The sequence below is a fragment of the Gymnodraco acuticeps genome, unplaced genomic scaffold (assembly GCF_902827175.1).
Source record: "Gymnodraco acuticeps unplaced genomic scaffold, fGymAcu1.1, whole genome shotgun sequence".
In the NCBI taxonomy this organism is placed as follows: Eukaryota; Metazoa; Chordata; class Actinopteri; order Perciformes; family Bathydraconidae; genus Gymnodraco; species Gymnodraco acuticeps.
In genome coordinates this window covers 1,166,115-1,238,203 of record NW_022991575.1, presented here as the reverse complement: position 1 = coordinate 1,238,203, position 72,089 = coordinate 1,166,115, and the positions used below count along the sequence as shown (strand labels likewise).

The 72,089-nt window shown below is 40.0% G+C and overlaps 4 protein-coding genes and 1 long non-coding RNA gene across 5 annotated transcripts; 2 read left to right on the top strand and 3 right to left on the bottom strand.

The window, feature by feature from the left end:
- Positions 1–4,290: 4,290 nt before the first annotated feature.
- On the bottom strand, positions 4,291–6,155 carry LOC117533657 (G2/mitotic-specific cyclin-B2-like). Its single transcript, XM_034197545.1, has 6 exons — positions 5,889–6,155; positions 5,657–5,815; positions 5,348–5,584; positions 5,041–5,181; positions 4,852–4,962; positions 4,291–4,778 (listed from the first exon to the last, which is right to left on the bottom strand). Exons 1-6 carry the CDS (start codon positions 6,114–6,116, stop codon positions 4,668–4,670), a joined length of 987 nt encoding a protein of 328 aa, XP_034053436.1. The 5' UTR covers positions 6,117–6,155; the 3' UTR covers positions 4,291–4,667.
- A 10,914-nt stretch (positions 6,156–17,069) lies between these two features.
- LOC117533618 (potassium voltage-gated channel subfamily G member 4-like) lies at positions 17,070–25,288 on the top strand. Its single transcript, XM_034197469.1, has 3 exons — positions 17,070–17,463; positions 19,407–20,249; positions 22,243–25,288. The coding sequence occupies exons 2-3, from the start codon at positions 19,491–19,493 to the stop codon at positions 23,086–23,088; spliced, it is 1,605 nt and encodes a 534-aa protein (XP_034053360.1). The 5' UTR covers positions 17,070–17,463; positions 19,407–19,490; the 3' UTR covers positions 23,089–25,288.
- Positions 25,289–34,369: 9,081 nt separating this feature from the next.
- LOC117533665 lies at positions 34,370–36,494 on the top strand. Its single transcript, XR_004567091.1, has 5 exons — positions 34,370–34,679; positions 35,318–35,396; positions 35,478–35,592; positions 35,770–35,868; positions 36,383–36,494. It is a non-coding gene; the product is annotated as an uncharacterized LOC117533665 (long non-coding RNA).
- Positions 36,495–43,244: 6,750 nt separating this feature from the next.
- Positions 43,245–47,859, bottom strand: LOC117533673 (gamma-aminobutyric acid receptor-associated protein-like 2). Its single transcript, XM_034197569.1, has 4 exons — positions 47,623–47,859; positions 45,850–45,905; positions 45,584–45,756; positions 43,245–43,803 (listed from the first exon to the last, which is right to left on the bottom strand). The coding sequence occupies exons 1-4, from the start codon at positions 47,654–47,656 to the stop codon at positions 43,713–43,715; spliced, it is 354 nt and encodes a 117-aa protein (XP_034053460.1). The 5' UTR covers positions 47,657–47,859; the 3' UTR covers positions 43,245–43,712.
- A 4,614-nt stretch (positions 47,860–52,473) lies between these two features.
- nqo1 (NAD(P)H dehydrogenase, quinone 1) lies at positions 52,474–56,287 on the bottom strand. The gene is made up of 6 exons (XM_034197549.1): positions 56,134–56,287; positions 54,336–54,503; positions 54,006–54,136; positions 53,659–53,772; positions 53,173–53,274; positions 52,474–52,910 (listed from the first exon to the last, which is right to left on the bottom strand). Exons 1-6 carry the CDS (start codon positions 56,135–56,137, stop codon positions 52,569–52,571), a joined length of 861 nt encoding a protein of 286 aa, XP_034053440.1. The 5' UTR covers positions 56,138–56,287; the 3' UTR covers positions 52,474–52,568.
- Positions 56,288–72,089: the final 15,802 nt, after the last annotated feature.

Genomic DNA, 72,089 nt, shown 5'->3' with positions numbered 1-72,089 from the left:
ATTGGCCTAATTGCACAACAAATTAGTGGGAAAAATGTGGAGCACTAATCCATCATCATGTGAAATGTTGAGTTAATCTAAATAATTCCTTATGGGTTGATATCAAATTAACATTATAACTAAAGTCAGTCATAATTGGACTTTGCACGGATCCGAATCTAAGCAATACACCATTTTCCCAGCTCTGTAATGAAAAGGATAACAAGATTAGGTACTTTACAGGAGTGTTCCACACCCAAACATGCACACTTATCTTATTCTAGTAGAGATTAGAGGACAAGGTCTAATGTTGTGAACAAAATGACCAAATCAAAGTTATTTTGTTTATTATATGTTATGTACCACATTTAATTGAATAATTAATCTTGAATTACTAATAACTTTAAAGAAGGCAACAATTTACAATTTGGATGAAGTGATTACTCATCCAAAGTGTGTGTGTGTGCTTGTCTGCCCAAGGTTTAAAACATTTGGGACAGCACAGCAGTGAGAATGTTATGAGAACCAATCTGTTGTTTATATTAAACTCGAAGGAAGCTAGACTGGAACATTTTAAATAAATCAAAACACTTGCACATTAATTAAATACATTTCACATTTAGCTCGAGCTGGGTTCAATACTTTTCTTTATGGTATTTAAAATTGGGCTCGAGTAGAACCCCTGGATTTGGCTTGCAACACAAAGTGATACTGAGTCTCTGTAGGACTTGGAAGTGTCATGATTCAAAGTGCCTGTGAAAGAGAGGCCCTTGGAAAACAACATCTATTTTTTAACTGTGATTACTTATTTTAAAGAAATTGCAACATTATACTTTTAAAGAATTGCTCAATTAATTTAACACATTTATTATGCACACAATAAAAACTTCAACAAATATATTGATCCTGGCTGAACCAGCGACCTTTACTCTGTTGTTCATAAGCTCGGTTTCAGAAAACTTGTCAGTAGTTTAACAACTATTTTAATTGTAGTATTGTCTATAGAGACCAATTGGTTGATACTAGAAATAATTTGAAGCAGTTTAATCAAGAATGTTAAACAATTTTTAAAACTGTAATTGAACTTCAACTTATATTAATTCTCTGATTCCAGTGGCCAGTTGGAACAGAATAATTAACACAGTTTCCATTTTGCTGCAACAGCGCAAAAGGTTTCAACAACAATTAGTATTATGTCTGAGTCTAGTTCTGCTTATCTGCTTTGTTTCGGAATGTGTTCAATACATTACGTTTTTATTCATTATTACCATACAATACATAGATTAAGAATAAATGAAACAAATAATACAACATTGACCTAAAACCAGATTTTGCAACTCTGATCTCCTCAGGCAAGTCTCTGAGGGTCTCGGGGCGCAGGATGGGGCATAGGGTTTATACAAGGTCATAAAGATATCTTAACATACCAGCAATACCATTTAAGAATGGATTCTTAAAGCAATATAATCTTATTTTCTTCTTACACCTACAGCGCTCACCCTGAACAGTGTGCTTCTTGTTTACATTTTCCCCTGCACTCAGAGGCAGGACATAAAAACACTTTTTATTTTTCTCAGGTCATTTACTTTTGGTGAGATAATTAAAGTTTAGTTCATTTTACCCTGTCTATGGACTGATTAATTATTAGTTGTTACAAAACATACACAAGACGGCGGGACAAACCAATATAGACCCCCATACAAACAATCAGACAAACAAAACATGAACTCTTAATAAACACCAGCGCGACAGCAAAGCTCATTCAGCTCAATTTAGTCCGGATTTTAGAGATCTTAGAGGGGGTGGGAATTCTCTCCAGTGCGGCGTCTTCTCACGCCTCACCCTTGCATACAAGTGATTTATCGGTGCCTGAAAGCCGTCCAAGAACGATAACTAGCTTATCCTCTTGCGACAACCACTAGGCTATTTGTTTCTAGTGGCGCTGTGCCCCCCCGATCGGAGCCCACAGACTTGTTCCCTGCCCTTTCTCTCCAAACAACAGCTCAGTTGACTGTAGTCCGTACGACCAGCCTATATCCACTCGCCATCGAGTTCACCTCAAGGTGAAACACAGTTTGCCTATGCTTGCTTGCCACTACACACCTCTGATCAATTAGCCTATAATTGTATGTATGCACTCCTGACCGCCACCTGCTCCAGAGAGCCGTAGCGCATCGGGTGATGCACGCACTTCGCGCTGGCCCGTCTAACCATGAGAAAAGCGGTCCTAAACAACGAGTGCTTTTAGACCGTCCCGTTTGAAGGACGGCGGTGCCGTGAGTTAAAACCTATAGGCAATAAGCTGTGACTTTCTCCCTCTCAGCCTGCACTGCTCCAGCCCCACACACACACGTGGAGGTTTTACACACACACGCAAGGCTGCAGCTGGAGCCGTGTTTTTACAGAGAGGTGATAGAAGTAAATATCTCTGGCTGCTTATTTTCAACTGCTATGTTTAGCCACTAAGACCCTCAAAATCCGGCGATTTGTTCAATACAAATCTTTTACATTGCTTTCAATTCACACAGAAGCTCCACTTCACTGATGCCCTTTCTTTAAGGTATCTCTAAACATGAGCTGTGTATGCCTGTATGGCACTTCCGTCCCGAGCAGCACACACAGAGGAAATAAGCCAGGACTGAGTCCCCAGACACTGATCTCCTGGGTTTATCATCCCCAAATGTTCATTAACCAAAAGGAAACGCAGCCGATCAGTTTCACAGGTAATTTTAGGATACCGTCAATCACAGATTCTGATAAGGCAATGTCCAAATGTAGATTTGAAAATCACACTTACCATAATCTGAAGATCTGTTGGCATCCTGCCGACAACGCCAATTTGTAGAGGAAACTTCTGTGTAGCTATGTAGTGGAGTCACCGACTCAGGAAGGAGACACGGGAAGAGCAGTAGCTTTGATGTCAAACACATGATGGTTTATTTGGAGTTAACGGCCGGAGGATTCACATCACAAGTCCAAGAGTCAGAGGTTCTGACTCCACGGTAGAGTTGCCACGTCAATTCTGGAGAGCCTCTCTCTTGCCAGCCCATCTAACTGGTTTCGCAGAGAGTAAACAACATATTTGAGGAGATAGCCTAAACAGTGTGGGAACACAGAGCTACTTGCGTCGGACACTTATGACCTCGAAGATTTTACCTTGGAGTCCACAAATACAGAGAAGGAAGTGTCCCAGTGTACCCACAACACAGACCATCTGTATCCCAGTATTGACCGGTCACAGAATGGGAACAATAACATTATTGGCTAAGCCGCCTGTGTACTTAAAGAAGGTAAACAGACATCGAGGTTTGTCCTGTATGTTACTAATTGGCGTCTTATGATAATTATTTCCACAACAGTGGCCATAGTTTGGCATAAAGATAGTTCCTTACTCAAGTCAAGGTCGGAATCCTCTTGAGGAACTGGGTCAGGATTTCTGTGAATTTCCCCATTTTTTTGTTGTTGCATAAATCCAGTGCCCTCTAGTTCCAATATCCAAGATAAAGGTGTATACCTCCTAAACTCAACACATCTAGATCAATAGCAATTGTGGCAAGCGAAATATGAATTTTTTTATTTAGAGTGAATCGCCCCTTTAATGTTAACAGCTGCTCCTGTTTGAAGCTTTCAATTCGATTTTAAAGCTAGCTTGGGTCAATAACTAATGACAGAAAATCAGAAGCAGTAATTCTAGATGACATTACACGCAATGTTTTGAGTAGATGCATTAAAAATAAAATAAACGTGTTTTTTTAAATGACTAACCCTTCTGTTTGCAGTTGGGTGTGCTATCAGGAGCCCAACTACAGAGGGCCTCACTACATCCTGGAGAAGCGCGACTACAACAACTTCTCCGACTGGGGCAGCCAGAACAGCACCGTGGGCTCCATGCGCAGAGTCCGCTTCACCTGAACACCTGACCCGAGTCCTGCCCACGGGACTCCTTAAGTCAATATGAAACCTGTCAGCTTCTCACACACACTGCAGAACCTATTTGACTAATAAACTGGTTAAAAAAAATAAAAGTTTGCATTTTCCATTGTTTTAAAATAGATTTTATTTTTATTTAAAGGTTTAATAATTTTGAAATGGTTGCAAATAAATAAAAATGTTAGTGGGGATTCACTCAAACACGTTCATACAGAAATATTAGTTACAAAACGAAAACCTGATGGATTAACAAATCCATATGTCAGCCAGCTGTCATTATGAATCACGTACAACAATGAAAATACAACCTCAGCCATTTAAAACCTATTTAGTTTAAAAAAAAAGAAAAAGTAAATACTGTTGTATCCAACATAACACATAAAAAAAAAAGCATGATACAACAGTAATTATCTTAAAGTGTATTTTAAGAAAGCAAAAACACAATACTCATGAGGTAGACTTAAGAAATCAGATGGTCAACACAAACTAGAAAGAACAGTCTTGGTGCACACAACTTCTGATTGGAAGCGATGCATCATCTAAACGCTAGCTTGGAACTGCAGTTCAAGGTGCATTGGAGGAACATCCGATGTACCGTAAAGAGTTTCGTCAAAACATCATCCGTATAAAAAGTAAAAACAGTGGCTAAAATTCTGAACTTTGCTCAAATAAAAACATTTGAAGTGTAGTTTCCACAGATTGCGATCAATATTAAATAAAGTGCAAATGAAACGTCCACTGATGATGTAACAAAGTTCTCAAGGATTGCTGAGCAGAGCGGCCGCCATGGTCTTGACGATGGACGAGTTCAGCTGAGGGATGAGGCTGATCTTCATCAGCTTGCTGCTCGAGTACTTGTTCTTCACAGCCTGCAGAGGAAAAAGGGTTTTATTTTTGCTACAACTCAAAACTTTAATGCTTATACTTGGTTGTTCAACTCACCTGGAACTTTGTCTTCCCCTCGTTGACCATCACTATGTTTTTGGCGATGTGCTGCATGATGGGCTTCAGGTGGGCGGCGTCATAAGTGGAGTAGTGCTGCTGCTGAGGAGACTGAGACAAGACAGACAAATTAACACCAGGAAAATGAAACATTTTAAGTGTAGATGCCCCTCCAATGCCATCACTCACCCAGGGCAGGGCTACCAGCAGCAGCTGGGAGAGCGCCAGAGAAGCAGCAGCGATCTCAGAGGACTGATAGTGCACCATGTTGTAGTCAAGGAGCGTCAACTCCATCAGGTACTTGGCCAGCGTGTGTCTCTCTACATCAGACTGAGGCACAAAACATTAAGCACACTGAGAAGTCTTAAGACACATTGTACACATTCTTGCAGGTGGTTTTAGGAAGACATCCGTCTAGAATGCTGCAGACCTAGCAAATTTGAACAATGACTAAAGTAAAAAGTAGCGTCCCAAACAAATCCACGCAACGACTCACATTTGACACTTTGGAAGCCCGTCTCAGGAAGTGCAGAGGAAGAGGGCGTCCCAGCTCAAAGTTGAGGGCCCTCAGAATCAGCTGCTCCATCACCAGAATCTGAGCCTTTGTGAAGGCGTTGTCTGTGATGTAGGCGAAGTCTCCCACCTCTGGAGCGTACATCTCCTCGTATTTACAGGCCACCAGCATGGCCGTCACACCGACAAGCTGCAGCTTCCTGCGAGAGACCGGCTGGACCTGAAGCACAGCGGCAGACATTTACAAACAACTCACAAAACACAAAGAAAAGACAGTTTAGACCGCTCCTACCTGGAGGAATCGATCCATGACGGCAACTGTGAGGTACAGAGTCTCCTGCAGCAGCTGGAACCTGGAGTGCACCTGGACCAGCCAGTCCACCAGGAGAGCCCGCATGCGCTCAGTGATCTCATAATGCTGCATGTAGTCAGGTCGTACAGCCTGCTCCACCTGTGGAAGCAAACAGATGTAACACTCAACCTTGCAGGGTGGGGGAAGAGAGCATTACTGGAGGGGTGAATACCTCCAGGACGTGCAGGTAGCTGTAGATATCTTTGACATATTCTGAGCAGAGCTGCGGCAGGTCCCCGTCCTCCTCGTCCACATCCTGCACCATGAGCAGCGTATCAGAGAACGCCTGGCACAGCTCCTCCTCCTCCGCCGCCTCCTTCATGGACACATCAGCAGACTCCTCTGAGACTGTGGGGAGGGGGTCTGCAGGAGCCGGGGCCATGGGCAACACCACAGCCATAGCTCAAGGGGCAATGGAGGCTTTCACTGAGGGTTTGAATGAAGCTTTGGCAGGGCCCGTCTTCTAAGGAAACAAGTTTGGAAAGATGCATGTTTAAACATGAACTGCAACAATGATGTGCTGCTTGGTTTTAGCTTTATGAATAGTGTCCACATACTCGTAGCCAAGTAGCTCATGTGTTAGGGGGTTTCTAGTTATTTTTGGCTCACAGGGCTGATACACAACACTTCAAATAGCTACAAAGGAGGCATGAAACATGGAGAGCAGTAGCTGACCCAAACAGTTCTTCCATGATGATGATGCAACTTACCTTGGTGTTGACTGCTGCTGCTTTAAAGTTGGTGATCTCTCCGAGAGCAGCTCTCCTCAGACCCACGACGGCTTTAGCCATCTATATATATATAGACAGCTATGCCATACATTTTTGCATACATTCAGAGTAAATATTTATTCAGTATGATAGCTATCTAACAGAAGTTGTCAAATATGGCGGACCATCTCGCACATGCGCACTGCAGATCGGGCAGGGCTGCAGATCGGGGCTGAAGCATGGGCTGAAGTCAAATAGTCCATTTAGCTTAGGAACCTTCCTAACGGAGTGAAATGACCCGGAAGTCCCTCAGTGGCAGCAATGATAAGTGGTTAGGGTTAGGGTTAGGGCTACCCTAACCCTAGGCCACGCTTTATTAACTCGTGCGCACGCTTTATTAACTTGTGCGCACGAGTTAATAAAGCGTTTACACGAGATACCTTCTCGTGCGAACGCTTTATTAACTCGTGCGCACAAGTTAATAAAGAGAAAGTAAAACGTGGCCACGTTTTATTTATTTTTCTCTCTATGAACTCTCCAGGGCTCCGTACAATTCAAACGAGATCGAAATATACGTTTTCTCTCTCCATTGACTTCAATACATAATTTTTCCGAAATAAGGTCCCATGGACCGGAAGTAGATGGGCGTGACGGGAGGGCGAAGTCCCTCCCCTTCCGGTTGAGCTCCATGGGACTTTTTCCGAAATAAGGTCCCATGAGTCCCACCGGAAGGGGAGGGACTTCACCTCTCTATTGATAACTGGAGAGAAGAATGAGCAGATGAATGCATAGTGCAAATAATCATAATAGTTCAAAAATAAGCTCCACCTCGACCAACTACAGCATACTATATATATAATATATATTCTTCCACTATTTTTCTAAGTGCAGCTGTGTGAAATGTGTCCAGACTGCTGTCGGCTGTATCATCTCGCCTGTTGTGCAGTTGCATGTAAAACCAGTGTTTTTCCTGCAGGACGTTTTTGACTCAGCGCTGCTCTACAGGAATAGCATCAGATCACAAGAGGGAGTAAGTGGGTGAGAAGCAGAGATCATCACTGTTGTGCTGTTTAATATGCATCATGAAAATCTGTCAGAAGATAGTCAGATATTTACAGCTCATATCATGAAGGAAAGCTTATTTCTGTATTTAACAGAATCCCCTCAACATTTATGAATGTCACATGTGAATTATATTTATATTGAAATGGTGTTACTGTTTAAGACTCTTTAAAGCTTGAAACCTGTTTGATTTAAACATAATTGTTTATGTTTTAAATGGGTAGTCTGAATGATTGAATATTCCATTTATATTTCTCTTGAAAAATGAGCCTGTTGTTGCCACTTCAACGCGGTGGCTTTAGGATTTTGTATTTCTCAGTAGAGCTTAATATGAATAATTACAATGATGGAGGGAATGAGGCAGGAAAAATAAATAATAAATAATAATGATTAAATGTGTTGTAGATTAATATTTCTATTTCCAACAGTGTAATACAGTATACCAGTGGCAGCAGCAATGGACCTTGAACGTTATGATCATGAATAATCACTCTAATAATTATTATGTCATGTATTTGAATGTGTGAACGACCTGGTTTTCAAAATGATACCTCGTTTAGTTAATATTACACCATCATGAAATAAAAGCAATCCAGTTTCATTCCTGCAGCAAGTACCTTACATTTCCATTGTCTTGTTTGCGTGTGTGTGTGTGTGTGTGTGTGTGTGTGTGTGTGTGTGTGTGTGTGTGTGTGTGTGTGTGTGTGTGCATGTTATGTGTGTACAGGCAAGGAGTAAGTCCCAGTTGTTATTTCTTCATAAACAAACTGTAAGCCTGAAGCCTGAACCATTGAAGCAAATGTGAGCTCACACATGCACGCACGCATGCACACACGCATGCACACACACACACACACACACACACACACACACACACACACACACACACACACACACACACACACACACACATACACACAAGTCAGATAGGTCGTTCGTTAATCTCGAGGGAATGATTCAGCAGAGTGGCTCTCTTCTCTCCATCTCTTCCTCCTTCTTGACCTTTCCCTTCTATTTTCCAATCAGCACTTGTCTTCTTCTTCTTCTTCTTCTTCTTCTTCTTCTTCTTCTTCTTCTTCTTCTTCTTCTTCTTCTTCTTCTTCTTCTTCTTCTTCTTCTTCTTCTTCTTCTTCTTCTTCTTCTTCTTCTTCTTCTTCTTCTTCTTCTCCTTTGCTCTGATTCCTCTGCTGTATGTTTCCTCAATAGATCTTTTGGTCAGGGTATAATCGCTTGTTACTCAGCTTGTCTGTTTTAAATGGATTCAAAAGTGGAGGTACATTTTTATTTGGATTCCCGTTGGAAATATGTATTAATAAGTTAATGTGTAGTTCATCAATAACAGCTGGTTGAGAATCATGATTGGGTTTTAAAGAGGGAGGCTGAAGAGGCAACTTCAACTTCAATTTATTTTAGTGCACAATCCAGCAGCACCATTCCATTTATTAAAGTAACCGCAGTAATATCACATTGAAATTCACTGACAAATATTTAAGCATTGCATTAACAACACCTACAAATACAAAAGCATCAACATACACATACATGTTGAAAAGTAAAAGTGCTCATTCTACAGTAATAGAATGTCATGCATTTTTCAGCAGGTAAAGGAGGAATTCATTTAAATGTTTTATAGTCAGATCAAAGGTCAAAGGCGTGGTCGCAGCCCTCAGGACTGTCAGTCTGATTAGGATGATCTTTTCAGACCACATCTTCCTTCAAGGTTGTTTGGTTGCCCTGGGGGGTGGTTAACCCTAAAGTCCCATGATGTTGCTGCTTCCCCAAGGACCTTATCATGTGCTCTTGCTTGGGTCAGGGACATTTTGCCCCCTTTGTAAAAGAATTTTTTTTTTGAGAGATGTTTGAAATTAAGAAAAGAAGAGAATGAAACAAGGGATAAGCCCTTTAAGGGCAGCACAAATAAGTAAAGGGATTAGGAATGTAAAATGACTTTGGCTCCGATATATTACATAACTACAAGTTAGTGCAGAAAAATCTGAATCTGTATAGGATGACATCAACACTATTGTATTTGTTTATCCTGACAACATCAATTTGTAGCTTTGTTTTGTAAAGCGCTTTATTCAAAAAGTATATTTTTTCATTATGTAACATTTGTTGTTATTATTGAATCTTGAATCTTTGCTGTTATCCATTCCTGTACAGTGTGAGAGTGATATTGAGCTTTTCAATATTGTCTCATCTGATCTTTGCATCTATTAAAATGAGTAGATGTTTAATAATTGTAATTCTGTTTGGTATGGGGAAAATGTAAACAATCCCAAATGAGGGCTGAAATAATCTTCTAAACACTGTGTCCCTGTTCTAGTTCATCACTGATGACTTTGCTCCATTTTTCTCTGACAGCTTGTGGACATTTCAAACCGTGCCGTCCCAAAAGATCACCTTTATCCCATCATGCATCTCTTCCCTAAAGACAACAGAGTTGCCAAGCGTGGTGGTTCTTGCAGTAAAGTACAGATAATGCTTTGAATGTTCCTCTGGTTTCATGGAATCTATATTATGTGCAAAGTGGAGCGTGTATAATTTGCTGACCTCAGGATATTAGATAATTATATAGTTCTGATTGCAACTAGTGCCTCAAAACATACCCTGGTCGTCTGGCACTAAAGAGCTTTCCTCATTGAAGCATCATCCCATACAAATCACATACACACACACTCCTGATTTTTATTGTCGAATAAAGTCATTTTTAGAGAGCCATAATATTAAAAACTGTAATCGAATAAGCATTCAAATGCATGCATCTGTTGTTCAACTAGATGCAATGTTATGAGAACATTCAACCCAAATCCTTTACTAAAGTTAAAGTATCAATGTAAAACTAGATTAATTAGAAGTCAAAGTTCTTGAAAATCGTGTGGACTTTAAAATACATTTAACAAGCAGTCTGCAGTGCTTTGTTTACAGCAGAATGCACTTGGTTTAAAGACTGTCTGTCAGGCAGGTTGTAAGCTGAGTGGGGCTACTCAGAGGGCAGATAGTCAATAACTGTAAAAGGACACTTGGCCTATATAATCGAATTCCTTTCTAAAGGGTTTCCTCTCTGTCCACGCTTCACAGACTTCCTTCCTTTCTTCTTTCCGTTCTGAGAAACTGGAGACAGTGAGGAACGGCACAAACAAGGCCTGGATTCTGAGTGAAGCCCTCATCAACACGCCATAATGAAATACAGATCATTTAAAAGTCTGGTAGGGACCTGATTTGAGGCTGGGGCTTAATTAAAGACTGTTTGTGCTGAATGTGCGAGTTATCATTTGCCCTGCTGCACTGGTCCCCTGGTGATTCGGCACAAATTGAGAGAGCAGCGCAGAATTCCCAAGGAGCTTGCTTTAATTTCTTCTAGGAGTGATTTCAATGAACCATGTTAACCCCACCACAGCCCCGTCAGGACATTAAGTTGCAATAGAAAGGTTTAAGGTTTCCAAACAAAAGGAGATGAGGATGTGCTGTAGTCTCAGCAGCTGGTTGCTCAGAAACCTGGTGAAGACCAAAGAATATTTCAAAAATGTAAACATGAAACAGAAAAACAAGGACAATATATGTTCTTGTTAGATAGAGGCAGGTTGAGGCAGGAAATAGTATATCAAGGAAACATTACTGTTGAAAGTGATGGAGTCATGGTCAGGGTTACAAGCTTGTCTTCTATGTTGTACTAAGCACTGCTCAACTCAAGGAGGAAACACATATGTGCTGCCAAGCCTTGAAAAAAACACAGAACCTATATTTCATATAGGTGTCTATACTAAGTGTCTAATTATATGTTCTCCCTTTTGTGGTATCTACTGTAGCTATGACCCATAAAAGTATAGTTTATGTTAGTAGTTTATTTATTCAGTATGTCGTTATTAGAAATGGATCTTATGACTATTTGAATGTGCTCTACGTATAGCTTTATGTTTTAATGTCACGGCCCACAGGTTGTTTTTCTTCTATCTGCCTCCTCTCATTGGGTCATTTAAATAGAAAAAATCCAGAAAACCCCCTGGAGCATATGAAGCTAAAGAGACATTTCCCCCAGGAGTTGGTGGGGACCAAAAGACCTCAGGTGAACACAAACGTCGCTTTGCTGAATGTTGATATGAGCAATGGTAACCACTTACCTATTGCATTTTTGTTTAAATAAGCTGCGCAGAGGGGTCAAGAGAATTTCAGGGAAACCCTTAAAAAGGTAAGATAAAATGTACACTTTGTTTTTACAAAAAGTTTATGCTGCCTCCAAGCGCCCCTAAAACAGATATTGCAGGTTTAAAATGCTAAACAAAGACTGGGGGGAAATGGAAATGTAAACATATACTGTTGCATTTCAACCAGGCAAACCTCAGCTGAGCTTCAGAACAGCAACAGGACCTTGAGGGAAATGGTAAACATGCAGTTTCTCTCCTCTCTGCCTGTTGAACCTTGATGACATCAAGAAGACATCATCAGTGTTATGTTAATGAGACATGACATAAACCCTCCACAGCCACAGAAGACATTAAACTCAAGTAGTTCTCCCTGTGACTATAGTGACCTTTATGTGTGACATTGGAAGAAGCCCCTTTAATAATCCTTATTGATTGTGTCAAGCAAACAATCTCCAGTCCTGGTCCAGTTAGTGAGAATGGTTTCAGACTGGATTGATTTCCCAGCATGCTCCTGCAGCCTTGTGGCATCCCAGCATGCTCTCTGGTTTCCCTCTGCCTCCCTCTTGCTTGTGGATTAACATCTAATCTCTGATATTCATCTGCCTGGGAGGTCAGAGGTCCTCTTAGTACAGCGTCGCTCTCATCCTGGCGAAGATGAGCTGGATTGTACTGGTCTGTTGAGGAAAACACCATGATAATAATGATTTGAGGTACTTGTACTTTACTTGGGTATTTTAATGTTCTGCTACTTTGTACTTCTACTCCACTACAGTTCAGATGTAAATGGTATATTTTTAGGTCACTAGATGTATGTAATACCTTTAGTTACTCTGCACATTTTGATTAATGATGTGAAATATAATCAACACTTAAATCAGACTTTAGTTACACCTGGAGTACATTCACAATCTACCCTGCGGTATACAAAGTCATTTAGCGCTTTGAGCACCAGGAAAAGCACTATATAAATAACATGTTTTATTATTATTATTTCATTGTTGTAAAGCACTTTGAATTGCCTTGTGTTGAAAAGTGCTATATAAATAAACTTGCCTTGCCTTGCCTTATTATTATTATTATTATTATTACTGTTATTGTAAAAAATACCTGCAACTTTACCAGCTTTGACAAGACTTCAATGCATCAATAATTATAATCAAAACATACAATAAATATTATTCTAAAATAGGCCAATCTGCATAATGACTACTTTTTCTTTTGGTACTTTAATCAATCAATCAATCAATGTTTATTTATATAGCCCAATATCACAAATGTTACATTTGTCTGACTGGACTTCACAGTTTGTACAGAATATCAGTATGACAATACTTTAAGTATTTTTGTCATGCTAATACTTTTGTACTTTTACTTGAGTAACATTTCTGAAAGCAGGACTTTTACTTCCTACACTCTACTTTTACTGAAGTACAAGATCTGAGTACTTCTTCAACCTCTGATGTTATAACATTCATTAATATTTAATAACACTCACATGCGCCACTTTTCTACAGAATGACTACTTTTACTTCTGGTCCTTTAAGTAAATTGGCAGATAATAATTCTGCCCTCTTACTTAAGTATAGGATTTTGAATGCAAGACAAAATAATCTTTATTTTTTAGGCTCATGAGAGACTGAGGCAAATACGCATAACAAATGCACTTAAAGTTTAAAGGAAAACAAGCCCTACCGTACTCCAAATCATCTTCACCTCAAGAGCAATGTCTTGAGGACCAATTAGTAACCATGGAAACATAACCACAATTAGTCAAACAAGACAGAACAGCCACACAAACACACATTTACACACACAGTAAATGTTTGTGAAATCCACTCCCTATGCACAATATAAACAGGAAATCAAATCCTCAGAAGAAGAACCCCACTGAATATGTATTTAATAATGGTTACATTTATCAGAGCAACATGCCTCTGTCACACCGGCTGATATACCGATTATCAGATCTGCTTCAAAAGAAAAACATGCAAGCAGCAATGCGAATCATAAATGGCATCAAATATAGCCTCTCGGCTGCAGCCACACGAGGACAAAAACGGCCGTTTGCGTTACTGTTTAGTGTCATATAGACCATTCGGCCACACGAGGACGACCGCATACGGCACTAAACGACTGAGGAAACGATAACGGGTCCCAAGGTGGATATAACGGCATACGCAACGCTCTGGGGGGTCAAACAGCTCCGTGTGTGCGCCCTATACGATCATTTTCTGATAATGATTGCGCAATAGCCCCGCCTCTCCCCACCTCTGCTGCTCACCTCCGCGTACCCCGCGCCATTGCTGATGTGTTTCGCCACGAACAACAACAACAACAATGGCGGATCGCAGAGTTGCTATCTTGCTCCGGACGCTACTGACCATGCTACAGTTCTGTGTGCAACATCTACAGCAGACTTACACATTCGGGGGGGGATCTTACTCGCTGCTTTTGTGGATATGTACTGCAGCTTCAGCGATCATTTTCTGATAATGATTGCGCAATAGCCCCGCCTCTCTCCACCTCTGCTGCTCACCCCCGCGTCAAAGTAAACTGCACACTGAATTCAGATTATTTATCTTTCTCTCGATATGGACATAAACGCGAGTGAAGTCTAATCTGACAGGACGGAGACACCTCTCAAACTACCTAGTTATAAATATGTTTATTTTTACTGTCGGCCGGGTCATTCATTACTGGATCAGCTGCTGCATGAAACAGACACTGGCGCTGTCCGAAGAGAGGGAGGAAAAAGAGAGGCTCCGTGTATTTTATTATTATATTATATAGAGTCGTTATTCATTTGTTTTAAAGCTCAATAAATAACAAAGAAGACATTTGACCGGCACTTTTATAATTTTGTCGGAAGATTTAAACTTTAATACTAGGGCCGGGACTTTAACGCGTTAATTAAGATTAATTAATTACACAAAAATTAACGCGTTAAAAAAATTAACGCATTTTAATCGCACTTATTTTTGCACCACGGAACGTTTCTCACTGGATGAGTTTCAGGCGTACCGATTATACTGGAGCACCAACTAACGTTCATGACTTCAGACAACAACAAACCACAGTGAACAACAGTGGGAAATGTTGTTTTAAAAAACGGACGGATGGAAGCGTTGATAAGAGCACGGTTGTGTGCAAATTATGCAAAAAGGAATTCGCATATCACCGCAGCACATCAAGCCTCAAGTATCACCTCAATGCAAAAACATATAGCAGCTAGCGTGGACGTTAGCCTCTTTTATCGCGTTCACACCATACAGTCTATGGTTCACACCAAAAAGAGCCGGTACTAAAATTAGTTCATGAGAACCTTTTTACCCCCACGAAAGTCCCTGCTAGAGAGCAGAGAGCTGCTAGAGAGCAGGGACTTTCGTACGGCTCTCTTGTGAGAAAAGAGCTATATTTCTGATTGGCTGGGCGGATTGCAAACCACGCCCCGTAAAACTCCCAAAAAGTTTGGTGAAGCCGCCATTTTATTATCCTCGCATTAGCGTTATTAGCATTAGCCCAGCGCAGAAACGCAGAGAGACTAACTTATGGCAACACAAAATAAAACATGGGAGCGGTGGAGATGAGGAGGTCTCGGCGTTCTGGCGATTTACTCGGAGGGCTTCAGTAGAAGCTGCTGGGACTCCCAGCAGCTTCTACTGAAGCCAGTCCCCAACTCCGGGGACTTCCGGCCGGGGACTTTGGGCGGCAGTATACGCCGTGAAGTGGTTTGCGGCCTGCCAGTAAACCCAAAGCAGAAGAAGAAGAAGTGACGTCAGTGGCTTCATTTGTTCTCATGAACTAAGTTCTCATGAACCTTTGTGGGAAAAGTACTGCGGTGTGAATGCGCCTAATGGTATACTAAAATCCATGTGAAAAAAATTGCTTCTCACTGTTCTCAGGTCAAATATTTATATGTGATTAAAAATGCGATTAATTTCGATTAATTAATTACAAAGCCTCTAATTAATTAGATTAATTTTTTTAATCGAGTCCCGGCCCTATTTAATACACATTGACTGGCCAAAAACTCTGCACGGTTCCCTCGGCCCCCACCGCGGAGTATAAACAGAAGGGCAACCATGACAACCATGCTTCTTCGCTGCTTTTGTGGAGGAAGTTACAGCGCCACGTACATGCTCCTGCATATGTACTGCAGCTTCTCCAGCGGTTGGAGCTAAACGGAGCGGTCTCGTGTGGGCAGACACTATCCAGATAACTATTGCGTGTGGACGGAAGCTTGTTTGCGATTGCGTTTGCGTTAATCCTATGCGTTTAGCCGTTTTCGTCCTCGTGTGGCCGGGGTCACACACACACACACACACACACACACACACACACACACACACACACACACACACACACACACACACACACACACACACACACACACATACACAGAGGCTCTGTGTTTTATCTCCTGTTGTTCCTTTTTATTAATCCTCTCTGTGTTTGGACATCTGCCGGCACAACTTGTGTCAATCAGGCTTTAGCTGCATTTAAACAAAGGCTTTACAGCAAAGTCCAGTCTGTACTGAAGAGTCATGATCAAGCATGCATGGAGCCTTGCACTGTAAAATAGGCACACAAAAAACAAAACAAAAACATTGTTGAGCTTTGCTTTAAGGAATCAGATTTTTCAGATTTTATTAACTGAATCGACACTGAATTTTATTAATGTATTTAATTGTCAAAGTATTCATTGCTATCGGGATGTTAAGAGCATTCCATGGAATATAACAAAAAGTGTTTCTGAAATAAATGACATACCCCACCTTTAAGTTACTTTGTAGATTGTGATTCATGATAAACAATAGGATCAGCAACCCAAACCCTAACCCTTAGAAATACTTTAGATACACCTCGATTAAATTCACAATAAACTGAAATTAGTTCCAACTTTACCAGCTGGATAAACACATCAACACATTAATGTTTATAACCAAAACATATTATATATATTATTCTGAAATGGACCAATCTGCATAATGAGTACTTTTACTTTTGAAACTTTAAGAATATTTTGATGCTAATACTTTTGTACTTTCACTTGAGTAATGTCTTGAATAAAGGACTTGTACAGAGTATCCCTGCACTCTGAAATGTCTACTTTTACCTAAGTAGAACATTTGAGTATATCTTCCATCTCTGGTAATAGCCTAATCTAACTCCCATACTCTGAGTTGAATCACCTTAACATTGTTTTTTACAGTGTAGAAGAAGAGAGAGCTGGAGATAGCAGGGAGGTGGAGGGAGGGGAGGCGGGTGAAAGAGGGGGGGGAGGAGGAAGCGGAGGAGGAGGAGGAGGAGGAGGAGGAGGAGGAGGAGGAGGAGGAGGAGGAGGAGGAGGAGGAGGAGGAGGAGGAGGAGGAGGAGGAGGAGGAGGAGGAGGAGGAGGAGGAGGAGGAGGAGGAGGGTCCTGCTGTCAAACAGAGATGAGAATACAGCGGCTGGTTTAGGGAGGCCACCGCCGTTAGATAATCGCATTTACTCTCTCCTCGCGAACGGCGGTGACCAATGGAAGCGGAGCGATGATCTGTGGACAGGCAAATCATTTTAATGTAATTTAATCCAACTCCGGAGCTGAGGCGACGTGTACACACCGGGGAAGCTACACAGACACACGGCAAGCCTACAAACTTCAGAGCGGATCTATAAACTGTAATAATACTTCTTCTGCTGAGCGGAGGTCTGATTTGATCTACAGTTAGAGCAAATATACAACAAGTATGTCTTAATTAACGAGGAGCCTCTTTGGTACAGTGTAACAGATGAAAACATGCATGGAACAAATAACAGAGACTGAGGCAGAACACCTGCGCACTGTAAGGTGAGTGAATACTATCGTTTTATTTTGAATGCTATATTAGAAGCCAGAAAATAATACTGTTTTGTTTACAGTGTAACTTTAGCACGCGATTAGTTAAATAACAGGTGTCCCCCAAAATGACCTGCAGCTAACTTGTGTTTCTAATTAATTCAAACATCAGAGTAAAGACTTTACTCTGCTTTCCAGTGGTAGCCTACATGTTTTTCCATTGGATTTCATCCTGACCAAAAGTGGTGTTTATCATGATTCGTGAAGATTTTTCGCTTTGGCTTTTTACAATTGTGTATTAATGTTGAGGATAGGGTTGTTGATGTTGGTTGGACAAAACAAAGTCGTCACATTGGCTTTGTCTAACACTATTTCTCACTAAATGCAAACCTAACAATCAATCGATAAATGGGGAAAATAATTATTCCATAAAAAAAATACAATAAGTTATTATTCCAAAATACACACATTTATTTGGCAATGGAATTGGAGTTAAAGTGAAATACTCAACTTCAAAATTATACTCATGTACTTAGTGAACTTGGTTTGTCTCAACAACTTGACAGTCAGCGTTGCATTATAAAGCTTTCAGGGGCAACCTAACCAGGCATTACAGTTGATGATGTAGACTAAATATAGCTCCGTCAAATGTGCAAAATGTTTGATAGTGCACTTGTAATAGCATTTCGCTTAGGATTCTTTCTTATCAACACAAGTTGCAGCATACAAGCTTCAAAAACATTTCAGCAAAAAAAATCCAGCCATGTAGATTGCATATTTATTAGTCAAGGTTTCATACAACCATTCCTGAGATGACTGCCTCAATGCCAATACAAAGGTTACAATGGCATTTATTTTGTGGCTCTAAAAGCATTGGAAAATAACATTTGAAACAGCAACATCTCTCTCTGGGCTTTCAATTCCTAACGTCCATGCAGGAGAGCTGGAAACTACAATACTGTTATTGTGTATAGTATGTGCATTTCGTTTTGCTGACAGTATCTTTAAATTATATTTTAAATATAGAAACACTGGAACTCACAATCACAATCATCCATTTCTAGAATCAGAATAATTGTATTTAACTCCATAATTATCCACAGAAAATGCTTTAAACAGTAATCAATGGAATATCTCTTTGGTAGAAATTAGTTCCAATGAAAACTGTTAACAGTAAGGTCAAACCAAAACCAAAGCCACCTGCATAGCTAAATACCACTATAGGGTCAGTTAGACATAATGGTTTTGCATCCAAGCAGATGTGTATAACCATTAAAAATACTGTTAAAACTGTAGTCAAATGAGCTACATTTTTGTAGGCCTTGTCGTCGTCGACATAAGGAATGGTGGCCTCTCCGGCTTTTTTACACCACTTTTCACACCGAGCTTGAGAGATTTTGTAATGTCACTCAGCAGCCATGTAAGGGTTGCCATGAATCAAGGCATGCATTGGTGTGAAGACAACAGGAAAGGGTGTCAGGGCTAAAAGTGGAGTGCTGTGATGTTTTTTTTAACAGCATTTCTTTTCGCTTTTTCCTAACCCACATTACTGAAATATTAGAAGAGCACTTTTTTGTTCTTATTTAATGAGCTAATTAATACATTATTCAATCAACAGAATTCCCCTACCTGTGTAAAACTGATAAGATCAATCCGTTGTCCTGGTTTAGCGAGAGGAAACGTATGGGTCAAATGCCGTTTGCATGGTGGTCTGGGGGATCAACAGCTATATAAAGTTAATGTCATCTGCATATTGATGAAAGTCAATGAATGATGGCCCAGATTGGAAACATACTGAAAAGCAGGAGACCAAGGACATAACCTTGCGTTCCTCCATAAATAAAATGTTAGTTTGAGGCTTTGAAAAAAGTTTGTTATTTCATTAAAATAAATATCCATAAGGACTTGATATAAGAACAAATTACTTTGTATTTAACTTTTCTTCTTTTTTACAGCTTCTCAGTGGATCATCCTTCTAACCATCCGTGAACTGGAGATACAAATACTTGCTCCATCCCGTCACACATCCTGAAGCCAACATGCCTATAATCAGCAATGCCAACCACGACTTTAGCACTTTCTCCATTAGCAGCGATGATAGCAGCCTCGACCGCTTTTTTACTGAGATCCCAGAGACTGAAACTATCAAGGGTGTTTACTTCCAGCGAGCCCAGCTGCTTCGTGACCCCAAAGCTTCGTATGTGGTCGACCACACCCTGCAGGTTCTTATCAATGTGGGAGGAAATCGCTACACATTTCCCTGGAGCACCTTGGAGCAGTTCCCACAAAGTCGTCTTGGACGTCTGCGGTCATGTACCACCCCGGAGGACATTGCACGACTCTGCGACGACTATGACGAGACGTGCCAAGAGTACTTCTTTGACCGAAACCCATCAGCCTTCAGGGTCATCCTCAACTTCCTTGCGGCAGGGAAACTCCGTTTGCTTCGAGAACTGTGTGCAGTGTCCCTCCATGATGAGCTTGACTACTGGGGTGTGGACCCAGGCCATATGGAGCGTTGTTGCCGTCGCCGCATGATTACCCGTGTGGAGGAGGTGGTCGAGCGAGAGCGCAAGGAAGAGGAGTGGAGGCAGAAGAGGGTGATGCTGAAGAAAAGCGCTACAGAGGTACAAAAGGGCCATCACAAACTGACCTGGATACTGCGAGAAGTGGTGGAAAACCCTCAGTCGGGGTTGGCTGGGAAGATATTCGCCTGCCTCTCTGTCGTCATGGTGCTGGTCACTGTCATCAGTCTGTGCATCAGCACCATGCCAGACCTCAGAGATGAAGAGTCCAGGGTGCGTATTAAATCTATTAAAACCACAGAGTGAGAACTATTAGATGTTTTGTGTCAATGAAATGTACTACTCAGCCCTGGTTACTTATCAGCACATCACAACAAAAATAATCATCTAGTGTTACTAATGTTATCACTAATCACACTAATGGTGCAAACTATATAATTAAGTATTGCTAGCCTAATGCATGACTTACAAATAAATTCTTGTCGCTCACTTTGATCCAATGAACCAAAACACAGTCTGTGAGGATTATTGTCTTAAGAAATGTTTGATCCAACCTTAAAGCTGCACTCATGAATAATTATATCTCAATAATGGATCGGATTACTGAGTTATACTTGTAAGAATGAACTCTGCAGACCCTCAGCGTGTGTATTAATATATTTCAGTGGCTTTAAGCTCATTGTTTTTCTGTCCGGCTTTACTGTTTTCATTCACTCTAACCAGTTCATCAGCAGCATTTTTAATATTTTGTATTTTTAGCTTAATACAAAAACTGATAAGCACCTACAACAGACATTGATAGAATGTTTAGGAGGAACATTTAACACAATTGTCATAAGATCTTTATTAGGCTGTAATATGTTAATGTTATTTTTACTGGAGGCCAACAAAATTATAATTAATGCCCATTTGAAACATGTTGTTGCATTTTTGAATAGTCACCCAAGTAATAATAAAATACAATTTAATATTCTAAAATTTAATTTGTACTTAAAAATATATATAAATGTATGAAATAGTTTGATTAATGGGAGACAGTTTTAATAGAAAAAATACAGGCACGATTGATAATCAAAGTAAGGGATTTTTGTAAACCTTAAGCGTGGAGCGAAGAGTTGTTGAGAAATGTCTTTTGCCAATGTGACTGTTAAATCACAGATTTCTGATTTGTGTTTGAGTCAACAGAAGCACACAGGCTGTAGCATTGATTGTATAACTAACTCTCATTCTGAAGAGACTGAATTAGCTATTTGATTAAGCTGGAGACGGTAGATTGATTTCTCCCTGATGAGGCCTACAATCAATCACGCAAATCAAGACTCAGACAAATTAAATAATGTTTTGTTCAAGCTGAAACTTGCTTTTTATACATAGTGAATTGATGATAGTTGGAATAAACAATCATCTGGGGTTGTGTTTCTAAGCCAAGATTCCTTTTAATTTCTGGAAAGCAGTGTTGTTTTTACATTGGAGCCTGGCAGACACCTTCAATGTGAGCCATTTGTTTAAACTTGCTTTAGACAATTTGCTTGACAGGTGGTGATAAAAATGACGTAGAGCTGAATGTGTACTTGTCAAAGAAGAAAGATGTTGTGAAGGTTGTGGTCATTTATATAACAATGGCCCCTTGACGTCAATAAGAACTAGACAAGCAGCAACTGCAATATCAGATGTGCTTGAAAAGATACGAGCTTAGAGCTTCGAGGCCTGATATGCCTAATGACATTTGCTATTGCTAGGCTCTTATTTATCTTTTTCTTAATATAACTTTCTTCACAAATAATTAACGCTGTTTTTGAGTTGTATACCATTTGCGAAAGAACTCTTGATTAAAACTATTGAATGAAATGCTACCCTTCATGTTTCTCTTGTCAGGAAATAGAAAGAGGCTCATTATTTGCACTCAAAAAACTATAGATCAAGTCATTGATACAAGCATTCCTCATTAGAAAGTCTTGTTTTCTTGTTCCCTGCTATCTTTCAGTCTGCTTCCAAAGTCTCACTGAAATTATCAATAGATTTTTTTCTCCCACTCAAACGATGGCTAAAAAGTTGGATCAAAAGTAAAACTAAAAGTTACAATTTTAAAGACTATTTTCAAGGGACAAAAACCTGGGCAATTAAAGGTGTTTAACGCTCTTTTCATCAGCAGTCTATTTTACCGTAACGTAAAAAGTAAATAGATTTGACTTGATGTGTGACTTTGGTGGTGACCCTTTTATGTTTCCCAGTGTCTTCTTGTCAAAGTTCGTCTCTGTGTCTGCAGGGCGAGTGCTCCCAGAAGTGTCAGAGCATGTTTGTGGTGGAGTCCATCTGTGTGGCGTGGTTCACTTTGGAGTTTGTGATTCGATTCTCCAATGCTCAGAGCAAGCTAAACTTCATTCGTGGACCCCTAAACATCATCGATGCCATTGCCATCCTGCCCTACTATGTCTCCCTGGTTGTTGATCTCAGAGATGTGTCTGAGGAGGATGTCATCATGGGTGCAGGTAGCAGAGGTTACCTGGACAAACTGAGTCTGATCCTGCGCCTGCTGCGGGCGCTGAGGATCCTGTACGTGATGCGGCTGGCTCGCCACTCTTTGGGCCTGCAGACATTAGGACTAACCATGCAGCGCAGCATTAGGGAATTCAGCCTGCTGCTGCTGTTTGTCTGCGTGGCCGTGACCCTGTTCTCACCTCTGGTTCATCTAGCAGAGAGTGAGCTGGCGCCATTTGCTGCCACGTACCCTCAACATAGCTTCAGCAGCATACCGGCCTCCTACTGGTGGGCCATCATCTCTATGACCACGGTGGGGTACGGCGACATGGTGCCACGCAGCATCCCTGGACAGATAGTCGCACTCACAAGCATCCTGAGCGGCATCCTTATCATGGCGTTCCCTGCCACCTCCATCTTCCACACCTTCTCCCGCTCATATCAGGAGCTGAAGCAGGAGTACGAGCGGCTGTGGAAAGAGGAGAGAGGCGAGGAAATAGCTGCTGAGACAGAGGAGAGTTTGGCCAAAATGGAGTTGGCACCAGATGAGTTTACGTCTATGTTGAAGGAGGAAAATGACGGAGGGATGTTAAGTAGGAGTCACCAATCCACACTTCCAGCAACAGCTTTTTAGTTTGACCAGGAAGAGAGCAATCAGACTCTTTCATTCGGTAATTATGTGTTAGAAATGGTGACACTTGACAACCTACTCTATAAGCACATTTAGACTCTAAAGGACTGTTATATTGTGGGCAGTGTATTACACTTCTTGTCTGTTCCTATTCATGATTCATGCTTTAATACTTGGCGCTTCAAACAAACTATCTAGTACTTAAGTAGTAAGGTTATTATGCATTATTTTATAGCAGCAAATACCATACATAAACACTTTACCATAGCTTTCTGTGTATGCAAATATAGGCTTTTATCTTACGTCAACTATCGTGCACATTTAAAAAATATATATTTATATATATATATATATATATATGCACTCGTGCACTCATGCTGTTTAACCATACACTGACACAAGGCTTTTTCACTTAGCTTTAGCGGTCAGTCATTAGAAGATGTTATACTATCCCTTTAAAAAATAATTGGAGCTTTGTTACAATCGTATTCAGGACGCTTGTTAGCTTAACCTGCTAACCTTAGCACTAATTCCTACTTGATGTTAGTTTTCATTCACGTTATTTAAAAAAAGAAAATGAGAGGTTCTAGCTAGCAATACTCATCTGGTCCAATTGTGGTGGCGGAAAATTAACAGAATGATAAAACTAACAACAATAACTCCTTTAATTGTACCAGGGTGGCATATAAACGAATGGCTACTTCATTCAGATATTATTGCAGATTACTGCTGGTAACCTTAGTGTTAATACAATCGTGAAACAAACTGTGGTTAGCTGGCTAAAACCTTTATAGTTTCTGTCATCGCCTGTAATAAGGAAACAAGCACATTGAACTGTAAATGCTGATATGAAAGGGAATCTATTGCTTTGCTTAATTTGTTTATTAGGTAACAATTAAGCTGGCGAAGACAACATGTTAAATTGTCTTCTGCTGCACATTCCTTCATAATATAGCTTAAGGTTAATTAATTGTGCATATTTTCTGGGATTTTTTAATTCAACAGTCACTTTTTTCAAATCCAATAGAAGCAGAGATGAGAGACAGCTAAATACACTTCATCCAGCTAATAACCTCATAGCTTGCACGTTTTGTTTTTATTTTTTATTTTTATGATCACACTTTTTACCAACTCTAATTCAGGTGTTGGAAGGTCCTTAAAGGCACTATCAAGCTGTATTATTAAGGGACAATGATTTCAATACAAACAACTAATCGTGACCAAAATCTTCACTGTGATAGATAACACAGCACAAGTGTCATGTTTTTGTCAGTAGATATCAATTTGCTGCCTGAAAGTAGTATTACAATATTCTTAAATACTGTGGAATATGATGGGAAGCAATGTTTAAGACTTGTATATATTGGACGTTTAATGTAGAGATTCTTGTCTCTTGCCTCGCTGTTTGTCTAACTTCCAGACACTTTTAAAATCTCAATAAACTCTTATGCTTTTGTTTTAACTGCCTGAGAGTATGAATGGTGTGTTCACTCTTCATCAAAGTTATGTAAGCTGTATTTGACAAAGAAACCATACTGTAACTCCTTGTAGCACCAGTTAACTTTGGAAAAATAGCTATTACCTTTTGATAAGGACCGATCATCTTTAGATCAAAATACATGGTTGGAAAGAAAGTGTAACGTTAATCTTGAAGTTAGCCGGTAGTGAATGAAACAATTAGTCATCTAATTACTAACAAAGAATTATTAACAGAGCACTTATATACTAATAAAGGACTGGCTTATCTAAAGCCAGTTGAGTAGCACTTGAAATGTTTTGGCTCTATGAAACCTGATGTACTTATATGATTCTGTTTTCTTCAAGTTTGTATCTTCTTGGTCGAATGCACTTATTGTAAGTCGCTTTGGATAAAAGTGTCAGCTAAATGCAATGTAATCTGAAGGAGAATTCCACAAAATCTATCCATCCCTATATTCTCTGCTCATTATAGTGTGACTTGTAAATCAAAATGTATGTTTAAATTCAGTGTAAAGCTAATGTTTCTAAGAAGTTGGATATCTACTTTGTTTACATCCATGTTTATTAGCTTGCAGACTTCTTCTTTGTCGTTGTTGGTACATTGCTGCTTATCTTGGCATCTAACCAACACCTGATCAGTGGAATGGTGTGAAAGCGATTGGCAGGAATGTCTGTCATATCATGTACCCACTCTTAAAAATACAGCTCCAACTCAACAAAAAAACCACCCAGAAATGTATTGCATGCATGTTAGGATAATGTAGTTTGTTTTTCAGATATCAATTCTGCTTTACAATTTAAAGAGTTAAGGGGCTGTGCAGTGATGGAGGAGATATTTATATATATTTTATTTTTTTGTCCTGTGAGAACCACTCCAGGGTTTCCATAAAAATTACTTTGTGATAATGCATTTTCCAGCTGATCCAAAAGGCTTTTAAAATAGTTAAATAGTATGTCAATACTTTCTCTCTGACACCAGTTATTATTCTGTACTTGCATTCAACTGATTTGGCAATTAAATCCAACATTTAGCATTTTCGTTCCTCACAGAATTATTATTTAAATGAATGCTAAACAAAACATTTCTTCGGTTTGTGTGCACATTTTGTCCACTGATGCATTTGAAAAGGAGCAAACTCTCCTCTGCACGCTGACATCTGTTGTTAGTGTTTGGAGAGACAGATGGAGCGTTTTTGAAGAGCCTCTTTCAGTCTCTACAGAACTTCTTCAAACACTGCTGCTGGCACGATTACGTCCACTCAAACCACAAACAATGGGGACATTGAAAAGTCCCCAACAGTCACTTTTTCTTATCTGCCACCGTCCTCTTCCTTCTCCTCAAACCTGCACCACATTTATTTTATTGAACACATCAATAATTATAATGCTACGGAGCCCCTAAAGGGACATGTGAAAAAAAACAAAAAACAGAGAGAGAAAAAAAAAAGTCAGGATAACGAGTTAGTATCTCGTGCGCACGAGAACGTTTCTCGTGCGCACGAGATAACGAGTTAGTATCTCGTGCGCACGACAACGTTTCTCGTGCGCACGAGATACTAACTCGTTATCCTGACTTTTTTTTTTTTACTAACTCGTGCGCACTTTTTTTGTTGAGAAAGTTACCGGTGCGCCAAGGAGGAAGTGAAGCGCACAGGAGACAACCATTTCATTGCAGACTGTTATGTTTACGTGGGGAATGACAGTGCATACATTATTTGAGATATATATCGTACTTAGACGGCTAGTGACGGGCGGCCCACTTTGGTACCGGCCCAATGGGATTCGTCCCGAACGTCCCGATGGCCAGTCCGCCACTGGCTCTGTGGGTGTGTGTGTGTGTGTGTGTGTTCTGAGTGTTTGTTTCCCTATAAAACAGCTGCGGGCAGCAGGTACTCTGAGAGTCACGGACATTAATTCATAGATCAAAGCAGACTGGTTTACAGACTCGCCAGTGTTTTGCCAATCCGGTGCTTAAACCAATAGCTCTACACCCCTGGCCGAAATGTCCATAAAATTAAGTCTGACTTCAAAATATATCTCAAATAATGTATGGTGTCATTTCCCCACGTAAACATAACAGTCTGCAATTAAATGGGTTGTCTCGTGTTCCACTTCCTCCTTGGTGCATCGGTACGTTTCTTAAAAAAAAATAAAGTCAGGAAAACGGATTTGTGTCTCGTGCGCACGAGAAACAAATCCGTTTTCCTGACTTTATTTTTTTTCTCTCTCTCTTTTTTTTTTTTTTTCCATGTCCCTTTAGGGGCTCCACTTCTCCAACATATGTGTAAGACAGAAATTACATTATTGATTTGCATGTGACCTATATATGAAGTATTTCCATGCTATGCTACTTAAATATTTTCCTTCACTACGAAGGAATAACTTTACTTTGCAGATTCTGATTATTAATACAAATGTAATCAGCATATATGATGCATTATTATGAATAAGGATAAGCATTCACTTTATCATTATCAATGCATACTTAAACTGCCATCATCATTCAAGGTATTTGATATTTCCATAATATATTACTATGACCAAATATTTCATTCTCACCTTATCTGCACTTTGTTTTTGGTGCTAAACATCAAATGGTGGCACGCTAACATGCTAAACTAACTTGTGCTAAACCTCTGCATTGTCATTGTGAGCAACTGAGCATGTTAGCTTGCTAACGTTAGCATTTAGCTCAAACCTCCCCTCTGTAAAGCCCATCAAAGCTAATTAATACAGCTAAAAGACCAACAAATGTATTGCTGAAAGCTTTACAAAATCGATACTGGTGTGCACATTTATAATTTACATCAAATATTGTTAGACAATCAACTAGTTGATATTATCATTGTAAGATTGTTTTAAAGAAATCTTTTTTTAAATGACAGAAATCAGCTGTCTAAATACTGTTGTTTTTCTGCCTCAACAGGTTTTCTTCTGGAACTCAACACAGAACTTGACTTACATTCAACATTTACATAACATTTATTTGCATGGCAACCAAAACACAGAGCCTGATTCCCAGTAGTGGAAGAAGAAGTGATCAGACTTTTTACTGAAGTAAATATCACAGTGTAGAGATACACAAGTAAAGCTTTGCATGATTCAATACCTTATCTTATATTCTTGGATTAAAACAAGTGATGTGTTAATGTGTTCATCACTTTAATGAGCAGCGGGTAAAGGTGGAGCGCACTTGAGTTAACAAAAATACTCCTGGGAAGTTTAATCGATAATGCATAGTCATATATTTGTTGATTACTTTTTTATCAATAATCCAAATCTAGGTATTAAATGTATGTAGTAGTGTTACTTAGTTAACAGTGGTGTAAAGTAACTCCACTGCATATGTTAAATAACTTTCAACACAGAAGCTGCAGTGTTTGTTCCCTCCTTTGAAACAATATACAGTATATAGCTATGTTGCATGAATATAAAACAGCTTTAGTGAGCAGAGTGAAGGTTACTCTGTGTCTCGCTTTAAACCAATGGCCTCCAAAATAAAGACAGCATAACATCTAACATTAAATACAAAAATAATATTTTATTCTAAAAGGGACAGTTACTGTGTAGCAAAAACACATTTACAATGTTTTCCAAATATTAATTTAGGACATGTCATACACACAAATGAGAACTCATAAATCTTAATATTAATTCAGTAACATGCAGTAGTAGTTGATATTGTCTTATCTTAAAAGACACTTTGGCTCACAATGTGAGTTTTATTCTTCTATTCACATGGTTTGAGATTGAAACCATGTTTAGATGGTGACTCCTCGAAAAGTGCCAATTGTTTATTTGCGAATGGCAGGTTAGGATCAATACAGAACTTCTTCAGACATGTTGTGATTCTGTAAGAAAACAATTGCATATTTTTAGAAACACAAGAAAACAAAGTGTCATTAATACAAAGCAGCCTAAAACCTGCATCAGTATAATAGGGTATTGTTTGTTTTTAAAATAACTAAATCATCTCAAAAGGCTCATAATGTTGAATTGTGAATGTTAAACTACCTTTAATAACAATCACTAGAATTATTATTATTGTCGCATTACTTATGCATAAATGTGTAAGATCAATTTCACGTAATTGTTTCACGTTGTGTAATTTAATCTGTAAAATGTCAATCATATTTTGTTAACTACATATCACATACATGCACATGTACTGTATTTTAAATCTGAATCCAATCTCAACCAAAGTAAGTAACTAAGTAATCATAGCTTTAAAAAGCTAAATATTTCCCCAAATTGTAGTAAGGTTTCAAAATAAAGTAGCAGAAAAAGTATAAATCAGTAGAAATGGTACTATTTTTAAGTACCAGACATAGACAGTTTACATGCTGGTTAACTAAACAGCTCTCTCTGGTGGAGGTTTTTGGTTTTACTAAAGAACACTGGGTTTTGTCTGTGATCTTTTATTCAATGTTTTATTTTCAAACTATTTATTTGACTGTTTGTTGCTTTTGCTCCTTGATAAGCAGCTGGCACTGTATGTCCTGTCACCACTGTTGTGTTTTTAAATGTGTGAATAATGCAGAGCGTTGAACATGCATTTAGTAAGCCTTAAGACTAGAAACATAGATTCAAGATTATAGTATGAAAGTAATCATTCATTAATAAAATAATTATTTAAGGTGTGTAATTGCTACAATATGAGGTACTGTTACTTTGCTTTAATTATTAGTTTCCTTAATTATTACTTTCTATTTCACCAAAAAAAAAATGAATAATATAATATTTATACCTTGTATTATTGCTGCATTTACGTAAACTAAGAAACACATGGGGTGTATTAGATTAACATGCATACGTGTATAAACTTACACAATTGCTTGGGATTCACAGCCACTCGGGGTCTTCGCCACGTGTGTCACCCTTTTTCTGGGAATTTTTTTTGTATTGAAGCCATTACAACATCCATCCTGTGGTGCTGATGGTCCGACCGGAGCTGTGAACACAGACAAACACACACTTAATACCAAACACAGTTTACATTGACAGCTCACAGAGAAATCCAGCAAAGATACTGACCGGCAGTGCAGTGACGCAGGACGCAGATCAGAAGTACGAGAGTCACCAGAGTCTTCATAGTTCAGAGATGGCAGAGCTTCTGTTGGGATGAAAGCTTGTAATCTTCAAGGTTTGAAGTGTGATAGAAACCTGCTCTGTGCTCCCTGTATTTATACAACTCCTGCCTCCAACAGCTCCCCATCATTGCTGAGTCGTGTTCTCAGAAAGCAATTGGTTCTCAGAAGAAGAAAAAAATGTTGTTTTTTTTTCTGTTACAGCTCTCAACATCTGTTTTCTGCACTATAGAGGAAATGTGACGTCAATAATTACATGTAAAACAATTCTTCAAAAGTTTTACACAGAATATGGATGGGCTTTTGATTGTTGCTTTCCCTTTAGATTTCTCTGGATATAACTGCCATCATTATGGAAGGCCTTTTATCTGCAAGCTCACACTTCAATATAACTTTACATCTCTGTTAACTTGCTGCCACAAATATGTCTTGGTATCCCAGATTAAAAACCGTAACAGCATTTTTCTTAATTGTAATAACATCACAAATATAAACACTGCAATGAAATGCATGTTGAATGGCAGTGGGGGAATCTGAACATTGGACTCCATACTTCAGTACACCTTTCAGAAGTGAAATGCTGCAGACAATTCAATCAAATGATCGTTCCAAAGATTAGTCCTTTACTCTTTTTCTAAATCCCAGATCTTTTCTGATTCATTTAGGCATTGCATTGTGGGACATTAATGCACACATTCAAAAATCAAGCATGTTTAAGTAATATATGCTGTCCATCATAGCAGTACTAATTAGCTAAGCATAATGGTAGAATTTTTCAAATTAGGATGAACAGCAACATTCAAGTACTAGATGCAGGTTAATGCATCATAAAATAAAGTAAAGCACTGACAGTAGCCACGGCACTTGTACTTTAAGAACAATGTGTTGTTTGTTCTTTTACATTGATGAGGTTTGGAATGCAAGACTTGTAATGAAATAGTTTATACTTTGATATCGCTACTTTTACTGAAGTCGATTATTTTAATACTTTTTCCTCCACTGAGCTTTAGTAGCCATGGTATTAGAGCAGTACATTGTAGGTGATAATATTTCAGCAGCAATAGAAATACATGAATCTGTAGCACTTCAGTTCATATTGGAAGTTTATGCATTATTAGTAGTACATTAGTAGTGTATTGTGCGAGCTGAGATTGAGTTAATACATGATGGGACTTCCTTCCTCATCCGTTTACAACAGAAAACTTGACATCAGCATTTCTGAGAACAATGTGTAGCTGGATTTACACTGAAGAAGTCATTCACAAAAATGTGTTTTCACTTCATCATTCTGATTATATGATGACATAATTTCATGCACCTGTATATTGCTGAAATCTTCTGTGTAGGTACAATTGTATTGATACATACATTAACAGGCATTATTGTGTGAAATAAAAATAATATTTCTCCTTTGTTGGCAAACAGCTAGAGAACACTGATAAGAGTCATTATGTATTTATAAGAGAAAGAGTAGTGGGCCGACGAGTATGGTTACCTGAGGAACCCCCAAGACTAATTACATTGTAAATGAAAACGTGTTTCAGTTCATCAGGACTTCTCTTTGATTCTTTACTTTTCGCTCATCGTGAAGCTATGCAAGGAAACGAACATGTGTAAGGGTGTTAGTAGGAAGGCAGGACCACAACGCAGTACCAAACAAGTAGGTCACGTAGTTTAAAAAAAAGCGATCTTTAATGCCACAAACAATCCGATAACCAAGAAAACAAGGAAAAACTGAACATGCACAAACCGGGGAACAGATACAAAAACCAGTACACAAGGTACAAGTACTCAGATCAGTAACATAGGTTGAAGAGAAATACAGGGTAGGAAAATCCTGCATTTTAAAATATTTAAAAAAGTGGTTACCATAAAAACATGTAGTTCCAAATGCTAAAATGTCTCATTATGCAGAATTGTCAATTATAGAATAATATTACAATTACGTATGTCATATTTCATATTTGATAAAATCATGCATTTAATGTTGCATCTGATAAAAGTGGAGCCATCTACTTTTTATATATCTCTCTTGAACGGTGAATAAAGTGTTATCTTCACCTATAATATTACATCATAATTTAATTTGATGATTATATCATTAATATAATTCAGAAAAAAGGCAGCAGAAGTTATTGGATACATTTAGTAAAGTAAAAAGTACATATTTCTTCTCTAAGAGAAAATATGAAATAGCAGAATACCATTTTACATAGGCCTACAGTATTTCAAACCGGAGAGACGTGATGTAAGGATTACATATTTATTGTTTACACGTCATATGAATGAAATGTTTGCCATGATAATACAACAGGAGAATGTAATGGTGTTGGCGATTAGGCCCCCGGTTTGCAGGATAATCATTCAGGAGGGAAAGAACCGCTCCGATTAAATCCCCGGGTCTAGACATTGGTGGTGGTGATGAGTAGGTGAGACCGGTCTGAAGAAGGAAGGTTTAGCTTTGTCCTGGAGGAGACGGGAGGCGAGAGGGTGGAGGCAGGTTGCGTGTGATCATCTGCAATGACAACTGACAGGGAGGAAGAGCAGGCATTTAAGGAATTTAGCATTGTGCCGCAATTGGCTGCTGAGGGGTGACGCCCTCGTATTTAATGAGGGGGGAAGGGAGCCATAGAGTGACGTGTAAGTGACTCGTGTTAGGTCTTCCTTATTGAACTTGCGCTAAAGCTTTCATTTAATTAATTGTATTTCAACCACCAAGTGTCTCACAGTTAGTTTGTATCCAGGCTCTGGTGATCAACAGAAAAATAAACAGACCCTGACAACTTTTCTTTAAGGATCAAAGGTCAACACACAAGGTGAGTTTAGTATTATATGCATGGCCATTTTGTTGGTGAAGTATACCTTTAATACCAAATTCATGGCCAATCAGTAATTGTGTTCACTTTGAACAACTTCTATTTGACCATGAGAAGTTGATGATTCTGTCAAATTCATGAGAAAGTTAACGCATATTGCCTCAGTGATGGAGAGGAGAAATGGTTTCCAAGATATCTTTCTTTTGAGGATGAGGAAGTGTGGTTTAAAAGCACAAGCAAGCTTCCTTTCTACCACCCTCTGAGCTTTCAATGAGGGAAGTTCTGCCTGTTTACTACCAAGTATGCAGCATGGTTATAGAAAGACTGCTAAGAAAAGACAAGGAAGTGAAAGTAGTCAAAGAAAACGACTGAGTAAGACAATTTTAGAGTTGACAGATGGAACTTACTTCATTAAGTGCATACATTCCATGCAAGGTTGCAGTGTTGGTACTCAGATTCTTTAATTAAGAAGAAGTAAAATGGTCTTAAGTACTTCATTACATGTGAAAGTCCTGATTTCAATATTTGACTTAAAGGTCCCATGTCATGGCCATTTCTACTGATCATATTTCCATTGTTGAGGACAAACTAGAATAGATTTGAAATTGTGCAATTTTCCAAAATCACATTGGTTTCTCATACAGCATCTCTGTATATGTGTATTCACCGGTATTCACTCTCTGTCCTAAACCCCTGTGAGGCCCAGTGTGCTCTGATTGGTCGGGACGTGCGAGGCTCGTTGCTGCGAGGAGTGGGACAGGTTTCCGGGTCGGCGATACAGCGAGACACAGCGAAACTCATCCTCAGCACACACAAACACTCACAGCCGAAGCAAAAAACAATAATGACGCGTTTCCACTGCAGCGGGTAGCTCGCTTTAAGCGTGCCGAGCCGTGCGGCCCCGTTTTGGTTGCGTTTCCACTTGGCCTAGTACCGGCTAGCGGGGTCCTAATTCACAGTTTTTCTGGCCCCCATAAATCGTGGTTCTAGGGCCAGGAACAACCAGGCTGAGTATGCTAAACTAGAGAGAGAATCGCTGGCAAGGGGGCTACAACTACAAACAAGATGAACATATTTGACCGTGATTTAATTGTAATACACGTTTCAAAATGATGCCGAAGTAACAACATACTGTATACCGGTAGTAAAAACCATGAATTAATGCTTTGACAAGTCTGCAGACAGAACGGCAGGCGAAAACCCCCTTTTAAAATGCGTGTTTTCTAAATGGAGCTTGGCTAAGCTACGTTATATGCTCCGACCGCCCACACTCACAACAACGGCCTATACAGACATAAATAAACCAGCGACTGTATTCGCCATGGACACAGGCCAGTCTGTGGTTTGTAACTTGTTTAACTTTTGTCTAGTTTCTGAACAGATATGAAGAGCTGTGAGCTCTAGAGTGCTAAGAGCTAACGGCTGTGTTGTTTTTCTGGGGCTCTCACTGAAGATGACGTCACGGCACCGCCTACACTGCGTTACTATAGTAACTACCCCAGTTCCTAAACTGTAATGGAAGCGCAGCATAAGTGTGGCTTGATATTGAGTAAGAAAAAGGTTTAACGCTGTGAGAATGGATCTGCGGAGAGCATTTATCCGCGATCCCAACTCTATGGAATGCCATTTAAGCCTACATTAAATAAATAAATAAATAAATACATAAATAAATAATTAAATAAATACATATATATATATATAAATATGCCTATGAAATAAATTCTGAAATAAATAAATGAGGCAATAAATATGTATACATGTACATTTAAATACACATTTATTTATTTCATGGGACTTTTATTTCATAATGACATGTTTATTTATTTCAGATGACTTGTATTTCATAATGACGCATTTATTTATTTCAGATGACTTGTATTTCATAATGACGCATTTATTTATTTCAGGTGACTTGTATTTCATGATGAGACATTTCCATTCCTTATATGCAAATGAACGGGGCGTGGTTAGCTCACAGATCCAGACCAAAGCAACAGCACCACAACACTGACTCAATAGCTTTTGTTTCACACTCCAGTACTTAAGTGGTTTGCAAACTGCCAATAAACCAAACCGGTTCAAGAACCATTATTGTGCTTAACTGGTTCTTCTCTGGTCTTATCTGGTCCGCCCAATGCTGCTCTTCTGAGAGCAACCGCTCTGACAGCTCTCTCTAGTCTCTACTGGGAAACAGCTAAAAGTCCTTCTGGAGGTAAGCAACGCTACACAATTACACCCAGTCTGAGAGTAAAAGATTTCTCGAAGGTTCGTTTTGCTTTCTTACAACGTTAAGTTAATGTTAACGTAACCTTAAGTTTGTTAGGAGGCTATTGTTACGAGCTAGCTGTCTTAGCTAACAACAGTTAGCAGCTAACGTTTGTGTTGCCCCTGAAAAACGTGATGTAGTTATTTAAGGGTATGTTAAACTTAACGTTATTAACTTATTTTACAAGTTGAGAGTTACATTGTGTTTAAAATCGTCAATGTAATGCACGTTAGAGGTTTTTAGTTGGACATGAAGTTAGCTAACGTTAGCTAACTCTACCAGGTTAGCATGTTAAGCTGTACTTTCTGTGGCAGCTAGCTTAATACAAAGAGGGGGTTTTGTGCTTCATTGCAAACTTTTCTTTGTTAATCTCCCTGAAACTGTAGGGACAGTTTGGGTCCAACATATACCTTGAGTAATGTTACTTTGCTGCTAAAAATGAAACATCATTATCAGATGAGGACATCACCAAAGTGTGTGAGCCTGTCAGGGGATTTGATCTGTTATCTGCATGTCGTAAAAAACACTGCTCTGGTATTACTTAACTTGTAAAATGTAAGTCTCTCGCTCTTGTCATCGGTCAGGCTTTGCATTTGAACTCCTATGACTGGTTGCGGACTTGAAGGGAATGACTTCCTGGCCTTCCTGACATCTAGGAAAAAGGTGAGATTCTAATACATTTGAATGCCAAAAGCAACTTATTGGTTTTAACTTCTTTAATTTGATTGTTTTGGGGCATTTCAGTTTTATTGGACAGAGGCAGTAGATATCTACTGGAAACAGTGGAGAGGGAGGAGATGATATGCAGCAAAAGGCCCAGCCGGATGGTTGCTGCTCCGTGTGGAACGTGTTCTATCAGGTAAAGCACTTTGGTACCCAGTTATTTATGGTATTGACTTTGAATTTAGCCGTTGGAATGTAATTTCCAACAGTGCATTGTAAAGACTGAAAGATGTAAAGCTTAACATGATTTCGTCTTTTACTTAAGAAGATGTTTGTCCTCCTGTGTTGTCTTATTTCCTTATCTTTCTTTCAGGTGTAACATCTACCAATGGTTGTACATGACAGAGACCTCCTCCGCCTCTTTGCTGTCTTACTAGTCAATCCTTCTGATCAGGTCCTTTCCTAAATAGTGGTAAGTTTTACAGTTCAGTGTATGTTAATTTAGCAACTTAATGCTTTACCGCTGTTGAATAAATCCTATATTGCTAGTCATTTTATTAAAACTATGATTTGTAAACTTTTTTATTCCAATTACAATAATCTTTTTGTTATAATTGTAAAACATATCTTAACATCCATCAGCAATCAATACAACAAATCATCCAACACTAAATAGAAGAAATCTGGACATATTTCTTTTTATACAGTAGCATGTTTTGGGACTGCTCATTGATGTCATCAAGAGCCATTGAGTCTACCTTTTGTAGTCGGCCTCTTAGAATGTTTATCATTTATTTGTCTCTTAACATTCCTATAATCATTAGTTTTTTTATTGTTGATATTGTTTTGTTCTTTATTTTTGTTGTGAGAATCACTTTGCAATTATTGTGTAAGTGCTATATAAATAGTTATACTAATATTATTGTTGTTACCATCATTACTATTATTAATAATGTCTTCTTTGTTTTCTTTATTTATCGCTGCAGAAAGGATCATGTCAGCCCACATCAAACACCTGATCAAGAGCTTGTGAACCTCACTGCTGCGGACACCTGTGTGATATTCCACTCTGACTGGAACCCTCAAAAGACCTGCAGGTACGATATATATATCTGCTCTGTCTGTCCTAAAGATAGTTCAATAGGGCTACAACAACAACAACAACAACAACAACAACAACAACAACAACAGTCTTTCCGTTTATTCCCTCGGTTCTTTAAGTGTATATTATTTTCCCATTTAATGCTTAAAAACGTTGAACAGCAGCTGCACATGATGCTCTTTTGACCCCTCTTTTAATTTTTTATTTCAGGCTCAAGCTCGGTGTCATCGTTTTGGCCAGTCTAAGGCGGTGAAGGTGTACCGTCTGATCACTAGAAACTATGAGAGGGAAATGCTGGATAAAGCTAGTCTGAAGCTCGGGCTGGACCGTGCCGTCCTGCAGAGCATGAGTGGGAACAAAGAAGGCAACAACAACGGGGTGAGAAAAAGAAAATCTGTCATATTTCTAGATGCCAAGTCATTTTTGGGTCAGTCGCTGTTGCAGTACGCTTGGTTTATTTTCAAAAAGAGTTTTCTAAATCCATATGTGTAAATGTCTCTCTGCGTCGCCTTTAGCCGGTCCAGCAGTTCTCCAAGAAGGAGATCGAGGACCTGCTGAGGAAAGGAGCCTACGCCGCCATCATGGACGAGAACGACGAAGGCAATCGCTTCTGCTAGGAGGACATAGACCAGATCCTGCAGCGAAGAGCCACCATCATCACCATCACCAGGTATGTTCTTAGCAGCACTAGCCACTTGCGCTTTGTGTTGGTAACCAAGTACTTGGTTATTTGAAATGTAATATTGATGATGTAATAATTAAAACTAGGGATGGGTACCAAGCCCTGGTATTAAACGGGCCCCGGGGCTAAATTATTAAAGACCGTGGTACCGTTAACGTCCAACGTTATCGATCTTTTTATCGGTACTGGAGAAATTTAAAAAATAGATGTCATATGTATTATATCTACATAAACATTATATCGCAGTCTTACTGTCGCCAACTCCGTTTCTAATATGCAATAGACTACAAAGTGCGTCTATGATTTATTTTCGATCTTTCCAATCCAGACGAGAGATCTCTCTCCCTTGTCGGTGTGCGAGGGGGTGGGGCAGTTTACACACAGAACCTGCTACATGTATGCAACACACGCACGCGCACACAAACACATGGCGGAGAGAACTAAGCGCCCCGAGGGTAGTTATATGTAACCCGTCTTGAGCACGGATGTATAATAAGAACTGGATACAGCGTCGGAGGAGGGGCCTCGTTCTTTCCTATGAGAGCTGCTCATTGGCGCATGAAGTCAAAATGGCCCAACTTTTGAGAGAGCGAAACGTCACAGATTACCCGTCATGCCTGGCTGTCAGAGCAGAAGAACCCGTTTGTGCGCTCACAGAGCATGCGCCCCTTAAGCCCCGCCCCCCGAGCACACACTCTCGGCTCACTAGAAAGAATGGAGAGAGAGAATAAATCTAGATTCGGCTTTTAGTGCATTTTACAACTTTAAGGACTTAATGATTCTAGGGCTATACAATAGTTCATACTGGGTAGTTTATTTAGTTTCAAAAAAATTATCCACCGATTTACAGATGTCTCTTTCCCAATGTTAGTCAATGGGGAAAAAGCATTTCTGGGCCGGTCGACGTCACAGACTGATAAGGAAATTGTAGTACGGCACACTTCCTGGGGGCTTGGTCTTGAGGTGGAAAATGCTTGTTGCCAAAAGTGCAATAAGAGTTTAGCATGTAAGGGCGGTAACACGAGCTATTTGTCTAAACATTTAGCAAAAGTGCTCCACATCCAGACGGAGGAATGCACCGGGTTCGACTGTCTTTCTAGCAGCTCTGTAGCCCCATCCACGAGTAACGTTTCCACGTCAGGTCTTATTATGTATGCTAGCAGCAACACACAGTTAACTCAATGATACAAACATGGGTTAATGATTAGAGATAACTGAGTTATTTATTTTGTTAAAGTTTCAGCTATTCTGTTTACAGTTCTATCAGCACATAATTGAATATGATTTGTTAAAACATTGTTGTTTCTTATTTTCAGTTTGCTTCAAGCAGTGGCTGTACGAGAAAGACGTGGAGGACCAAGAAATGCTGGCCAGATTGGCAAAGACCGGAAGATACATAACGGAGAAGATAATGGATATTAACAAGAAAAAGAAAAAAAATGTTTATAATTTCTTTGTTGCTGTTTACATTTTGAATTATATTTGTTATTTTTAAATCAAATGCATCTATTTTAGATGATATATTTATTTAGATGTAGGTTTTTTTTGTAATATTATTGTATTAAGTATAATTTATTAAATAAAAATACTGTTATGAACACTATACAATGTCTTTATTTTGATAGTTACCAGAATACATTGTATATTTAATACTGACATAAGCTGGTGATAGATAAATGCTGGTCTGCTGGTATGCCAGCAGACCAGCATTTATAAAGAAAGAAACAGAAGGGAGGAAATGATGATAGCTAGACTCAGAATAAATCACACAGCATTGAATGGTACGCTGCATGTCATGGGGAAAAGTAACAGTGACAAGTGTAGGAACTGTGGAGTTAAAGAAAATGTGGAACATCTATAAAGCTGAAAGAGAAAAACTAAAGGATAACGTTTTAGAGGCAGATAGGGAATGGAGTGTGGTTGGTATTTTGGGAACAAAAGGAGAGGGAGAAAGAGCTACCAGAAAGGCACTGTTTACCTTTAGTGAAACTGGGGTAGGTAAAATTATCTAACATTAGGTCAGGAAAGATCATAGATTGTTGTTTTGTTTTATTTATTATGTTTTTTATTTATTTATTTTTGGATTAGATCATAGATACGTCCATGAGTTCAGAGATGGAATGATATGATGATTCACACTCATGTACAGTAGGTGGCGGTATGCACCTTAAAGTTGTTTGCAATCCGCCAAAAAACCGAGAGAAGAAGAAGTCAACTGGTTTGCCAACGGACAATTTACACCGAAGAAGAAGAAGCGAACATTTCTGGCGGGTGAAATTTAGAGTATCAGATTACATGCGATGTCTGACTCTGAGAATTTAGTAGTTTGCCTTATAGTCCTTCTCCTCCATTTTCTTCCTCTTCTCGAGTAGTCAGTGTGGTGCTGTTGCTTTGGTCTGGGTCTCTGGATCTGTGAGCTAACCACGCCCCGAAATGTCTCATCATGAAATACAAGTCACCTGAAATAAATAAATGCGTCATTATGAAATACAAGCCATCTGAAATAAATAAATATGTCATTATGAAATACGAGTCTCTTGAAATAAATAAATGTGTCATTATGAAATAAAAGTCTCTTGAAATAAATAAATGTGTCATTATGAAATGAAAGTCCCATGAAATAAATAAATGTGTATTTAAATGTACATGTATACATATTTATTGCCGCATTTATTTATTTCAGAATTTATTTCATAGGCATATTTATATATATATATATATATATATATATGTATTTATTTAATTATTTAATTATTTAATTTTGGCTTAAATGGCATTCCATACAACTCGTCTATTACCAGCGTTCAGGGAGCTCTATGCAAGTCAATGGGGACTCCCTGTTAGTTAGCCAAGGGATCCTGGTGTGTGTGGTGCACCGCGAATTGGTCAATTTGGGCCAATCCGGTCATTTATTTTTGATTTGAGTGTTCACACGTCACAGAACCCAGGAAGCAAAACAATGGGAAATGAGAAATCACCAACGAGGCGTTCTGGGGCAGCAGAGACAGGTATTTTCTGTGTTAGAGTTTTACTCCCTACAGGGTGTACTTTGAGGGTTTTTGACTCTGCAGACCGTTTACATGCATAAAAACCTTCATAACACACAAGGGGACAGGTAATAACCGGGAAAGCATGACATGGGCCCTTTAAGTGAAAGTACAAAAGTATTAACATCAAAACATACTAACTGTACACAACACGTTAACGTACTCAATCGGCATAATGTCCCATTTCACAATAATATAAACTGCAGCAGTTTTATCAGGTAAGAGTATCAAAAGTAAAATTACTTCTTTTCACAGTATTATATTATTGTGGTTATTAGGTTATTCTGTTTTGATACATGTAAGAGCATTTTAGCAGTGGCGAATCGTCAGGGCCTTCAATGTATTCAGAGAATACCCTGGAACACTCAGATAAAACAAACAACAAATCGATTTAATTATATAAATAAAATGTATATAAAATGAATAAATGAGAATCGTATATCTGTGTTGTTGATCTGTAATATTACAGTGTTACGTTGATTTGTTTGTCCTTCTCGGACCATGCACTACGCATTTCAGTGGTTTTGTGTTAGAAAAGAAAGCAACCAATCAGATCTTGTTCTGGGTCTCTGGGTAGAATATCCTTCAACCAAGGTATTCTACATCCTTGATCGAATGCCCTGGCCGTTGCACTGAATGAGAGCGTACGTTTGGACTGACAGTTTGATCAACCAATCATATATTGACAATAAAATATAAAAAATAATTGATTTATTAATTTAAATAACAATTCAAGTTAGTAGCTATTAAAGGCATACAAAGACAGAAATGTATAATGCTTCTTCTGCCCGTAAAGTGTCCAAACCGGGCTTTTCTGGATAAACGCATTTTTAAAACATAGTCATTGTCCATGCCGGTTTCAGTTGGATTATTTGTCACAGTTGCTCCGACCAGATCGGTCTCCTCCATTTTGTAGATTATTTACGATTTTTGAATCCACATAATCCGGTTTACTTTGAGCATGTGTTTTAAACAATTTAATCCCTTTGTGAATTGTTTACGGGGAGATGTGTGTGTGTCTACAAAAGGTCCAGTTGTGATAGACACGGTTCGCCACTGCATTTTAGTATTGTAGCTTGTCAATGTGGAGCAATTTAGATACGTGAAATACTGTTTGGATTAGTAGTACAGTAGCCTACTGCATTACACCATATCAGCATATATGTGTTTTTATGCTAGTAACTATAACTGTGAGCATTTCTTAAATGTAGTAGAATAAAAAGTACACTATTTGCCTCCTAAATGTATCAGATTAGAAGTATTGAGCTGCAATAAATGGTAATACTCAAGTAAAGTACAAATATGTAAGTAGCCTAAGTACAATAAATGAGTAAATATACTTAAGTGCTTTCCACCACTGCAAGGATGTATACACTGTTCATAGAGCGATGTAATAAAGGTGACGACAGATATCAATAATAAAATGTGCCATAATAATTAGATAAGATTTAATAGTGGTAAAAGAAGTCTTGAATACAGTATGAGCGAATACTGTATAAAAGAAAAAAAACAGCATACTGTATAGACATCTTCCGCCTCAGAGTAAAAGTGAATATAATGTGTGTATCCAGGGGTGTAACAAGTTCTCAGAAAAGTATTACCATCACAACATGTAGTTACAAATGTAAAAGGACTCATTATGCAGAATTGTCAATTATAGAATAATATTACATAATATATATACATGTATGTCATATTTTATTATTTGACTATAATCATTGATGCATTAATGGGTCCATCAATGTAATGTTGCAGCTGATAAAAGTGATACAACAAACTGTACTTTTGGGTATCTTATGAATTCCCTCTTGAACGGTGAATAAAGTGTCTTTAATATTACATCTTAATTTAATTTGATGATCATATCATTAATATATCTTAGAAAAAGCAACAGAAGTTATCAGATAAACGTAGTAAAGTACACTACAATATTCTTTCTCTAAGTAGAAGTAGAAAATATGAAATAGCAGAAAATGAAACTATACCTGATTTTACATTCAATATTTAAGTAATTGTACTTTCAACCACCAAGTGTCTCACAGTGAGTTTTTCATCCAGGCTCTGGCATTGGAGGGAACTTGGATGACAATATAACTATAATGGTGTGTTGAGTAGCCTATATTGTAAACTTTTTCATTTTTCAAACCTGTTAGATGAAATGGCTCAAAGCAGCTTGAGCCAAGCTTCAAATATGTCATGAAGGCTTCATAACTAAAAAATAAAGATCAGATGTATAAAACTACGCAAATATGTCAAGCTTCATCATGAAGCTTGACATATTTGCGTAGTTTTATACATCTGATCTTTATTTTGTAGTATCCCCTTATAAGGTCTCCACAGCAACATGCTTTGTATCATTCAGATGCATTGTTACAGCAGGAAGGATGTAAGAATGACATTTAATAACTAGTATTTCAGATTTTTGTGATTTCAGTAAGAACCCAAATGTATCTCTCGTCATTAGACACATGCTTGCGACTCATTAGCACCACCCAGAGCCCTAGAGAGATAGGGCTCTGGCACCACCTAGTGGAGATTTTTGGCCAAAAGTACATGGACCCCTGTTTATGTGATATTCAACATGTAAATATTAAACCACTGGAATTAATCTGATTTTGGCAATCTGGTACCTGGGAGGGAAGTGTTCAATGTCGTAGAAGCTATTCCTGTTATGTATACAAAATGAAATGTGGTAGACAAAATAATAGAAACACCTGGCAGTATTATAGCACTTCAACAGGAACACAAACTCCAATCCCAGCAACAAATCAGAGGTTAGAGAAAAGTCCCAAAACACCAAAACAGATTTCACCATAGCTTCTTTCGTGCTTTTCCATTAGTCATGTGACGCCCCCTCAGATTTCTTCTGGTGACCCCGACAAAAAGTATACAGACATAATAATGATATATTATTAGGCTTCAAGACAAATAAGCTGCTGTCTTATACACTCAATCTCAGCACTTATACATGTACATTATTAAAGTGCTCAAATAAAACAATAAAAACATCAACCAGGTTCCATTTGAATATTTTATTGTTTAGGTCATCCTAATTTAATTTCAAATATTTAAATTAAAAGATATTTTTAAATATTGCCTTTAAAGAGGAAGCATAACTAAAGCAAAATTCATTCACGCGTATTATTTAAAATGTGAGAGAAAAAAAAAATCAAAGTTCCTCCTACAAACACTCAAATCACAACAAGATAACACAAATAATTAAAATGTAACACACTATACACAACTGAATCTATGACTCTTTAAAGAACTGGTGCAACATGGGCCAGAACAAACACACCAGTGCGCTCATATATGTTTATCCCGTCAGGTAAAGCAGTCGTCCGTCTTTCTGATACGTTCATGTCTCTCAATCTCAATGGGGTTTCCCCGCCGTTCCTCCAGGGGCCGAGAGGGCTGTGATTAGATGTGGGGGTGGGGGGTGTCGAGCAGGTGAGGCCGGTCCAGATCGTGGTTTTCTTGCTTTTTTAAAAGCCAAAGGTGTTCTCCCCACTGTAAGCCACGTATAAAAAGCCGTCCTCGTCCTTCTCTTTCTCGTACAGCTGCCCCATCGTGATGCTAAACCAAGGAGAGGACCGTTTATAAATTATGTCTTCAGTAGGAACCAATTGTCTTACAGCTTACAAACCAAATTAACAGTAACTGAATCAGTTTATTTTTGCTAAATTACCATTAAGCTTTATTCAGGGCAAACAAAGTCTATCTTGAACGAGAACTTACTCAAATGAACCGCTCATTGCAACCAACGAAAATAAAATCTTGTTCCAAGAAACCCATACCATACATTTTTCAATAATACTAATAGATACCCTCTTTCCAAACTAACAGCGAGTGGGTTGTATATTTCGTACCATCTAAGATAAGATGGGATACTTTACTGTCATAGTACAAATATACAACGAAATTCAGGTGCATTCAAGGACTGGACTCATCTCATTCCAGCTCTTCCTAGAAGCTACTGGAATACATACATTTTAAGTGAGCAATGAAATATTCAAACCCAGGACTCCTTATAATATTTACAAAATCCTCATATTGACATATTTGGTCTTATTTGCATCTATCTGGAAAGACTGACACGCATAACAGATTTAGATAGTTTAGTGTAAAACTATAACTTGATTCAGGATTATTCCCACAGTTATTACTCTACCGGACCTTCAGGATGGCACCAGATGTGCACCTCTACAGCGAGAAACAAATGGGTTGATGGGTGTAACTAAAGCTCATTCTGGATGTTGTTAGGATTGTCTCGGTGTTAAATCAGCCTTAATGTCCGGTCCAAATCAAACATTCACTTGTGGTGTTGTGCAGAAAGTTAAGTTTTTCCCAAGTTGTTCTCCAGTTAATATTTTACAGGTGTGTATTCATAAAAAGGTACAACAAAAAATCCCTCAACCTGCCCTTCATATTCTTACTCCAGCGCCTCGACTAATTTATTTTCAACAAATGTTCTTTTCTTGAATATAAAAAGAAGCCCTGACACATTTTCACTCAACCATGAGAAGGAAATGATTGAGATACCAAGCCACAGGGGAAATTAAAAAAGGACAGAGTCAATTTATCCAGTCTGACAGGGATCCTTTTAATAAAAACTGTACACGTGATTTGACTCTAGTTTTATATCAAATCGTTTTTGATAAAAGGCATTTGTGTGATGCCAGAACATTACAGAACAAATGACCTCAGCCCAGCTTTGAAAGTGGCACCTTAAAGAGCTTTAGATAAGTCGATTCATATATTAAAAGAAAACAAATGCAACTTTCTTTGACAAATCGATTACTTACTTCAGTGTTTTTTGAGTCAAATATTCTGAATATTTTCTGGTTAAAGATCTCAAATGCATTGACAACTGATTGACCCTTTTCTCAGAAATTATAGCAAACTATAACATATTTTTGACAAATCAAGCACACAAAACTACATGTCAAAAACCTATACATATTCAGTTTTAACTTCCTTTGGGAGAAGTACATTTTTGCCAAATAAAGCGAATACAATTATTTATCAATTAACAAAAATGGATTTCAATTAATTTCATGTCTACCTCCCGCTGTCTGTTTGCAGGTTCACAAGTTTGTGTTTAGGAAGGATCTCTATCTATCTATACAAACATATGAACAGGTTAGAACTAATGGAGTGACACAGTCTAATTTAAGTCTGTTCATTCTTGTTGTGGACATTAGAGGGCACAAACTGACCGTCAAAACTGCAAAATTGCAATAGTTTTTTTAAATCTGAATCAGACTCTGCGGCATTTTCAGGCTACTTGGCCTAGGCACTGGGAATCTTTGAAATTGATTAAACCCCCTCCCCTCCCCGGTGTCTTGGCCCTCACCTGGACTGCGGCACTGTCTTGTCCACAAACAGGAAGATGGCCTTCTCTGAGGGCAGCTGGATGCGTTTCCTGATGATCCACATGAACTGAGCCACTGTGATGTCAGAGGGGACCAGGTACTTCCTCTTGTCGATGTCCACTATCTGTGATCCAGACACTTTCTCCACAATCACCTGACACAGCAAACAGAAGCATTGATTTTATAGACCATTAATGGATCACTAAGCAGGCTAAATCAGCTGCAACATCTCTGAAGTCTCACTCACCGGGACCCGGTCAGGGTACTTGTTTCGGATTTTGGCTGACTCTATGCATCGATGTTCTGGTGGACAAAAAGGAACATTTGAGTTAATGATGGGAATGTTTGACATGACAACAAACTCCTGTAGAGAGACAAGAGGCAAGACAGTGATGGACAAAGATCAATACTTAACCGCTAATGTGAAAGGTTCACAAGCAGCTGCTGTGGATTAGGAGACAACATCCGTAAATCCAGTCACTTAAAATGTGAATGTGCATCATCAATAAAACATCACCACTTAAGCTCTTTGCATCATTAAATACTACAAAAAAGGACAAAACTCATTTTTAGCTTTTTTTCATTGACTAAATAAGTAAATGAAGATATAATGGATGGTTTTATTTTTGGATTGTTGCTCGAATATGATTTCCTTTAATGGCATTTAAAGAAGCCTTCTTTGAGAAAAACTTTGATGCATTATTATAATATATATTAATAATAATAATAATAATACATGAGTCTTGTATAGCGCTTTTCTAGAAACACAAAGACGCTTTGACAGGGAAGAAAAAAGAAAGAAAAAAAAGAAAAATACAGATAAACAAAAACTACATTTTACTATTGTATTTACATGTCTTAATTTTTGTAGTTCTTGCTTTTTATGATTTATTTTCTTGTATTACGTTTAAAGATATATAGCCAGACTAATGCCACATTTGTGAAAAAGGATTTGCTTAATTCACTTTTTGTTGTTTCTTTACTGCTAATCAATAAATAGGAAAAAGATCAACTGATTATTCAAGAGTGAAAACTAATGCTTTATACAAATAGTGTATTTGAAACTGGATACAAACAACCTAATTTCCCCAGTAATCATAGGGGGTTATGGGTAATGAAGTCACTGACACCAACAATAACACTGTGGTTGCCAACTGCAGTATTCTCATTAGTTTTATACTTTGAACATTTGAAGCAGCCTTCTAATAACCACACATACAACGCATTCTAAATAACATGGACACTATTTGTAAAGCCTGATAAACACTAGTAGTTACAATCAGCTGGTCTGTCAACAGGAAGTCGATTAAGACTGTGAATGCAGAGTGCTTCAAATGCCCGTTAGGTTTTGGTGTCATATTCCTAAATGCAAAGGGTTGCTGCTCTCCCTGTTTTATACGTGTTGTTATAATTCGTGCTAGTTGACATTATTTTTAATATGGGCTAAACCAGCCCTCAGGCCTACCAAAACAACTTTTGTTCTGTCCTGCTGACGCCGGGCGGGCCTAAGGTAATACCAAGTGAAAAGTAGAGGAAATAAAATGATGAGCTGTATTACACCACACATCCCAGTTTGTATTATCCAGCTGCTTACTGAAACTCAATACATAACGGAGGCTTTAGCAAGTCTCCTTCGTGTCAACATTCATCGCCAGCCTGAAACCAGGTCGTCGTCAGAGTTGAAATAAGAACAAAGACAGGATGATTTGTTCATATACAGGGACCCAACATATCGTATTTAAAGTAAAGACGAGATAAATGCCGTTTACATCAGCTGTCAATCATATTAGCTGCTGTAATGTGTCGGTAAAGCTAGCTTGCAAACCAGAGCTTCCTGTATAAACAAAAGCCTAAAGGACAGGCCAGTCTGTGCTGCCCGAAGTATTTGAAAATATGTACTAATCAATAAAGCCTAATTACTTCCTCTACCACCCAAATATAGGATTCCTCTTCAGAAAGTGTAACTGAAATATAACAGATATTTGTTATCTTTAAAAACAGCAGCCTCCTCCTCCCTTACCCAAGGAGTGATCCTCTTTGAACATCCATTTCATGTTTCCGGGCTCTTTTTCGCTCGATGCAGATGAAAATGATAATAACCACGATACAATATCTTTCTAAATATCTTTCTTAAAAGCTGTCGACTGGATTGCAGGTTTTGAATTCAACGTAGAGACGGGCAGAGCTCAGCTCGCAACACTTCCGAGCAAAACAACAAACAACAAACTGAGCTCCTCTGGCTGCCCCGATGGTGACGTCACTCCCGGACTGATCTATTCCGCCGCAAACTGCAGGGGGGAACACATGGTGTGGACGTTTTAAAATAAAAGCTAGCAACAATTAACGCATAACGCAGTCTATGAAAGAACTCCATTTTTTTTAAAACATGGACAATTCATGGACTGTTATTCCAAACTGTTATTAATTACTTGCTAACTTATAATGTAAATAGTTTACATTGTTAACATGTTCTCAGTCGTGGGCTGGCCTATCAAAAGTACACTGGCTTCAATTATATTTGTTAATCTGTTTATTAAAGGTGGGGTAGGTAATGTTGTAGAAACCAGCTCGAGTGCGCTAGAATTTGAAAATACAAAGCCGGAAAAAATCTGCCACTTCCTTACAGAGCCCCTCCTCCAACACACACGAACGCGCACATGACCAATGAGGGCACGAGATAAGTTTGTGCACAGATGGAAGGCTGACAGGCAAGTAGGCCATCCAGTTATTTTAGCCGGGCTGGCTCAAATGATTGGTCGTGCTTTTTACAGCGCCACGGCTTCCACAGATGACATTTTTTATGGATTTTTTGTCAAAGCACTTCAGATATTCATTGCTATCGGATGTTAAGAGCATTCCATGGAATATAACAAAAAGTGTATCTCGAGCCGGTTTCTCAAACTTACCCCACCTTTAATATTGTATTGTATATTAATAATGTATTCATAAGAGATACTAACTCTATACATAGTTCACTGTTGATATGTATATTATGTATTGTTCCGTTTTGTTGATTTGTTACTGTTTATATACTATGTATACGTGTGCTGTTTATTTCTATATTGTAATTGATTTAACTTTTCATTCATATGCAATACTTGTCTTCATGCTGCTGTGACAAAATATTATAAGTACCAAACCTCTTAAACCCCACGGACGAAGCGGCCGAAATCACAACATCTTCAAGCAAAAGTGTCTGAGGGCTTCTTAAGATGTAATAAACTATGAATGTTTTATGTCCATGTAACGGGAAGAAACTCAGCTAACTGATCTTTTTTATTTATTTTTTTAAACCCACAATGCTAACTGAAAGCCTCTGAATTAGCAACGAGCGAAAAATGCTAACAGATTACTGCACATAAACTCACTCATAAAACCCTTATTATGTATCTTTTCTGCACATCCAACCCATCGATTCGCATCGTGAGATGACACAGAATCGTTTGGTACATACATTATCACTCTATGATAAGAACTCGATTTTTTTTGTGCTAAACCTCTCTAAAAAGGTCAAATGTCACTTGTGTTGCATCAATCTTGATACAGGGTACTTATTATATGTTGTACTTTGGATTCCTAAAGCTTTTAGTCTACTAACCCATCATCCAAGGGTAGTTTTCACTATAAGTAAAACATATTTTTTGGACGAACACTATAATTTACAGTTTTTTACTATGTTCAATCTGAATTTTCTTTAAAATAAAAAACATCTATATTGATTCTGACTTTTCTACATCCAACTCACAGGTTTATCATTACTTTGAGATAAAAGATTATTAATGTTCCCCTTTTAGATGTGTAGTTATGGTAATTTCTTCTAGAAATGTCATTTTCGAGCCTGAGACCTGAAAAACAGGTTAAACTACTCCTCACAAATGGCCATTTCAGAATAATGTATTTTATATGATAACATTATAATTATTGATGCATTAATGTGTTCAACTCTTTAACGTTGCAACTGGTAAAGATGGAGCTGATTTCTCTTACTTACATAATATAGGTAGAACCAACAGCTATTTTATAACAGGGTCCAGCACCAATTAAGACAGAGAAGCATAAATCCCTCACATTGGATAAGCTGAAACCAGCGGCTGTTGCTGTTGCTGATATTGACACATTTTTCTAATGACTAATCAGGTTGATTACATTTATTTAATCCAAAATCCCAAATCATGAATTTTCCTTTTGAGAGCTTTTTAATCGCTACAACTTGACAGTACTTATACCTCGGTTAAAATACAGGAAAACTGCCCAACAAAAATGAACAAATAGGGAAAAAAGAAGAGAGAGTTTTGCATGTCATATGCACAAAATAGACTATAATAACAGTAAAGTACTTGAAAGGAATAGGACTAAATTAGATTGAATAATGGAAGGGTCATTAAAAGATTGCTAGACTCCTTCAACACGTCTATCTTTATTAAAAATGTGTTAACTGGGAGTTAAAGATAACCAATAAAAACCGTTGATATGTTGTGATACCAGTACTTCTTTGATACAGATCAAGGTTTGATTGATTGATTGAAAAGTTTATTAACAGCTTGTATATTGGGTACAGTACAGTACAGCTCAAAACATACAATTGTTAAGGGGATGCAGACCAGAGAAAGACTTTCGTCTTGTTTACATCAGGGTCCCCCATTTCCAATTCATCATGTCATTTAAGACATATAAGACATATTTGACATACAGATGGCTTATTTACAATTTACATACAGGTGGTTTTTTACATACAGATTGCTTATTTACAATTTTCATTTTAGATGTCGTTCTAATACATCCTAACCGGACATTTAAGACATACCAAGTCTACAGATATACAGTTAGTAACAGAGTCTAAAATGCGAGTATATACATAGATGGGGGGGGGGAAGCTGTCCATTGAACGACAGGTTGAGATTTGTACCATTACCGGGGCCAGTTTTGCAATGCTCTCCCCCGAAGGTGCTCTTTAAGAGAGGTTTTGAAGGTAAGTATAGTTTTACTTTCCTTTACAGTTGTGGGAAGAGCGTTCCACCTTGATGTGGCATAATTGCGAAACGTGTATTCCCCCTTTTTTGTGCCAAATCTGGGTTTCACATGATTTGTGGAGCTCCCTCTGGTGTTATGATCATGGTATTCCTTGACCTTTGGGAAGAATTTTGACATGTACATGGGTACCATAGAGGTGTAGTGGATCTTGTAGACCAGGCCCATTGCAAGTAGCTGTACTCTGTCGTCTACTCTAAGCCATCCTAGGTTGTCAAAGTGGGCAGAGGTGAGGTGGGTTCTAGATGAAAGGTCAAGCAGTAGTCTGACCAGTTTATTTTGCGATGTTTGAAGTTTTATTTGTAGCGCCTTGGAGGTGCTATGGTACCATGACGTGCAAGCATAGTCATAGTACCCTTGAATGAGTGCTCCTGCCAGAGTTTTCAGGGTGTTTTTGTTTACCAGAGAGGAGATCCGGTATAGGAATCTAGTTCTTTGATTGACTTTTTTTTATTACATTGGATGCCATTTTGTCACAGGAGAGGTTTGCCTCAAGAATAGATCCTAGGTATGTAATTTCCTTCTTACTTGTGACAATAATGTCGCCCACTGCAACTGAGAAGTCGTCGGATTTGCTGAGATTATGTTTCGAACCGAAGAGAATGGACTCTGTTTTACCCAGGTGTAATGATCATTTATTATCGGCGAGCCAGGTGCAGATTCTGCCGAGCTCGGAGCTGAGGGTTTTTTCAACCTGCAACCTGTTCCTGTCAGAGACCAGCAGGGCTGAGTCGTCCGCGAACAGGAACAAGTTGCAGTCACATGCTGATGACATGTCATTTACATAAATTAGGAACAGTAACGGACCTAATATGCTTCCTTGTGGAACACCACAGCTCACTGGGAGGGGGGGGGACAGAGTACCGTTTACCTCCACCATCTGTTCTCTCCCCTCCAGGTAGGATTGCATCCAGCTCACCGATAGTTTATCAAAACCAATTGCTTTTAGCTTGTCAATCAGAATGGGGTGATTGACAGTGTCGAAAGCCTTTTGTAGGTCCAGCATCACCATGCCGCAGTACTTGCCCTCGTCCACCTCTTGTTTGATGTGGTCGCTCAAATAAAGAAGGCATGTGTCAGTGGAGTGGGATGTTCTAAAGCCAGATTGAAATTCATAGATTAGTTTATTTTCCGCGAGGTACTTTTCGACCTGTTCATATACTATTTTTTCCATGACTTTCGAGATGGAGGTAAGTATAGAAACAGGGCGGTAGTTGCCTGGGTCCAATTTGCTGCCCTTTTTGTGCAGGGGGGTTACTCTTGCAATTTTGAAGTCTTTGGGTACTTTTCCCTGTTTTATGGAGAGGTTAATTATGTGAGCTATGACTGGTGAGATGGCGGTTGCTGTGTCTCTGAGGAATTTGGAGGGGATATTGTCGTGGCCAGTGGCCTTGTTAGGTTGGAGGGCGCTCAGTTTAATGAGTACCTCTGCTGTTGTTACCCTTGCTAGACTGAAATCATCTTTGCGTACCCCTAGGTTTTTGTAGTAGGTCATGATGTGATCTACTCCAAAAAGCCCTGAGTGGGAGGGTAATTTATTTACAAGAGTTGTGGCTATGTTTGTGAAAAAAATGTTCAAGTACTTGGCCACATCCAGTTTGTCTGTGATGAGCCTGTTATCTGTCTTTATGTTTAAGGTGTACCATGCTACATTAACGGAACTTGAGGGAAGACATACAAGTAGCTAAAAAACTGTACTTTGAGTGTAAAAGTAGGCCTTAATGCACGCAGCTACACACCTGGCACTATATATGCCAGTTGAGTCTTCAGCCTTAGTTGTTGTGTATGCAAATTACAACTATATTAGTTTTTCCACCTAAATATAAATAGTTTTCAATCATTGTTATTTTTGAATTGTTTTATTTCAGCTTTTATAAATATAAAGCACTTATAAACCAAAACATTGTTATTATGATCTTGTATAGAAGCAGAGAAGTTCTACTTCATGCAGGCTGGTTTGGCACTACTTTCGTCCGCGGGCTGGGCAGTGATCTGGTTGTCAGGCGGCAGTGGTTTCCCCAGATGGTGTCCTGTGGTGAGGCCATACGGCTGCGACTCTCGCTCCTCCCTCACTTTGGGCCACATCATAAACCCCCCCTGAAAGCTGAGGTCAAAGAGCTCACAGGGGGCGAAGTTCAAAGGCTTTTCTGTCAACAGTCCTTTAAGCCGGGCTCGCCACCCATCTAGCAGGGCTGTTCGCACGGCGGCGGGACAGTGAGCCGGACTCCAGAATATCTGAGGAGCAAGAACCTGAAATCCACAGAAGTGCAGACAGCCGTTCTGAAAGACACAAGAGACAAATACACAAGAGATAAACAGGTTAACAGCTCACCAAACGAGTGCAGCTGTTTTTATGCGGTTAATGTTCTGTCCCATTGTTTCTTCTTAAATATGCAAAGCATTTTGTATCTTTTTTGAAAAGTTCGCCATGAATAAATGATTAGGTATAGCTTTGTGTTTGCCGTGTTTTTTTTAATAATGTATAAGAACAACAGGCAGTAATGACCTCTTCATAATGTATTTTTGGGTCTGAGTGGCTCACCTGTAGAGGCCACAGCGTGATGTTGATGTCTCCGTTGATACCGTCAGGCCGAAACATGGTCTGTGTTGCTCCAGTGGTGAAAGACAGCATCGCTTTTTTATCCTTCAAATACAAAGCATGAGGACAGGAAACACAGATGCCGTTTATAACCCTTTATAATGCAGATGTGTTATCAAATTGAAATTCTTTGATTAAGTGGCAACCTCTGAGAAGTCAATTATGCCTCAAAAATGATACCTATCAGGTGGCCTGTCTGCCCCTTCTTGTGTCCCTATTGGTTAAAAAAAACAAAATGGCACCTGCCAAAATGCCAAACTCAATACATACATTTGTACATGTTGATCATTCATATGATCATCACTATATCTTTTGTTGTGAATATGTTTAAATCAGGATAAATAGGGCAAATATTTGCATCATGTTACTTTATTTAATGATGTTGCTGAGTTTGAAGGGATATATGATCCAGGTGAGAGGGGGACTGACCTTGAATATACCGTTATTGTACATCTTTTGCAGGGAGAAAGCAAAGCCTTGTGTCAGCACTCGGTCTATCCAGCCCTTCATGACGGCCGGCACACTGAACCAGTACAAAGGAAACTGCAAAAAGAAACACAACATGTCACACTGATCTTAAATCGAATGGTCGAATCGGTGTTCTTTTTGCAAATATTGATAAAGGTGCTTTAAGTATACTATAGCTATCATTTTAAACCAATGAATACATTCAGAGGAAGAGTTTTTCTAAATAGCAGAGCCAGAGTTAGTGTATACATGCTGTATAGAAATTGGGATTATGGAATAATAAAGTAGCAATGTGAGTGACCTCTGACCTGGAAGATGACGAGCTCGGCCTCCTCCACTTTGCGCTGCTCCGCCATGATGTCGTCACTTAGACGGCCTTCCATCCAGGCATGCGTGGTCTCATCTCCATACTGGAAAAGCTCTGGATTCTTATGGTCACCTGAACACAACACACTGTCAGAACTTTATTGCATTATTATTTATAACTTTCAAGATGTACTCCTCCATTAGGAAAATAGAGCCACAGACAGGAGGTCAGAAAGAAGTACAAACACATCTTTTGTCTTTCAATTGGATTTGTCGACAATAAAAACTATACTATAAGAGTAAAATAAACTATATAAACTATAGGAGGTCACCGATGATGTCGTCCTGAGTGGCGTTAGCCCTGAAGTTCATGGCGTAGAGGTCAGACACGAGCACCTTGTAGCCCTGGGCCTCCAGCTCTTGCATCGCCACGTCACGCACCGCCGCGTTGAACGAGCCCGGACTCTGGTGGGCGTACACGATCAGGGCCGTTTTCTGAGCTGTCACACACACACACACACACACACACACACACACACACACACACACACACACACACACACACACACACACACACACACACACACACACACACACACACACACGTTTGTCGTAAAAAAATGTATGTTAATTGTTAATGGAGGGTCTCTAGTCATGATTGCAGGTGCACTTTAACTTGAATATTAAAGGACCTTAATTTTCCAGTTGCTCAGCCTTTGTGAGGGTTTAGGCTTCAGGTTAATTTTTGGGGTAAATAATTGGATTGCAAAACATTTAGGCAAGTTTAGTTTATTTATTTAAGGGTGCATATTACACATTTAACCCGTATTATTAAGATTCTCCTAAACTTTTAAAGTTAAGAAAGTAAAGTATTTTTTAGTGTATTAAACCTCTATAAAAGAAAGTGAAATAACACAATAATGCACTCGAAATATTTAAAAGATTCAAATAAAATGTTAATGTTAAAATGAGTTGAGCTGCAGATAAGATGGACGCCAGCTGTTTAATGTCCTCAAATTTAAATGTGTTCACATTTTATGTATCATTTGTGTCCATTGGACTGTCTTTAATGTCATTTTATTTATTGGTTTATTCTGATACACACATCTAAGTCATGTCTGTCATTCCAGAGGGATTCCTCCTCGGCTGCTTTTCCTCAGGTTTCTTCTTTCATTTCCCCCTCTAAAAGGGGAGTTTTTCCCTTCTCAGAATGGAGGGTCTAGGATCGGGGCTGCTGTATGCCTTACGGACTGTTAAGACCATTGAGGCATTTGTGATTTGTGAACTGGGCTATATAAATGCAGTTGATTTGACATGACTGGCCATGGAGTTGTTATCATAAAAGGTTAAGGGTTGAAATGAAAGAATAAGTAAATAATTTACAAACCAACTTAAAGCCATTTTATTCAACCTGTAAAGGGGAGCCTTTGAAGCAGTTGTATTGAGAGACAATGCCAGAAATTAACTTCTGTACTGTAAAATAATTTCCTACAAGAATAAACTGCAACTAACAGAAACTTAAAATGAGAATACAAGCACTGGTGTCTCTAATAACCTTTGAGGTTATTGAGGTGACATTGTTTTCACATTAATCTGAATGATAATGCTAATTAAAGTTGATTATTTATGCTTTACTAAAACTATTCTCTGTTATATTGATATATTGCTATAGAAAAACTGTGACATATTCATTGATGATAAAAACAAATGAAATGCATAATGAGTATTTTTATTTTTGATATTTTCAGTACATTTCGGTGATAATAATTCTGTCGCACATAAAGGTGTTTGGTTTCTGATGCGTGCTATTTTTCTACTAACAATGGAAAAAAGGCTCCAAAATCAATGCCAAAATGTGCCCGAAGTTTGATTTGTTCAGTGAGAATTTCTTTAGATATCATTACTAATTACTAATTAAAATTAAAATTAAAATTAAATTAAAAATAATTAAAAATTAAAATTAAATTACTAATTAATCATTACTATTATAGTTATTTCACATAATTAAACATTACAAATGTTGCAAAATGTGCACAGAGTTTGGTTTGTAGTGCTGATAAGTATCATAGCAGCACTACAACTGCCGCGGATTAACAGGAAGGGAACAAAGTAAAGAGAATATAGGCTCACCCATGCTGTATGTCTGCTGGATCGGTCTGAACTGAAGAGCTGGTCGCTGGGGGCTCTTATAGGCCCTGTGGTGTTCTTTGCGTGAGAAACATGGTCAGAAATCAGATGGATACATGTGCCTCAAGTCACAACACACTGAAGAGGAAGAGGGAAAAAAACGTCTGCTGTCAAACTAAAACCGGTTTAGTGGAAGGTTTTGAAAGGGAGGAGTGTGTGTGAGTGTGTGTGTGTGTGCGTGCGTGTGTGTGTGTGTGTGTGTGTGTGTGTTTGTGTATGTGTGTGTGTACGTACGTGTGTGTGTGTGTGTGTGTGTGTGTGTGTGTGTGTGTGTGTGTGTGTGTGTGTGTGTGTGTGTGTGTGTGTGTGTGTGTGTGTGTGTGTGTGTGTGTGTGTGTGTGTGTGTGTGTGTGTGTTGTGTGTGTGTGTGTGTGTGTGTGTGTGTGTGTGTGTGTGTGTGTGTGTGTGTGTGTGTGTGTGTGTGTGTGTGTGTGTGTGTGTGTGTGTCAGGCTGTGGACTCGTTGGTGATAAGATTGGTTTCATTTGGCCTGGAAAAGAATGTTTGGGTCACTTTTAAGGGATTATCTGTCGGGGTCATGGGGCTTAATAAACTCTTTAATCCGATTTACTTTCACCTCGTTAGGAGAAAAGTGTATGAAGGCGTCAGTTTAGTAAACCCTGAGCTGTTCGGTCAAGTCCCCATGTTTAATGTCACCTGTCACCAGTCTCTCTACAATCAGGCAGTTATTACTGACTGGGGGATACAAGCTGGCAGAGTTTGTGAGAAAACTTTTGACACACTTCTGATACAATATGTTGTTGCTATGAGGCTTCCTTCTACACAAATTTAAATATCAAAGAGAAAGTCAAATGAGTTAAGTACTGTACCTTTTTGGACATTACTTACACAATAAGACCATTTAGCGCTTCCATTTAGTTTATTGTATCACATGATCATCACAAGATTAAGTGAACAGCTACTCATATATATAATAATAATATATATTGTGGTGGGATTAATGGTAACAATTGGGGAAAACTGCCAACCAGTGTTGCTAAGGTGACAATCGATGACACCTGCTGATCAATGTGCCCGTGGTGACTATATGCTTCACCTATTTAAAAAACGGTAACAAAAGGTATAACCTAGACCAGTGTTTCCATAGTTACAATCTGAGACACCTGCTGACCACTGTTTCCAAAGTGAAAATTGGTGACACCTGCTTACCACTAGGACAAACACATAGCATATGCTGACCAGTGTTTCCATGGTTACAATCAGTTCATTGCAGTAAACAGAGCGGAGCGGTTTGACGTATTTTTTGTTGTTGTTGAAAAATGTCTTCTACTATGCATAGCAAATTATTGAGATATTGTAAAACAAGATAGCTGTCTGCCCCAGATGAATTGTGATGTCTATCGAAAGCCTCATTTAAAGTTTATTCTGCAGTGAAGTCTTTATCAGTCAAGTCTCTATTTGTGAACCATTTCAATCGGGAGGTTATTCTTTTCACTTTATCCTAAAGTTATAGCATCTTTACCTCTTCATCGTGTTTTCTGTTTCAGGATTCCTTACACGTGATGTAGGGAATCTGAAGTGCATTCTTGTTTCTGAGTGTTTTATTGATAAAAACTAGTCCTATATTTATCTTTCCAATCACCCAGTGTCCTAACCACAGCTGAACTTGCTCTCAGTGAGTTATCCTGCGGTGGATCAGACACGCCTGCAGCACGGTGCGTTTCAGGCAAAACAGGCTGGAATGTGAGCGGAAAGTTACCTGAACACTTCTCTGTCAGGCATGAGGGAAATGTCTCTGATGAGATGTCTGCAGGTAAGAGGATATTATGTTACTGATTGTACCAACAGATACAGTAAGAAGTTGGCCAAGTAAATAATGCAACTTAATTTTTTACACCAACAAAATACCTTACTTTGGTAAAAAAATAAGTTTAGAAGTTCAATGCTGCATCAAACGTAATCAAGTAAAGTACAAAAACCTTTCATGTTTGTACTTCAGATCCCAACATTGAATAAATGTCCAAAACTCTCCAAATCCTCCATAAATATCCTTTCAAAGAAAAAGTACCCAAGTATAAGCAACACATACCGAAAGGATACTCATTCTGCTGTTAAATGTCTCCTGTGCTTATATTTGATCACATATGACGTATTAGATAACACTGCTGCATTCATGTGTGAGCAGCATATTACTTTTGTAAGTCTGAGGCCATCTGGTGGATCAACATGATCTCAGCTCTACCATCATATTTGCCATTTGAGCCTTTTGCGTAGTATCTTGTTGCAGAAGGCTTTAACATTGCAACACTAAGTCAAATAAAAACAACTGAGGCAGCTGTTATGACAGTGGTGGTAATATCACAGTTATTACTTTAAAAATAATATTAAACGTAAAAGGTGGAGCTAATTTTGATGACGTAATATACTGTATGGTAACTTGTTAATGTACCCATAGTGAACAATAACGTTTTATCAAAGTAAAGAGTAACATATAAGAGAAATACTCAAGTACAAGTATCTCAAAATTAGTTCGCTTCAGGTGTATTCATGTTCCACTTAGAACTAATTGTATTAACGTTGATCCATTAACTTTTCATCGAGCACCATCATCTGGCCAACACTGAGATGTTTCCAATGCTTTGGCTCACGGCCAAATACTTTTAGATCTAATGACATGTTGTGTTAAGGTTGATTAATAAACAATAATAAAATGAAACGAAAAACATCATTCCTGCTAAACACCATGTTCATTATAGAAAAAACATTTAGGTATTATATATTGATATATGCTTACTTTATTTTAATATATTTAATATATTATGCTTTATTGCTCTAGTTGATGAAGATCCTTGCGGCTATACTAGAACCAGTACCCGGAGCTGCCCCTCTAGTTATTATACTAAATTACTATTACAGATCTGCTAGCATGTTTTTTAAGCAGAGGTTGGAAGTAACTAAGTACATTTCCTCGAGTACTGTACCTAAGTACAATTTTTAGGTACTTTACTTGAGTATTTCAATTTTATGCTACTCCACTACAATTTAGAAGTAAACACGTTACTTTACAGATTTGGATTAATGATGTGAAATATAATCAACACTTAAATAAGAGTTTAGTTACCTGGAGTAAATTCACAAACTTTACCAGCACACCTTTACCAGCTTTGATAAACAATTGAATACATCAATATTTATAATAAAACATGTATAATATATATTATTCTGAAATAGAACAATCTGCATAATGAGTATTTTTACTTTTTGTGCTTTAAGTATATTCTGATGCTAATATTGTTGTACTTTTATTGCATAACATTTTGAATGCAGGTATTTTCCTTGTAACACAGTATTCCTACACTCTGGTACTGCTACTTTTATTCAAGTATAAGATCTGAGTATATCTTCCACCTCTGTTTTTAAGCCACAGTCTTTGCTTTAAACTCTACGGCCTGCTTGTTTCCTGCCTAACCTGCACAAGGTTAACCACAGTTTAATTTAGGACTTATTATGTGAAGATAAAACTGTTTTCCTGGGTTTCCAGAGACTGCGGCTGAATGTGTACGTCCTTCCTGCCTGTTTCTAGTTCATGCACCTCGGCAGTGACAGTTTTGTTTTTCAGTGTGCCCTGCAGGCCTCTCTAATCCAGACACGCTGAGAGCACACAGCAGAAAGTCTGATCCTGTCGTGTAACTGGATCTCATTATTTCCCTCCAACATCATTAGGTTTGAATGCTGTGCCGGTGTTACAGGCTTTGTTTTTCAGAAACTTTAACAAGCCATAAATATCGGCTGCATGTGGTTCCAAGGGTCAGGAAAAGGAAAGGGGAGTCAAAGAACACTCCTCTTAAAAAATGTAAGTTTTATGTTGTGCTCATCTCCCTGTGCTCTCTGTTGTCACAAACGTTTTCTATCTATTGGCGTAATGTAGAGTGGATGATACAAAAAAAAGTAAATAATTGCAAAATAATTAAACAGACGGAAAAGGTTAAGACAAACCCAGTCTCAAAGGAAAGAGGTTTAAAATGATATACTCCAGACTAGGTATTGGAAAAACAAACACAACGTTGTTCAGGAAACTATAGCTAAAGTAAACATATTGGAATTATTCTCCTGATAATCCAAAAATACTTTGTTGAGCACACACCAGTCCATACAAAACATGTTGTTCTTGGCCTAAAGGCATACATACAGTAGGTAAGTGATTACTATATATTGATTTAGGGTGAACTATTTATTCAAGCTCAGGATTATGGGGGTTTCTGCTCAGTTTTATTAACCACGTCACATGATGAAAACAAACATGTACCATATCACAAGAAGACATCATTCATTTGTCATCTACATACAATTTGTAATTTGCCATGTAGGTAATTTTCCCCACTTCTGTTTGTTTGAAGAAAATCTATCAGATTGTTTTGGCCATAAACGAAAGTCTGCTGTCCAGCAGCCATGCATTTAAATTTGACATTTCTTGTCCAGTCATATCTTTAATATCAATACAGAGTATGAATTCACAAAGACAGTCATTAATCATTAAAGTAAGTGATATTTGGTCACACACCCTGAACCCTCTTATTTATGACATAACAGGAATTCAATTACAACATAAAGACATTTAACGGTGTTTATTAAAACCAAACCTCTATATACTGTAATAATTGATATAGCCTTATGCTATCAGTCATATTTCTGAGCTGAAAAGGGAACTACTGTTTGTGTGGAGTAAAAGGGGAAATGCCTTTTAATTCTTTAGATTTTTGTTTGTCTTATCTGTTGTTAAAAATGTATAAATAAATAAAATAAATTAGTCACTGACTGTCAAGCGACATTGTTAACCACTTTGAAAAAAAGGTTGATGATATTCGCTCTTCTTTTTCTGACTCACCTTTACTCACCGCTGGGTCACCAGACCCTCCTTTCACCAACACACTGACCTCCTTTTCCCCTCTCTCTCCAAGTGAGGTTCTTACCCTCATTACCTCTGCCCGCCCTACCACCTGTCCTCTGGACCCTATCCCTTCAAACCTCCTTCAGACTATCGCTCCTGATATTCTACCGTTTCTCACCCATTTCATCAACACTTCTCTAACTTCTGGTCACTTTCCAAACAGTCTCAAGGAGGCAAGAGTAAACCCTCTCCTAAAGAAACCCACTCTCAACCCGTCTGATGTTATAAACTACAGGCCTGTCTCTCTACTCCCGTTCCTGTCTAAAACACTTGAACGCGCTGTCTTTAGACAACTGTCCTGTTATCTCCATCAGAACAACCTTCTGGATCCGCACCAGTCTGGTTTCAAGGCAGGTCACTCCACAGAAACTGCCCTCCTTGCTGTCACTGAGGAACTGCACACTGCTAAAGCAGCCTCCCTCTCCTCTGTCATCATCCTGTTGGACCTGTCTGCTGCATTCAACACGGTGAATCATCAGACCCTCCTTCGCACTCTCCAAGCACTTGGAGTTTCAGGCTCTGCACTTTCCCTCCTCACCTCATACCTCAAAGACCGCACCTACAGGGTTACTTGGAGAGGGTCCGAGTCCGACCCTTGTCAATTAACTACAGGGGTCCCTCAGGGCTCTGTTATTGGTCCCCTCCTCTTCTCCTTGTACACAAACTCGCTCGGATCAGTCATTAGCCCGCATGGTTTTTCATACCACTGCTACGCTGACGACACCCAATTAATTCTGTCCTTCCCCCGCTCAGAGACCCAGGTCGTCGCACGCATCTCTGCTTGTCTAGCTGACATCTCTCAGTGGATGTCTGATCATCACCTCAAGCTCAACCTTGACAAGACTGAACTGCTTTTCCTTCCGGGAAAAGATTGTCCCACTCTTGACCTAACAATCAACATTGGCACCTCTGTTGTTTCCCCGACTCAGACTGCAAGGAATCTGGGTGTGATCCTAGATAACAACCTGTCCTTCACTGCAAACATAGCTGCTACAACCCGCTGCTGCAGATACACGCTTTACAACATCAGGAGGATGCGTCCCCAGCTGACCCAGAAAGCGACGCAGGTTCTGGTCCAGGCTCTCGTCATCTCACGCCTAGACTACTGCAACTCCCTCCTGGCTGGTCTACCTGCATGTGCCATCCGACCTCTGCAGCTCATCCAGAATGCAGCGGCTCGTCTGGTCTTCAACCTTCCTAAATTCTCCCACACCACTCCGCTCCTCCGCTCCGTCCACTGGCTTCCGATAACTGCTAGAATCCACTTCAAGACAATGGTACTTGCGTACCATGCTGCGAATGGATCTGGCCCTTCCTACATCCAGGACATGGTTAAACCGTACACCCCAGCACGTGCACTCCGCTCTGCATCAACTAAACGGCTCGCTGCACCCTCGCTGCGAAGAGGACCCAAGTTCCCATCAGCAAAAACACATGGGTTTGCTATCCTGGCTCCAAGATGGTGGAATGAGCTCCCCATTGACATCAGGACAGCAGATCGCTTACACACCTTCCGGCGCAGACTGAAAACTCATCTCTTTCGACTCCACTTCGAGCGATAGAACTATTGACAAAGCACTTATATACTAATAAAGGGCTGGCTTATCTAAAGCCAGTTGAGTAGCACTTGAAATGTTTTTGCTCTATGAAACCTGATGTACTTATATGATTCTGTTTTCTTCAAGTTTGTATTTTGTTGGTCGAACGCACTTATTGTAAGTCGCTTTGGATAAAAGCGTCAGCTAAATGTAATGTAATGTAATAATGTAATGTAATGATTCACTTTGCCGTTTCACAGCAAAAGAAGGTTTCTGGCCATTTTAACAGTTGCGCTCAGGGAGCCACGGTGTTGAGTAATAGTCAGGTTGCAATGAACATGCACCAGCCGATGTTGTCACTCCCATTTTGAGCTTCCCATATGATTCATTGTTGACACATGGGATGACTTCTTGACCTATAACTTTAACACAAAAGAAAGATAAAACACACTGATGACATCACAGGGAAACTTCATGTTCTTATCAGAGGGGTGAGGTACTAAGGTTTAAAAATTGACCTAGAGTCTCTTCAATAAAGCTGATGATGATGATAAGGTGACTAACTAGCCTCTATCATAATGTGTTACTCAGACATCATGAACATATCAGATTTGTTTTCCTTTGTGCAACATAAAAAGGACTATGAAACATAACTGAGATCATTTAGTCAAGTACTGAAGGAAGTATTTGTACTGTGCTTGCGCCAAAATCCTGGCTTTTAGTTGAATTGTAATCTGTTTTATTTTACTCACCATGTTTTCTTGCCTATTTTGATGTCTCATTAGGTTTACCTTTTCCCCAGTATCCCCGCAGCCACCTGACTTCCTGTACACCTGCAGTCCACCTCTCTATCTGATTATTATATTGCATTGAAGTCCTAGTTTTATGTTCAGTCCCTGGATGCTTGTGTGTTTAGTTTAGTTTTGCTTTGCCTGCATGTACTGTCCTCTTAAATTAAAGTTGTTTGATGATAAAGTTCCTGTTGCCTGCCGTCATCTTGGTCCACCTTCACCCCTCTTCACAATCTTTGCACTCTTTGCGCTTGTCGCACATCTTTCCAGAGATGCCACAGCTTAGTTATGCACAACCTAAAAAAGGGACATTGTTGAGTTAAAGCAGTATTACTAACAAAATATACTATATTCTTATAACTTATTTATGCAAATGAAATCAAAATAGCTGAAGAAATATCAGGCAAGTATTAAAAGATGGTACCAGAGAGCATTTCAACTGAAACATCAAAGACGAGACCACAATATATTTTAAAACCTGAACATGAGAATTTCAGTATGAATTGACTAGTGCATCAATACCTGTGTTCATTTCTCACAAGATAATAACCGTACCCACTTTGAAAACTCTTTGAGCACCTCAGTCTTCCTAAAGACCTCTACCAATACCCCCATACTCTGTGTTCTTTTTCTTAGATTTGTTTGTGACTAACTAACTGACTAACTGAAGTGGACAGAAGATTACCACGCTAATTTATAATGCTAATTTGGATAAAATCCAATATACTTATACGTCTTTGGCACAACATCAACATGGTAACCTCTTCACAATTTATTGACAATTCTACTTTATTTTTAGTGTTTTGCATTAAAAGTCCAGTCATATCTTGCCCATTGCACAATTTAGGCCAGCTTGCACTTTTCCTTAAAAATGTATGACAGCAGAAGTAAGTCATATGACTCTCTATTTCTGCATTAATGTAGTAAAGTTCATCAAATTCCCAATTCTTTGTTTCTCAGAAAAACAGCCCTGTTTTAGATTTGTGGTGTTGCATTTTTCAGCTGACCCAAGAGAAGGTTCATATACTTTACTTCATTTACCCTTAGAAAGAGCTTTTCATCTCTTCAATTTGAAGAGTAACCCCCAGACAAAGTTCAAGTTGAACATAATTGTACCTCCATTAGTAGAGTAGCTGTATAAAGAGAATGGAATAGTAGTACTAACGTAAAGAACCTCAAGGTTGTACTAAACTTAAGTCAATATACTCGGTTACCAGTGAAAAGGTATTTAGATACTTTACTTCAGTATCTAATGCCACACTGTAAACATACTCAAATTCAAGTAAAAATCACTGCACTGAGAATGGTAAGTACTTTTGTTAAATGCACTTAAAGTATTCAGAGAAAAAACAATCATTTAAAAATATTTTAGAATATTATATTGCAAAAGGAGCAAATCTTCACATTTAAGAAGCTTGAACTGGGAAATAATTTCAAACATAAAAGTTCTTAATTCCAATTAGTTTTCTTTTAATCGACTCGTGGTTTTAGTTCTTACTGTAAGTATAATGTTGAATGGTTTAATCTATGCCAAACAATAATATTTTGAAAGTATATCATATTGTTTGTAAAAATCTGAATTTATAAAGTAACTAGTATATAAATCTGTAGAATAAATGTATTGGAGTAAAAAGTACAAAACTGTCTCCCAAAATGTAGTAGCGTAGAAGTATAGAGTAGTATAAAATGAAAGGTAAAGTACCTCAAATGTGTACTTGAGTGCGGAACTTGAGTAAATGTACTTAGTTACTTTCCACCTCTAAATTTAGCATGGATTGTGCTTGCTTCATCTGATAGTCAGGTAGGTGTCACCCTGCTCTATGTTTGCAAGAGCATGTCCTGAGTTGCATCAGCCACTAAACAAAGGTGTGGAGTCTCCGAAAAAGTGCGCCAGCTCTGTCATTCAACTCATTCTGAGTCTAAAGACAGGCAACACACATTTATACTGAGGAGGAGGGGATTTCTGTGACGTTGCATCACCCCACTGACATCATTTGTATTCATGTTACCTGCCAACTATGTGGGATAGTGTGGCAGCCAATCAAAGGCAATGTTTGTTTTGTTGTGGTAAAGATTTCTTCTCAGGTAACATTACCCGGAGAGACTGGGATACTCATATTTTCACATAAACTGATTTGGTCCCCCTCATTAACATGCTTTTATATACAGATAATTCCCCTGGAAAGACACTAGAACTGATCATCCATCAATGATATTGCAGGAAAAGACTAGTCAAGATTGAAACAATTATAATTTATTCAGTTTTAAGGTTCACTGTTGACTTTGGAAATCGATGTTTAACTTTACTTTTTTCTGGTTCACTTACATTATCATGGAAATCATGATAACCAAGTGAAACATATTTAATAATTTGCTATAGAGAGTATAACAAGCATATATAGAAGAAGAACATTTTCTCTATTTTGAATTTCCAACACACACACGTAACTTCAGCCAATTTTTGTATTAAAGAGGCCTTCCCTTTCCTGTGGTCTGTTGTATAGGTTTGTGTGCATGTAAATGGTCTGCAAAGGCTAAAATCCCAAAGACTACGCCAGAAGGAGTTTTGGCCTCATCACAGATTTACAGCCCCTACACACGGCGGCGTGCGTTGCCGCTTCAACGCTTCTGCCCATTCACTTTGAATGGGGTGACGTCACGATTCGCCGAACTGCATTGTGGGAGCAAAGCGTAGCTTCTCTCGCGGTGCTCGCTGCAAAAGTAGAGCAATGTTCTACTTTTGCCGCCTCGACGGAGGCGTCAGCCAATCAAATCCCGCGTATGCAAATCTGACAGTACAAGCGCTAGCCAATCAAACTGCGTGTATGTTGGGAGAGCCAGACCGCAGTTATTTCCCATATGTCAAAAAATGGAGGAGAAAATTATCGTGGCGGTAGGGAATCACCCGGTACTATATGACCAGTCCCTCTTTACATACAGGGATACAAACCGGAGGAGCCAGGCATGGGGGGAGGTGGGTGAAACTGGTAGGTTTTCGCCTGTTTGGGGAGATGATATCCAGTGTACTTCGTTTGAATGGACAGCTAGCAAGCATAGACAGTATATTTAGCCAGCATGGATGTAGCATGAATGCTTTGCTTTGTATGTGTACTGTATTGAGCTGTACTGTACTGTACCCAATATACAAGCTGTTAATACACTTTTCAATCAAATGTCCGGGGCGGGACATTCATGTGATTGGTTGTTGGTCGCGTTGCTCGCGTTGACTCCCCAAGCTCAAGACACGCCCACCGCCAAGCGGCAACGCACGCCGCCGTGTGTAGGCTCCGGCTATCGCTATTGGGTAATCCCCCTGCGCTCCCGCGCAGCACTGAAAACTTGTAGTCCACGCCCACCCGCAAGGTGGGCCCCACCCTCGGGCTTCCTTCCGGTATAAATAGGAAGGAGGCCCGGCAATCTGCTCCCTCTTTTCTTCAGCAAACCAGCACAGTTACTGAAGCACAGCAATTGAGAATCATCATGAGCAACAACTGCGTCTGTGATTGTCCCTCATGTGGCTCTGGGTTCATAATGAGTATGACCAGCAGAGATAAAAGCAGTATGCGAATCCTGCCTGGGGTCAGAGCACGCGTATGCGGCTCTAAACCAGCAGGTAGCAGGCACACACTGCGCCCGTCTCCCCTCGGGCGACAGGAAGCGGAGAGCGGACGCTCTTTCTGCTGCGGCCGAGGAGGACGATTGGCCCGTCCAGGCTTACGAGCCGCGGACGGGGCCTCGTGTCCCTGGGGCCGAGTGCCGGGCAGGAGTCCGAAGAAAAGCAACTCCTGCCCCGCCTCCCTCCACAGTTCACCGTTCGGTTCTCCCCTCCCTCCTCTCCCCGCCAAGCGCCGCCGTGTGTAGGGGCCGTTACGGCTTGGCGGTGGGCGTGTCTGAAGCTTGGGGATTTTTTACGAACAACGCGACCAACAACCAATCACATGAATGTCCCGCCCCGGACATACAAAGCAAAGCATTCATGCTACATCCATGCTGGCTAAATATACTGTCTATGCTTGCTAGCTGTCCATTCAAACGAAGTACACTGGATATAAACTCCCCAAACAGGCGAACACCTACCAGTTTCACCCACTGTCTCTGCCACCTCCCCCCATGCCTGGCTCCTCCGGTTTGTATCCCTGTATGTAAAGAGGGACTGGTCATATAGTACCGCCACGATCATTTTCTCCTCCATTTTTTGACATATGGGAAATAACTGCGGTCTGGCTCTCCCAACATACACGCGGTTTGATTGGCTAGCGCTTGTAATGTCAGATTTGCATACGCGGGATTTGATTGGCTGACGCCTCCGTCGAGGCGGCAAAAGTATAACATTGCTCTACTTTTGCAGCGAGCACCGCGAGAGAAGCTACGCTTTGCTCCCACAATGCAGTTCAGCGAATCGTGACGTCATCCCATTCAAAGTGAATGGGCAGAAGCGTTGAAGCGGCAACGCACGCCGCCGTGTGTAGGGGCCGTACAGAGTGCCCCCAGCGGCAGCGCCACGGCGTCAGCGCTCGCTGCAGAAGCCTGCTGGTTTTAACCTATCGGTTAATTAACGGCAGAGCTCGCTAATTAAGCCGGCTGCCACTAATCTGTTGATTAAGTAGACAGCAGGGCTCCCTGCAGAAGCCTGCCGGTTTTAACCTCGGTAAATAACCTGCAGAGCTCGCTGCATTCCTCTGTCCGAGATACGCCTCCTACACACGGTCATAATAAACCCATGAGCGCCGTTATAACGCCTCGTGTGGACAGCACTGCACACACCTCCATCCATCCCCTGAGCGTGATGAGAGCCGGAGTGAGTCGCAGCGTGTAGAGGCCCCCGCGCAGCCCTTTCGGTCCAAGCACACCTTGGGTTGCCTCACGGGCAGCGCAGGAATGCATACTTCCACGTACCCCTCATCCCGAAACACAGGAAATAGCGTTTGGATATTTCCTGGCTCCTCACAATTTTTGTGTATAGAAGGCTGGAGCCACTACACAGAGGAGGGATGAGAGTGTGTTTTCCTCTGGACGACCTGCTATTTGCTGGCTCGCTCCAGGGAGGAAGTCGCTTTACAGACGTTACATTCGTATCGCATCTGTCAAAGCCTGGGTTTCATAATGAATTGGAAGAAAAGCTGTCCTCTTCCCTCTCAGACAATCGTTTATCTGATAGTGGAATTAAACTCAGCCAGCAGCAGAGCGCGGCTCTCGCGGCAGTGAGTGGAGAAACTGACAGCTCTCCTCTGGCGTGTCACAAACCCGCACAGCCCTATCCGTGACGCAGCTGCTCGGCCTTGGCGTCGGCTGGTCACGTGGGGATCCCCCTGGGTCTCCCCCACAGGTGGAGTCTCTCCAGAGGTGGTTCATTCGCTGCAGAAGCCTGCTGTGTTAACCTATTGGTTTATAAACTGCAGAGCTTGCGGCATTCCTCTGTCCCAGATATGCCTATACACATGGTCATAATAAATCCACGAGCACCGTTATAACGCCTCGTGTGGACAGCACTGCACACACCACTCATCCTCTGGGCGTGTACACGCCTCATGATGAGAGCCAGAGTGAAATGCAGCGTGTGGAGATTCCCTCGCAGCCCTTTCGCATCAAGAAGCGCGAGCGGCGAGGCTCGTCACCATGACGAGTGACATTACAGCATATCTCAGAGAAGCCTCTCCACCCGCAGTTCCATGGGATAGAAGAAACACTCCAGTGTCATCCCAGGAACAGTGTCTTGCGCTCCATTCAGCGCTGCGAACTCCTGTTGAAAGAAGATATTTCCAGGGTTCTTCAAAGGGAGGAAAATCAGGGGTTTTCACTCCCGTTATTTTTCTAATCCCGAAAAAGATTGGGGCAATGAGACATCCTCGATCTGTCAGTATTCCACATGCTGACGATCAAACAGGTGCTGGAATGTGTTCACCAGGACGACTGGTTCACTTCCACCTGAAGGATGCATACTTCCACCCATCATCCCAAAACACAGGAAATTCCTGCGTTTTCCATTTCAGGGAATATCAGACCAGACCATCGTCTGCCGTTCGGATATTTCCTGGCTCCTCCCATTTTTGTGTATAAAGGCTGGAGCCACTACACAGAGGAGGGATGAGAGGGTGGTTTTCTCTGGACGACCTGCTATTTGCTGGCTCGCTCCAGGGAGGAAGTCGCTTTACAGACGGTACATCTCGTATCGCATCTGTCAAAGCCTGGGTTTCATAATAAATTGGAAGAAGAGCTGTCCTCTTCCATCTCAGACAAACGTTTATCTGGAGTGGAATTAAACTCAGCCAGCAGAGCGCAGCTCTCGCGGCAGCGAGTGGAGGAACTGACAGCTCTCCTCTGGCGTGTCACAACCCACACAGCCCTCTCTGTGACGCAGCTGCTCGGCGTTGGCGTCAGCTGGTCACGTGATGATCCCCTTGGGTCTCTTCCAACAGGGGACACAGGTGGTTCATTCGCTGCAGAAGCCTGCTGTTTTTAACCTATTGGTTTATAAACTGCAGAGCTCGCGTCATTCCTCTGTCCCAGATATGCCTCATACATACGGTCATAATAAACCCACGAGCACCGTTATAACGCCTCGTGTGGACAGCATACACACACCTCTCGTCCTCTGGGCGTGTATGCGCCTCATCATGAGAGACGGAGTGAAATGCAGCGTGTGGAAACTCCCTCGCAGCCCTTTTGCCTCACGGGCAGCGGCGGCGATGGCGTGGCTCGTCACCATGACGACCATTACGGCACATCACAGAGAAGCCTCTCCCCCAGCAGTTCCATGGGATACAAGAAACACTCCTGTCATCCCAGGAACAGTGTCTTGCGCGGTTTTTACCCCCTCTATTTTTCTAAATCTCGGAAAAGAACGGGGGAGTCGCCCCGTTGCTGTACAATCAAACATGTGTTGATTTGCACAGACAACAGGCCACGGCTATGGAAGCAGCCTACCTCAATCGCCAGGGAGGAGTACGATCTGCGCAGCTTCTGAACGAAGCCAGGCGGCTGCTGTTCTGGGCGCGCACACACGTTGCTCTCCATCAGAGCAATGTATATTCCCGGCGAATTTAACAGAGGGGCTCGCAGAACGCAGCAGCCGTTGTATGCGAGGAGTACGGAGACTCAGACCTGTGTCACGCACACTGGCGCCTCAGTGGGATTTGGCTTTGGTGTTGCGCGCACTAAAGCAAAGCCCCATTTGAACCTGTTCAGGTTCCCCTTAAACTGTTATCAGCCAAAGTAGTACTGCTCTTGGCTCTATCAGAGAAAAGGGTGAGTGATTTGTCTGCTCTCTCTGTGGCTCCGTCATGTCTCCGGATCCAAGGAGATGGCAGTTCAGCTGTTTTACGTCCTAACCCGGCTTCATGCCTAAGGTCATCACAACTCTTTTAGGTCAAGAGTGATCACCCTGGCTGGCTTCTTTCCCCCTCCTCACAGGTCGGAGGAAGAAGCCACGTCTCATCTCCTCTGTCCTGTGCGCGCGCTGTCTTGCTATGTGGCGCGCACGGCGGCCTGGCGCCGTTCTCAGCGCCTGTTTGTGCATTATAGAGAGCGCTCGATAGGGCAACCTCTGTCTGCACAACGGCTGGCTGTGTGAGGCTGTGTCACAGGCATATGTCTCCTCTGGGGTGGAGCCCCCGGAGAACATCAATGCACACTCCACCAGAGGAATTTCCTCCTCCACGGCTTTGCACGGAGGAATGTCAGTGGAAGATATTTGCACTGCTGCATCTTTGTCTTCCCCCTGTTCATTTATTCATTTTTATGTGAGGGATGTCTCCCTTTCCTCTCTGACACACCCTGTACTGGGTGTCCTGTCGGAGTGAGTGACGTCAGGGAGCCAGCTGTGCGCCTCTCTCCTGCCTCTCGGCACGCGGAGAGCGGCCCTTTTTCACTCTTATAGGAGGGATGTTCCTTTTTCCTCTGACACACTTTGTACGGAGTGTCTGGTCAGAGTGAGTGACATCAGGGATCCAGCTGGGCGCTCTCCTGCCTGTCTGACACGCAGAGAGCTGCTGTTCCCCCTCTATGATCGCAGGACAAGGTGGGACCTTCGTCTCTACTTTCTAACAGCGGCCGGTATGTATTGTTCCCAGCCTTCACCCTGTCGGGAAGATAGGCATGTTTTGCTATGTTCCGGGGAAGGTGATGCGCCATTACACATGGCACAACAGGCAGGGGGTGTTATTGAGCAGGTGTGTCTGTGCTTCTAGTGCCGGGCGGACCCAGTGGGGCGCAGACTACATCATGCTTCGCCCTTAACCCAATAGCGATAGCCTTAGAGGGCGAAGCCATATACGAAATAGAACTGAGGTTACCTATCTGTAACCCCAGCTTCTATGAGTAAATGGCACAGCCCTCTAAGTGCTGGGCCCCACTGGCTCTACGAATAGCTGAAGAAAAGTTATTTTGTATGGGAGCAGATTGCCAGGCCTCCTTCCTATTTATACCGGAAGGAAGCCCGAGGGTGGGGCCCACCTTGCGGGTGGGCGTGGACTACAAGTGTTCAGTGCTGCGCCGGGGCGCAAGGGGATTACCCAATAGCGACAGCCTTAGAGGGGGAAGCCATTCAATCAATCAATCAATGTTTATTTATATCATTTACTCATAGAAGCTGGAATTACAGTAGGTAACCTCAGTTCTCTAGGATGTTGTCCAGCTTCCTCCTCGTCCTCCCCTCTGCCACCTC

Bases quoted from the DNA above. Each gene is read 5' to 3' on its own strand.
- nqo1 (XM_034197549.1), bottom strand. The intron at 54,137-54,335 runs GTGACCTCCTAT...TGTTGTGTTCAG, and splicing joins CACTCAGGACGACATCATCG to GTGACCATAAGAATCCAGAG. The intron at 53,275-53,658 runs GTCAGTCCCCCT...TTGTATTTGAAG, and splicing joins ACAATAACGGTATATTCAAG to GATAAAAAAGCGATGCTGTC.
- LOC117533618 (XM_034197469.1), top strand. From the start codon at position 19,491: ATGCCTATAATCAGCAATGCCAACCACGACTTTAGCACTTTCTCCATT. The intron at 20,250-22,242 runs GTGCGTATTAAA...CTGTGTCTGCAG, and splicing joins TCAGAGATGAAGAGTCCAGG to GGCGAGTGCTCCCAGAAGTG.
- LOC117533657 (XM_034197545.1), bottom strand. From the start codon at position 6,116: ATGGCTGTGGTGTTGCCCATGGCCCCGGCTCCTGCAGACCCCCTCCCC. The intron at 5,585-5,656 runs GTAGGAGCGGTC...GCTGTGCTTCAG, and splicing joins TCATGGATCGATTCCTCCAG to GTCCAGCCGGTCTCTCGCAG. The intron at 4,963-5,040 runs GTGAGTGATGGC...GTCTTGTCTCAG, and splicing joins TGCTGGTAGCCCTGCCCTGG to TCTCCTCAGCAGCAGCACTA.
- LOC117533673 (XM_034197569.1), bottom strand. From the start codon at position 47,656: ATGAAATGGATGTTCAAAGAGGATCACTCCTTGG. The intron at 45,906-47,622 runs GTAAGGGAGGAG...TTTGTCCACCAG, and splicing joins CAAAGAGGATCACTCCTTGG to AACATCGATGCATAGAGTCA. The intron at 43,804-45,583 runs GTGAGGGCCAAG...TCCTTGGTTTAG, and splicing joins AAGACAGTGCCGCAGTCCAG to CATCACGATGGGGCAGCTGT.